At 38.4% G+C, this 72,089-nt stretch overlaps 5 protein-coding genes across 6 annotated transcripts; 3 read left to right on the top strand and 2 right to left on the bottom strand.

Moving 5' to 3' along the window:
• The first annotated feature begins 42,192 nt into the window (after window positions 1-42,192).
• LOC114529216 (uncharacterized protein K02A2.6-like) lies at window positions 42,193-43,113 on the top strand. The gene has a single exon (XM_028550973.1). The coding sequence runs from the start codon at window positions 42,193-42,195 to the stop codon at window positions 43,111-43,113; it is 921 nt and encodes a 306-aa protein (XP_028406774.1).
• Window positions 43,114-52,831: 9,718 nt separating this feature from the next.
• On the top strand, window positions 52,832-55,941 carry LOC114529268. Of its 2 annotated transcripts, none has more exons than XM_028551022.1 (9): window positions 52,832-53,162; window positions 53,287-53,541; window positions 53,653-53,788; window positions 54,119-54,271; window positions 54,365-54,579; window positions 54,655-54,785; window positions 54,931-55,045; window positions 55,193-55,409; window positions 55,543-55,941. In XM_028551022.1, the coding sequence occupies exons 1-9, from the start codon at window positions 53,142-53,144 to the stop codon at window positions 55,743-55,745; spliced, it is 1,446 nt and encodes a 481-aa protein (XP_028406823.1). In that variant the 5' UTR covers window positions 52,832-53,141; the 3' UTR covers window positions 55,746-55,941. The 2 variants fall into 2 exon arrangements, with proteins under 2 accessions (XP_028406823.1, XP_028406821.1); XM_028551020.1 differs by having other exon boundaries at window positions 54,023-54,271.
• Window positions 55,942-60,367: 4,426 nt separating this feature from the next.
• LOC114529215 lies at window positions 60,368-63,820 on the top strand. Its single transcript, XM_028550972.1, has one exon. It carries the CDS (start codon window positions 60,368-60,370, stop codon window positions 63,818-63,820), a length of 3,453 nt encoding a protein of 1,150 aa, XP_028406773.1.
• A 1,621-nt stretch (window positions 63,821-65,441) lies between these two features.
• On the bottom strand, window positions 65,442-67,622 carry LOC114529214. The gene has a single exon (XM_028550971.1). It carries the CDS (start codon window positions 67,620-67,622, stop codon window positions 65,442-65,444), a length of 2,181 nt encoding a protein of 726 aa, XP_028406772.1.
• A 553-nt stretch (window positions 67,623-68,175) lies between these two features.
• LOC114529213 lies at window positions 68,176-69,132 on the bottom strand. The gene has a single exon (XM_028550970.1). It carries the CDS (start codon window positions 69,130-69,132, stop codon window positions 68,176-68,178), a length of 957 nt encoding a protein of 318 aa, XP_028406771.1.
• Window positions 69,133-72,089: the final 2,957 nt, after the last annotated feature.

The following is a 72,089-nucleotide window of genomic DNA, read 5'->3' as shown; positions in this document are numbered from 1 at the left end:
TACTGAAGATTAACATTTTTATTACTACAGTCAACCAATTGTGAATCCACCATCTGTTGATGTACCTACATCATCCGAGACTGAAATTTCTCCAAGCCGTCACAGCATTCAGAGCTCACAGAAAAGTTTCCTTCCCTCCCTCACACAAAAACATAGCAACGTCCCTTCTAATATTGAAGAGTTAGCTGATAAAAATGCAAATAGGGTGGCCTAAAAGTTAAGTTCTATTTCGCCATTGTTCTACGTCACTAGAAAGTCACGTGAAATAGAGCGTGCACGATCTAGCAATCAGTTCGAGCATAGTATTTCTAGCGATCAGTTGTGCGAAAACTTTTTTCAACTATATAACTGTGATGGTGACTTCTTCTGCCACCGGGAGTGACCATGTTCAAGACAGTGATAGACGATGCACAAGAACTTCTTGGGGAAGGTTGAAGATCACGAAACCCCAGCATTGCAAGACGAACAAAGTATAACCTCTGTGTTGACCATTATGAGCCGAGCTAATTGCGGCCATGAGTGAATCACTCAAAGGCTTGCAGTCATCTCAGGATCCCTTCCAAACGGCAGAATCTGCCCGGAAGAGGAATGCCAGCAACTCACAGCCTGAATCAGGCCAAGGGTCTCAAGCCAATCGCTCCTTGTCTCGATCAAGAACGGGCCAGAGAAAAAGAAACAACCAAACTACGAAGACGAGGCGGACCCTTTACTTGATGAGATCACTCAGGTCCTTAAGGAAACGAAGAAAACCTCTCCTAAAATTACACCACAGCTTGCCAACATTATAAATAAGCGGTGGTTAAACAAGCTCAACCATGACCAGCTTAAAGAACAACACAATAAAAACTTTAGACCAGAAAATTGCAAGCGACTCATTGTCCCGCAAGTTAACCCAAAAATTTGGAGCAAACTTGACTGCTCTACGAGAGGGCGCAACCTACAATTGAGCTTCCTTCAATCAGCGTTGACAAAAGTTGGCCATATAACAGCGCAAACCACCAATACTCTACTAGCTGCGTGCGCTGACTCCAGCGCCCTCTATATTGCTCAGTTAGTCCGCATGAATGCCGATGTTATTCCCCTACTGGGACACATCAGCTTTGAGTTATCACAGAGATGACGCGATGCTATACGGCCTCAACTCCATCGCCAATTCAGTCCATTGTGTACATCTCATGTCCCCATTACAAGCTTTCTATTTGGTGACGAGCTACAAAGTCAAATTCACCACATTCGAACGTCAAACAAGATTTGGAATATGGCGACTATCTCTAACCCAAACTGGCATCAACACTCAAAGGAACCCAGATCGAGACAAAAACAATGGCGTTCTTTTTTCGACCGGCGCCAGGGCAACACGCCACTAGCTAACGCTGTCACTTACCTAAACACTTTAGAGGTAAGCAAATATGAATCCTTTCTCCCTACGCTATTGTTATATTTCAACGCTAAACTTGCGACTTATCACGCGCATAACTTATCTAACCGCCTTTGCGAGGAGTTAACCTCTGATCCAGAAATTTTGGAGACTGTCTGTGGTCAGAAAATTAAATTTGATACCATTCCTTTGCAACAATGATTACCAGTCCAAATGAAGTTCTCCGGGTCAGAGGAATCAGATATTGATTTAGAAATTACCAAATTATTGCGCAAAGGCGTGTTACAGAGGTCCAATCCCAAACCCGGGGAATATTTATCGCCTATATTTACCCGTCCAAAGAAAGACGGCTCCAAACGTATGATATTAAACCTGAAATAATTCAACTGACATGTTACTTATCACCATTTTAAAATTGTTTATGTTTCATCAGTAATTTGGTTGATGAAACCAAATTGTTATATGGCATCTATTGACCTAAAAGATGCCTATTACTCTGTTCCAGTTCACCCAGATTATCAAAAATTTTTAATGTTCAACTGGAAAGGGGAACAATACAAATTTGTTAGTTTTCCAAGCTATTTGCCCTCGGAAGTTCACCAAATTGCTTAAGCCTGTTTTTACACAATTACGCTAGAAGGGCCATATTTCTGTTGCTTATATAGACGACTGTTGGCTGAGCTCTGACACATATGACGCTTGCGTCGATAACATCCGAGATAATGACAATTTATTAGATGCAGTGGGATTTACATACATTCTGATAAATTGGCTCTCATACCCTTGCAAACGGTTACTTTCTTGGGTTTCATTCTCAACTCCTTGCTAATGCAAACATCCTTGACAGCCGAAAAGGCTCAAAAATTACGAGACATGTGCCGGATATTATTAGCCAACCAATGTCCTTCCTTTGTGAAGTTGCGAGACTGCTTGGCTCACTCACAGCTAGTTTGCCTGGGGTAATGTATGGCCAAATGCATTACCGCTGGCTGGAGATGGACAAAAGTTGATGATGCCCTTGAATTAAACAAGGGAAATTTCGATAAATCCTTGACGCTTTCACCAGAAGCAATACATGATGTAATCCATTTTAAACACCTATAACCCTATATGTAACAGTAAGCCACAGGTTTGTATCACAACCGATGCATCCCTCACTGGATGGGGTTGCTCACTTAACGACATGAGTGCAGGGGGAAATTGGACCCCCACAGAAGCGGCGCATTATATGAATGATTTGAAGCTGTTTGCAGCCTTTTGCTCTGAAATCTTTCACCTCACAAATCTCCGGAAAACATGTCAAACTGTCTTATTATTACTAGTCTATCTAGTCTATCTGTCTTATAATTACTAGTCATCAATTTACCAGCCCACTACGAAGGTAAGGTGCAAAGGTTGGAAAACTTCGCAGCATGTTGTATTTATAACGGGCATGGATGAACCTATAATGCGCCTCTTTGAAGATGATCTTCCTTGCAAAGAATGGTTTTGGTGGCCTGTAGAATGGGATCCTGCTCACTGGTTGGACAAAGTTTTCAGTGAATTCAAAGATTCTTCATTTATAGATCGTTTGCTGAGAAGAGTTGTATTATGTCATCAACTATTTAGTCATGGAAAGATGCACAGCGTGGCTAGACACACAGCAAAGGATCTGAAACTTCCATTTCGTGTTACCAACTCTTATGCCCATGATTGTTTCATGAGTTTGAGCTACCTGTCATTGAAAAATCTTGCAGAGGGTTTGGAAGTTTATATTGAGACCTTCAAGGACCATGACAATCGGGAAGAACTTGGCTACAAGCTTTGCGGCCAAGACTTTGTCCATGACCTGTTGGGTGTTCTCGATTTGCTGTGGTGGTGGTCCTTATGCTCCAATCACAAGCTCAATGGTATCCTGGTTGGAAATTGTGCACCCATATTCCTTTGGTAAAAGACCAGATCAAGAGATTAATTGTCCAAGTATGTGAGGAAAATCCTGCAGCTTATTTTTGTCCCAAACTGAACCAGAGGGTAGATGAAATTGTAGAGGAGATTGGATGGTTTGTCATTAGCGGTGGTGACAATGCAGTTCCAGTAGATTGGTCTGCATGTGAACTAGACGACAGCATTCGTGATCTGCAAAATCTCGGCATAGATGTTATCAACCAGATGGTTATTCGACTTGACAATTGCTTCTCTGACCTCAATCGGTTGGATTATTTATTACCAGAAGGATTATTTGTGGAAGCATTTTTGGATGGCACAAGGCGGAAATTCACTTTGTCTGATATCTTTGAAGTCCAATTTAGCAATTGTCTGAAAATTGATGCCATGTTTGATGAGGCTTTTATCAACTCTTTGTACACAGATGCATTGTTTTAGTCCGCAGTTGGGCAAGAGTTTGTCTTATTTTTTATATTTTTTATGCGAAAAGTGGTACAGAGGCTGTTGCTGAGTCATTCTACAGAGTGGTGAATAAGCAAGAAATGGAAGGGGGAAAGAGCACCCAGATTCTTATGAATCGCTCAAAAGTAGATTGGTGTCTTCCTTCAGTCCTTCAATGTGACTCAGCGCTCAACGATATGGCAAAACTATACATAAACAGTGATAAGGAGCTTGGCCTATCCAAACACACCATACCAGTTTATCAAGATCGACAATCAATGCAAAAACACCACAAAGGAGAACTGTCTAAGGTTTTAGAACGAATTGTGATTTCACAACCAAAATTGCCTTTTCTTTTAAAAACTGACACATTCTACATATACTATACGAAACAAATCTGTGTTTTGGAAATGCTCGTGAAACTTTCTTATCATGCAACTTTACTATTTTAAAGGATTTTGGATGATGAATCTTCTTGTTCTGGAAATGCTTGTGTCTATTTTAAAACTTTCTTATCATGCAACGTTACTATTTTAAAGGATTTTGGATGGTGAGTCTTCTCATTCTGGAAGACGCTGATTAACTGTCTGCACTTTATTTGTTTGTTCCCCTCCGCAATTGTAATTTAAAATCTTCTCCTTAACTACCATCTGGTTGCTAAATATATACATTTAATAACAAAAAACTTATCAACCTTCCTTAACCACCAGTCTACCACCTGGCTGCTCTACTCAATGTCTCAATATGGTTATTGCATTGTTCCATCTGATATTATGTTTTGAAGATTTCCTCCAGATAATTTGGTTTCTTCGCCGATTTTATCGTCAATGAAGCTAATTTATTTAGTGTCAACCTTTTCAATTAATCACCAGATCAAACACTCAGAGGTAATGAAATATGAATGATGGACTGTGGATGTAAGCCACCAATGTCAATGGAAAATGGTGTCTGCCTGTCAGGTGTTGTTGTATATGGTATATTGGTATCAAAATAATGGTATGTATAATAGTACTGATTAACCTCTACAATTCCTGATGCTATCAATCATGAATCATCAAAAGGTGAGTTGAAACTTTTGCACATCCATAAGTCATGATAAGTGCAGCATAACTGCTGCATAATCGATAAGTTCATAACTGTAGACTGTAGAGTGTAGAGCTAAGAACTGTGTTGGCACATACCTAAAAGCTATACAGCCTAACTAAAATTGATTTATTTCTTTAATTTTTCTGTGGCAGCGCAAACGCCAAATGATAAAGGTTATAATGCGCAAAATTTCATGCCCGCCGCATAAAATCAAAAATTGGACATGCAAAATGTCAGGAAAAATTGGTTTAGGATGTGCAGTTTGCAGGTTTTACAGTCTGGCACTGCTGCATGTATGAGAAAACTTTCAGAACATTGTTGAGGTGTCCCCTTCACAATTCAGCTCGGTTTTGTTACTCACTTCGTAAATAAGCTCTTATTTTTTTACTGGCAATACCCTAGGTGTTGGACAAAGCAAATATTAAAGCAGGCTAGGTTACCTGATTATACCAGCTATAACTTCTTTGAACTTCAGAAGTTGTTTGCTAACAACTTTGATAAGCAAATTTATTTGCTAGAATATCCTATATTAAATTGAATTTACTATTCCATTAAGAGCTCTCTGACATTTATAGTACAACCCTTTACATCTAATATAACTACTAATAAATCAATCAAGCTGTGCTTTACCATCAAAAAAGACATCAGAAAGGCATTTTAGATACAACCTAGAAGTTCTGTTGGATTCTTTGAGCATTGTGGGTATTTTGCTTCATGAAAAAAACCCAAATGTTTTTCAATAAAGTTAATGTAGCCTTAGTTTGCTAATAAATACTGGGTGACCCTAAAAGAATCATATCTATTTGAGTTTCTAATAGCATTAAAGTAACCTTACATATGCCAAAAAGATTTCTTTATATCTGAAATTCTGAATGTGAAGGTCGAAGAATCTGAAGGTTTTCATTCAATTTCAATTGCAACATACATTCCAGTATATACTAGCTCAATGGCTTTTATGCTTTTTTATACTGCAAGGCATTAATTAAACAGATCACTTTCTTGCAGGACACCCAGTACTCTTTATAAATAAGTATAACACAACAGTTTTATATGCTATATAAACATATCTGTACTGTACTCACAGTATATTAAACACAAAATGTCCACATTATTCCAAAAAAAGGTTAACTGCTGTTATCAAATCCATTTTTTGTTGCCTTTACAAGAACATCTATTGTAGCTGATTTCCAATTTGTTTACAGACAAGACAAAATAACAAGATACTATTCGTGTTGTTTTGTTTAAATTTGGGTATGCATTTTTCTAATTGAATGGACTGAAGGAATTGACAACAATCTTGAAGGTTATACTCATAAATTAGTTTCAGTGCAGGTTTTGTGGGCAGCTTTGTTTGACTATCATAATTTGAGATTGGCGTAGAACTTGGACTTGAAGTTGACAATGGAGTACGATAGATGTCAGACTGGGGTGACCATGCTGTACTCTTGTACTTACTGGCAGACTCCTGGTCATTGAATGCTAAAATACATGTGTATATATAAAATAGACACAGCTCAATCTCTTGATATACTACATAAAATAGGTGTAGATTAGGTATATTACGTGTATACACAAACTTTATGCTCTGTCAATTAATGCATATAAAAACATATATGCATTATGTTAGGGTTTGTACCGTTGCCATCGCTCTTTCTTGAATACAAAGCACAACATACAACTTAGGAGTTTTACAAAGGAATATATTTTAATCATACAAATCACTTATATATATACAGAATTATATCTATGTTAACTATTTTGACATATTACATTTCATTACCATACAAGGTTTACAATTTTTGGTACATGCAACGACTATTTTTACCTTGGTATTTCTGGTAGCTGGAGATTACATTTTTACATACATAACATTACTGTTCAGTTACGTCAACCTTATTTGGAATATTTAGAGCATATCTCAACACCCCCACTTGCTCTTAACATGTTCTATAATAAACCTATTTGATGGCGTGCAGCAAGGCGGGCCATCAATCTAAAATTATATGCAGCGCATTTATGAACCTAACATGGGATGCTTAAACCTTTCTAACTTACCTTTACTGACTGGCTTTGTAATACATCAGCTATGTTTTCCTCAGTAGGAATATACTGTAAACTTATAGTACCTGTCTAGATCTCCGACCTAATAAAATGATATTTAATGTCTATGTGCTTCGACCTCTGATGGTGTACGGGGTTTCTAGCTAAGATCATAGCTCCTTGGTTGTCTATCTGAATAAGAACACTATCATCCTCCATACTTACCTTCATGTTGAGACATAACTGCCTGAAAACTTTTGCCTCCTGTACCGCATTAGCGAGTGCAACATATTCTGCCTCGCATGTAGAAAGCGCAACTGTCTGTTGTTTATGGCTCTTCCAGGATGTAAAAGGACCTGTTGTCGACAATTGGAAACTATACTCCGCCTATCATCAACGGATGAACCCCAGTCTGAGTCACAAAATCCGTTCAACTTTAACGGCTCATTCGACTTCCTAAATGTCAAACCTTGATCGCATGTACCCTTTAAATACCGTAAGACATGTTTAGCTAAATCAAGATTAGCCCTCATTGGTTTTGACATTTTCTGTGAGAGCTTCGTCACTACATAACACAAGTCGGGTCTTGTGCCAGTCATAATATATATTAAGCTCCCAACAATTCCTCTATACTCACCGCGGCCTTCTAAAATAGGCGATTCTTCGTCAGAGACCTTTTCTATTCCTAAAATACACGGTGTAGGCTTGGCCTTGCAATCAGCTATCCCAAACCTCAACAAAACCTTCTCGACATATTGCGTTTGATTCATTTTTATGCAAGATTCATTGCACTTGAACTCCGTACCCAAAAACCACGATAGCACCCTAAGTCTTTCATTTTGAACCTTTTACCTAAAGATTCTTTCACACTGGTTAGTAATTCAAAATCACTGGCTGCGATAATAATATCGTCAACCCATACGATTACAATCACATATTGTTTTGTTTTACTAATTCTAACATATACGCATGGATTGGCTTGTGACTGGGTAAATTTTTCACTTTGTAGATATTCATGCAATACATTGTTCCAATTTCTACCACTTTGCTTCAGTCCATATAGTGACTTTTTCAATTTACAAACCAATTTTTCCTGATTCTTACCGCGCTTTTCAAAACCTTGCGGTTGTTCCATATAGAGCTCACAATCTATGGGGGCATTTAAGTAGGCGGTCTTTACGTCCATTTGATGGATAACCATGCCTGTTTGTACAACATTCTGCAGTAGTGCCCGTATTGAGCTCATATGTGTGGTAGGGGCAAATGTTTCTTGATAATCAACCTCGGGGATTTGGGAATAACCTTTGGCTACATATCTTGCCTTATTATGGGTCTGCTCCCCATTTTGGCCAATTTTTACAGCGTAAACCCATCTTCCCCCCACTATCTGCCAATCTTTCGGCGGTGCGACTAAGTCAAACATGTCATTTTCATTCAATGCGTTTACCTCTGCATCCATAGCACTTTTCCATTTGCTTGCTTCCGAGGATTTCACTGCCTGCATGTAACTTTTTGGAATGTCTGCAATTCTATAACAATAATCTACTGTATGGCTAATATTGTCATTAGTAACATACTCATTCAGGTAACTTGGTTTGTTTCAAGTGCGTGTTGGGTAACTTTTTACATTTGTCTCTGTTTCAATTGCACTGGCATTTTCAATTGGTTGGACATTAACATCAACTTCGGGCGCAGGGTCAACATGTTCTACGTTTGGCACAATTAAGTCATCTTGACCTCTGTTGGATACCCCAGTTTCAAATTTATCAAAGAATTTGATGCATCTTACCTTTTCCACTTTGTCCGTTTCTGGGTGGTATATCAAATATGCTGGGCTGTCTTTATCATAGCCTACAAAAACACCTTTATGGCTCCTGTCGTCCAATTTCTTTGGATTTTGAACAAATGCATAGCACTTTGTACCAAAGACATGCATATTACTGATATTAGGTCACTTACCTGTCAGTGCCTCATATGGCGTTATTCCTGATCTAGAGTTGAAACATCTGTTTTGAATATACACCGCTGTCATTACAGCATATGTCCACAAACGTTTGGGAAGATTTGCTTCCAATAGCATGCATCTCGCCATGCTAAATAAACTACGTGCCATTTTGGTGTGGGAAGTATGGTGCACTAGTTTCGTGCTTAATCGTGTTTTAACGATTTAAATTTTTGGCCGGTAAATTCCGTACCATTGTCGCTTCTAATGCATTTTACCTCTCCAAAGGGTGCAACATCAGTTAAAAACTTTTCAGTAGTTTTATGTTAACACCAGTGTAGTCATCTACAAACAATAGGGCATATTTAAAACCATCCTTTGCTGCTGGTTCCACTGGACCAGCCAAATCACAATGTACGAATTCTAGAGGACCTTTTGCTCTCGAATTCGGTGTTGGGACATTTTACCCTGCGTGCATACCTCACACAAGGTTTCTCGATCATCGACTATTTCCATTCCCTTGACCACAGTCTGAAGCTTGCGCACATCATTGTAGTTGCAATGCTCTAGGATCTTGTGCCACTCAACTAAGGAATAGGCATTATTTCTGGAGAATGATATACTATTTAGGTAATAGAGCTTTCCTACCTGTTCTATTCTAAACTCTCTTTCTTCGGGGTACTTGTACTTTTGACTTTTCCTGTCTAGGCTAACAGCAGCCCCCTTTTCTATTGCAGCAGAAACGGAGAAAATATTTTGCTGATAAGACGGGATATACAGCGCGTTACTAAGCATTACATCCTTTAAACTACCATTTAAATCGTGCATTTTAACTTTAGCATTACCTTTTCCTAAAACAACATTTGCCTTACTTGCAATCAGCTAGCTTCGCCTTCGGCGGCCATCTTCGCACCATCTTTTCCTCGTCTTCTGCAATCTCTTGTATTGTGTGTCTTGCTCTTGCCCTTGTTGCACCACTTGTCTGATTTCATCCAGCAGTCAGCACTTTTATGCCCTTTCTTGTCACACTTATACCACTTTCCGTCAAATTTCTTCTTCACTAACATTGTCTCATCATCCGTCATCTTTAACAACGTTAGTTCCGTGTAAAGGGAGATTATTCTAGGTTTACCTTTGCCTCGGTAATGTTCTCTCAGGACAGTAAGGGCTTTTCTTCCGTTGTCTTTAGCTTCTCTTAAGACCAACACTAAACTTCTGTTGTCCAGGCACTGTACCAATTCGGCAAAGGCATCTGCGTTCTTTGCCTCATCTAGCTCTTCGTCTTTGGTGCTAGGTACGAATATCTTGTATAGTTTTTGGAGTCTCATGTACCCCAAAAACTTTACTTCCCACAATTCGTATTTACTTTCATCTCCACTGAAAATCAGACTTCTCCTGGGCCCATAACCTGTTAGGGTTTGTACCGTTGCCATCGCTCTTTCTTGAATACGAAGCACAACATACAACTTAGGAGTTGTACAAAGGAATATATTTTAATCATACAAATCACTCATATATATACAGAATTATATCTATGTTAACTATTTTGACATATAACATTCATTACCATACAAGGTTTACAATTTTTGGTACATGCAACAACTATTTTTACGTTGGCATTTCTAATACCGGAGATTACATTTTTACATACATAACATTACTGTTCAGTTACGTCAACCTTATTTGGAATATTTAGAGCATATCTCAACAATTACCATTACCTGTAAAACAATATGTGTAAATAATTTTGCAACAAGCTCATGTAAACAACACGTCTTCCTAGGATTATGAATACTTGATAAAGTGGCGAGGTTGGGCGCTAGAGTTCTGCTCTTGGAAGCCATTAACAAACTTGACCCAGGTTTTACTAGGGCAAGTATAATTTCGAATCATTTGATTGACAGATTTTTCTACTGTCTGTATTTTGATATACAGACAATCACTGTTTTATTTTCAGAAATGTACCTTAGATGTAGCACTTTACTGTGAATTGCGTTGGCACAGTGTTTGACCATTTGCAAAATTTTAAGCTTTGTTACTTTATAAAACATGCAAGGAAAGCCATTTTGACATGGATTTTGGTCCCTCAAAGTTAAAATATCCAATGCTTGGCATGAGCTATTGGAAATGTCAGTGGAACTCTAGTGTATTGTTTACATGGAATACACTGTGTTTAATACGTGGATGCTTGGAGATACAAGATTTATTTCTCATGTCGAACATGATATCTCATGTTCAACACTTAAAAAATCTAGTATTTCCACATACCCATACATTAGTCTTAATATAATACAACAAGATTTTAATACTCAACTGTTTGCACTTATAGAAACTACAATAGACCTCACATAACTGAAGAAAAACTGCAAGATGTTTGCAGACAGTTCTGTTGTGGTATAACATCAGCAATTAAAAGCCCATCAGCTTTCTCCCTATATGTTAACTGTGACCTGGACATTTGGAGATATGTGACATTTGGGAAAGGAGTTCCATCTGAGCATCAGGGTCATTTTCTTTTTGAGAAAAATTATTTCAAGAGATTGAAATATTTGCCTGAGAACTGGTGGTACCAGTTGAACAATGATGGCCAGGGAACAGCAGTAAAGTTTCCCATTAAAATAAAGCCTATTTTATCATGGTCGTCATCATGTAGCATGAAAAAAGATGGGAAATTGGTTAAAGCACTATGGTTTTCTCTGGAGTTATGTATAACAATAGTTAGGAGGGCCTGCAATATTAGCAACATTTAAAAAAAACATAGCTGTTGTATATTTATAATAATGGTTTCAATAGCAAATACACAGGTTTTTATTATGTTAAAACTGAAATACAGTTTCATGAATATCGAAGCATCAGTTAACATATCCTGATGTTCAAGTTACAATAATTAGTGCGGTATAACAAACCCAAGTTCTGAAAATTATTCAGTATTTTCCTTTTCAGTTGAAAGGTTGTCTAATAATATAGCTCTTGCAGCTTCTTTCTAAGGTTGAAAGATGTGGTTAAAGGAACAACGAAGGTCGCCAAAGGAGCCTGGGTGCGGGGGTTTGAACCATATTAGACGAAATTGTCCCAAACCACCCAAGGAAGAGGAAGGATTGGATGTTCAGGGAAACGGGAAGTAGCTGGTCCTATGGGGCGAGTGCCAGCTCGACCATACGCCCCAACCAAGATTTCGAAAACAGGAATTATGCAAGGAATAGCGGACAGTGGAGGGCGGTAGTGGTTAGAGTCTTGAATATATCGGATGATGAACAAATAATCCGTGAAGGAACAGACATAGCTAGTTGTAAAATCATCGACAGTGTTACCATGTTTGAAAAAACCGAGTCCACGGGTCATGAAGTTAGTAATGAGTTACCTGATGTGGTAAAGAATCTTTATGAACGTAGTTCTGAAGGTTTAAATGGCCCGCAAAAGAACCATTTGTACACACTGTTGCTGGAGTTTAAGGATGTGTTTTCAAAATGTTCGGGTGACATAGGGAGAACGTCTTTAACTTCACACAAGATTGACACTGGTGACCAAAAACCGATCGAGCAACAACCACGGCTCGTCTGCCATGGGAAGACGTTCGAAGAAGAAATACTTAATTTACGCGAGGTCTTTAGTCGGTTCCTAGCAGCCAACCTGAGGCTAAATGCAGATAAATGTACGCTGTTCAGGCAGAAAGTTCAGTATCTGGGACATATTGTCACCCAAGAAGGCATTTTTAACGGAACCAAGCAAAATTGAAGCTGTGACTATGTGGCCAAAACCGACGAACAAAGAGATTTAAGGGGATTTCTAGGACTTTGTTCATACTACCGAAGGTTTGTTAAATCATTTGCTGATATTGCAAGCCCATTGCATAAACTCACCGAGAAAGAAACTGTGTTTGATTGGTCGCAGGAATGCAATGACGCGTTTGAAAAACTGAAGCATCCGTTGACGACTGCCCCAGTCCTGGCTTACCCAGTAGCCTCAGGGACGTTTACCCTGGACACAGATGCCAGTGAGAGAGGGATTGGTGCCGTCCTATCCCAGGAGCAAAATAACGAAGAAAGAGTTATTGCATATTTTAGTCTAAGCCTAAACAGAAGAGAACGAAATTACTGTGTGACGCGAAAAGAGTTACTGGCAGTGGTTAAAGCAGCAGAAAAATTTCATTATTATCTTTATGGTTGCTGATTTCTTCTGCGGACTGATCATGCTTTGTTGAAGTGGCTGTCGAATTTTAAGCGTCCAGAAGGACAACTTGCTCGTTGGTTACAGAAGTTACAAGAATATAACTTTGAGGTTGTGCATCATGTGGGAAGGAATCATATTAATGCAGACGCCGTATCAAGACGACCATGTTATGAGTTAGCGTGCAAAATCTGCTCGTCCTTAGAAGATAAAGACAGTGAAAACGAAACGATGAGTGAAAAAGAACGCATGAGAGTAAATGAGGTACATAAGAGTGTAATTTCAAGAGGGGAAACCATGAACAAAGATGAACTGTTACTTTAAATTTGGACAAAGGAGGAGCTTAAAACGAAGCAGATGGAAGATCCAGAAATTAGACACGTGATGGAATGGAAGGTTGACGGAAAACCTGAGTGGGAGAATATTTCAGCTATGAGTCCAGTTGTAAAATCCTATTGGGCCCAGTGGTCATCAATTGATTTGGTGGACGGGGTCCTTTATCGACGTTGGGAAGACGCAAGTGGACGTGAAGTGAAGTATCTCTATCTGACACCAAAGGTGATCCAAGATAAGATGATGTTTTGCGAAACCTTCATGACTCTCCAACTGCAGGATACTTCGGCAAGAAAAAAATGTTAATTTGTGTTCGGCAATGTTTCTATTGGATAAACCAAAGGTGGTCAGTGGAGAATTGGTGCAGGAAATGTTTGAAGTGCGCGTCCCGTAAAGGATATCCTAGAAAACCAAAAACTCCCTTGAAGCTGTACACTGCAGGGTCGCCGATGGAAAGGATAGCGATTGACGTCTTGGGACCACTTCCAAGAACAGACTCGGGGAACCAATATACACTCATTGCTCAAGATTACTTCACTAAATGGCCGGAAGCCTTTCCTCTGCTGGACCAACAAGCGGTTACAGTCGCAGAAGTGTTAGTCAACCAGTTCTTCACTCGGTTTGGGATACCTATGGAATTACATTCCGATCAAGGAAGAAACTTTGAGTCTGAAACCTTTCGAGAAGTTTGTTGATTACTTGGAATCAGTAAAACGAGAACAACGCCTTACCATCCTCAATCAGATGGAATGGTAGAACGTTTTAACAAGACAATAGAAGATGGACTAGCAATGTTTGTGAATGCTCATCAAACAGACTGGGATATGCATATTCCCCTATTACTAATGGCATACCATAGTGCAGAACACACAGCAACAAAGATAAGCCCATCTCGGATGATGCTTGGTAGGGAGATGAAACTCCCTATTGATGTTTGGGCAGGACGACTGGAAGGTAGTGATAAGCTATCAGGAGGCCCACTGTACGCGCAGAGGTTACAGGAAAAAATGGACGAAGTGCATGTGTTTGCAAGAGATAACTTGAAAATCAGTTCTGCTGCAATGAAACGACACCACGACATGAAAACTATGGCAATGAAATATGATGTTGGCACTGGTGTGTGTCGAATTCACTTTACCTAGGATGGCAACGACATCAAAGAAGAGCGGTGGTAAAACAAAAAAAAGTGAAACCACGACTCAGTCGTTGCGTCGCAGTAAACTAACTAGGAAACAGCCGGAAAGATATACTCTTTGAAATTGTTCAACGGGGACGAAGAACTGGGGGGAGGGAAGTGTAATGCAAGAAATCAGTCGGAACAGGGAATTATTATCGTATTGTGTATGCGCTGTTTGTATATATATGTATATATATGTATATATATGTATATATATGTATATATATGTATATATATGTATATATATGTATAGATATGTATAGATATGTATATATATGTATATATATGTATATATATGTATATATATGTATATATATGTATATATATGTATATATGTGTATATATGTGTATATATGTGTATATATGTGTATATATATGTGTATATATATGTATATATATGTATATATATGTGTATATATATATGTATATATATCTGTATATATATCTGTATATATATCTGTATATATATCTGTATATATATGTATATATGTATATATATATATATATATATGTATATATATGTATATATATGTATAGATATGTATAGATATGTATAGATATGTATAGATATGTATACATATATATACATATATATACATATATATATATACATATATATACACATATATATACACATATATATACACATATATATACACATATATATACACATATATATACACATATATATACACATATATACACATATATACACATATATATACACATATATATACACATATATACACATATATACACATATATACACATATATACACATATATACACATATATACACATATATACACATATATACACATATACATATATATTCATATATATACATATATATACATATATATACATATATATACATATATATACATATATATACATATATATACATATATATACATATATATACATATATACATATATATACATATATACATATATATACATATATATACATATATATCATATATATACATATATATACATATATATACATATATATACATATATATACATATATATACATATATATACATATATATACATATATATACATATATATACATATATATACATATATATACATATATATACATATATATACATATATATACATATACATACATCTATATACATATACATACATATATATACATATATATACATATATATACATATATATACATATATATACATATATATACATATATATACATATATATATACATATATATATACATATATATATATATATATAACCAAGATAATCGTATTTCGTTAAGACTAAAAGAGTGCTCAATACTAAATTGAAAAGCAGAGCTATATTATTTAAAATCTTAAAATTACAATGATTTTTCGCTACTCAGAGTTTCACGATCTTTAACGATCGATCATCAGGCGATTATGTCCGTTTAATTCTCTTGCTTGATTTCGTGATCTTCAATTGATCTTGTCGCATGCGCGCACAATGAAATTTTCCAGCTTTGTACCGGTCATTGTGGGGACATTTCTTGAACAGCTCTGATCGCTTATTTAACAAGTTTTTATGGTTTGATTTCATAATACAAAGTTTCTCTTCAATACAAAGATTACAACGTGAGTTACCGGGAGCATAGGGTGTTGAGTGATTAAGAATTGACCAATGGATGGAAAAATCTTTTTCCTTAAACTTAAGTTGCCATATATATTTAGACAGTTCAGTTTCCTTTTCATATTGAATTAAATTAAACGATTTCTTATGGTTGCTATATCTTTCCTTAAACGAATTTGCTGTCATACCAACATATATTTTCTTTACACCGTCATCCAGAGAAGTTACAATTGCTTTGTAAACGACACTTTTCGATTGACATTTGTTGTCTAGAGGGCATTTATCCCGATTTCTACAATTACACGTTGGGGTTGTCTGAGGATCGTTTTTTTTTAATACTTTCCGATTATGCTGCGAAATTATATTCTTTACATTTGGCATACAACTATAACTGACTTTTATCGTGCTTCTGTTGAATATCTTGTGAAGAGGGTTTGTGGGAGGAAAATGTTTGTCGATAAGCTGAAGAAATCTGCCTCCAACGTTTGTCCTAACCGATTTACTATACGGGGGGTTAAACCATATAATATTTCTATGCCTCTTTTGCTTCCGCATTGCCGATACGTTGGGGTCCTCAGGGTTGTAGTGTAAATCTTCTTTATAGTGGCTTTGTTTCAAGTTTTCTACGTAAAAAGGTTTTGACTGTTCGAATGTCTCTTTGTTAGATGAGAGAGATGATATACGCATGCTTATTGACTTCGGTATTTGCTTTAGAATTGCTGGCGGGTGGTTAGATCGACTGTCTACATACTGAGTTGCGTTAAGGGGCTTTCTATACGGCTTGAAACTATCGGCTTCCAAGTCCAACGTAACATCTAAGAAATTCACAAGGTGATGACTTACTTCACATGTAATCTTCAGGCCAAACTGGTGGAATGTTTCATTTAATGCTTTCCTTGCCATGTCAGCGTTCCGAGTTGTGTTTCCTTTTACTAAAGCCAAGCCATCGTCCCGATATAAACCAACAAGATTCTTGCCAAAGATATCCGAAATCTTATTCAACATATACAGGCCAATTAATTCACATATCTCTGCCCCATCATAACTACCCATTGCCACATCAAAGAGGGATTCGCTACTTGATTTAGTCCATATTTTTTCTTCGCTAAACAGGAGGGATTTACGTGCGTGTTTAATAATATTGATTTCATCATCGCTAATGTCAACCATCGTACGTGCCCATTGAATCGTAACATCCAGAAGCTCTTCCTTGATAGATGGGTAAAAATCAACAATATCAAAGGAAAGGAATGTATACTTCGACTTTTGCTGAATGTTTTTGAACCAGTCTGTTACTGACTTCGTATTTTTCTATTGATTAACTTTCGTGATAGATCTTATTTCATGGTTAATATTATCGAGAATAACTTTACTAACTTTTCCAAGTTCACTTTTTGCAGGGTTGATAAGACGGCACTTTACATTAGCTGGGAAATTATCTTTATGATCTTTAACTGTGATAAAAGCATTACGTTTGGCCATTGTCTCAACACGATTCCCGATTTCAAGACTTTCGCAAATATTATGTAGCTCTTCATGAATATTATCTGAAATATTGTTATTGTTGACTTTATATGACTTATGTTACCAGTTTTGTCCGCAAAAAGGAAGATCTTTTCAGAATCGTTCACATGTTTCATATCCCTTTCAATTTCATCGAGAAATGGGTCATTAACTTTACGGAAAGAAATACCTGAAATTAACTTCACTAAGTCATCTTCGAAAGCTTTAAGTTCTTTAATTGGTGGACCACACTTCTTTGAAGGCAAGCCAAATTTTGCATTTTCTGCTCGAGAGTTGTCGTTGTTCAGAAAGAAATGCGTCTTCCATCTCATACGATGCACCACACTTTCAGACTTCTCAATCAAGCATCTTTGATATTGGTTTCTTGATGGTATTCCAATATTCTTCATGGAATAATTAAATCGGACTTGTTGCATTTTAAAATTTTGGATTGTTCAAAACAAATAAAAGAGTGCACAACTGATAAACAGGTGCTTAATAACCTCCCGGTAACTCACGCTGTAATCTTTGTATTGAAGAGAAACTTTGTATTATGAAATCAAACCATAAAAACTTGTTAAATAAGCGATCAGAGCTGTTCAAGAAATGTCCCCACAATGACCGGTACAAAGCTGGAAAATTTCATTGTGCGCGCGTGCGACAAGATCAATTGAAGATCACGAAATCAAGCAAGAGAATTAAACGGACATAATCGCCTGATGATCGATCGTTAAAGATCGTGAAACTCTGAGTAGCGAAAAATCATTGTAATTATATATATATATATATATTATATAATATATATATACATATAAATACATATACATATATACATATACATATACATAATACATACATATATAATATATATATATATATATATATATATCATATATATATATATAATATATATTATATATATATATATATATATATATATATATATATATATATATATATATATATATATATATATATACCTAGCATTCTTGTGGATCTTGCACCAAATGCATGCAAAGTCTGAGGTTACAGATTTCATTCTGAGCAACAGAAGAAGGAACTGGAATGGGAAAACATACTTATTACTTTTTTATGACAATAAGGATCAACTGCAGTAATGTGCAAGCTCATCAGTTCCAATTACCTTGTAGTTTCCCCCAACATATACCTCCACAGGAATATCTTTATCATCAATGATAACTTTCTTGCTTTCAGCCAATTTATTGAACTGCAAGAGGATGTTGGAGCAGGATTCTTACAATTGCAACTGTGTGATTTCCTGAAGTGCAAGAGAAATGGCAGAAAACAGTTACTAAATCAAAATTTTAGAAAAGCATTACTGCTAGATTTTTGTATATTGTGTAATATACACCCCACCCCCAAAATATGTAATAACATACCTCTAGATGACATTACATCAGATTTGTTGTTTAAAACTGAAAAAGATATAACCACAAAGTTTGTCAACCTTGACATCTTAGCACCATCTCCACACAATTTGACCTGCAACTCCAAATTTGGGTAATCTAAATCAATACTACCTTCTTTTGCCTAGAAATAATTTAATATTAACATATAAGATTGTAAAATTTCATGCTCAAAAGCAATTCGTTATGTGATCATTATCTTCAGTATTTATGTTATTTGTTGTATGTGTCTACAAAATATATTTGCAAAACATACCATCTTTCGAATAACTGATTTCAATTCAGTCGTGAAATCCAGCTGTGCTCCTTCTACTGGACCAGGTGTTGGACTAATTTTGCATTCACCATTCAGTTCTTCCTTGCACTGCTTGATCAGGTATGACTTTGGTAAACTATCACTGTCATCAGTTGTCGTCAACTCATGGTAAGCAGCATCGGCGATACAAAATTTATCCAAAATAAACAATACACTTTTAACTTTCTGTTTCCCTTCATCACTTAAATCTTTGTAAGAAGTTTTATCTTTATCTCAATAGGACAACTTGTGTTTTGCTTTCTGACCATCAGTGAAAATAACAGTTTCCAAGTCTAGACCAAAGGTTTTAGAAAACCACAATGCCTTCTCAACATTGGATTTTAACTCGACTAACTTCCTTTGCTGGTGGCGATCGCATACATCTAAAAGTTTTTTTCCCGTTGTTTTGAAATGACAATCTCTGACCAAGCCCCTCAACATATGTTTCCAATTTGTGGTTTTTCATTTTAAGTTCATGATTCTCAGCATTAGCCATTCTTTCAGCATCCTTACACTCAGTCATATCTTTAAACAAATTGTCATACCGTTCCTGAAGATCATTATTCTTTGCTTTTTGATTGTTACATTCAATATCCAACTCTGACAACGTTTCCAAATCCTTAAGCTGGAGTGCCATTCTGGAATTCTTCAGGCAAAGCTTTCTGTAGGCCGTGACATTCTTACCAATGAACTTTGAGCTAATCTCCCCACATAATCTTTCTAGCCGCCCTTCAACTCTCTGGCAATTGCTTTTCACCTTAAAGCCAGTTAGCTTAAAGAGAAATGCATTTAAAATATCCAAGAAAGTGCATGGGATTTCTTCTCATGATGCTTTGTTTCGTACAACATGCCATTCTCGCAAGCAATCATATGGCAAATGGACTGTTAGAACAATGTCCTTATCTGTTGTAGCTTCCTTTGATGTATATTGTGAACAGTGGCATGTGTCTATGTGAACACAATCCTTATATTTTTCAAAAATGTTGAGTAGAATAAGCTCAGCCATTTTGAATGCTTCCCGCCTGTTCATGAAAAATACCTTAGCGATACAGGCCAATAAAACTGCAGGCTCGTGTGGTATCTTAGCAACGAAACTAGAAACGAAAACAATGCTCTTCGACGATCATTTTAGTACCAAACATGGTTTATAACGACCAATATTTTTAGTTTAAAGACAAACTGAATCTGTGCATTTGACATAGAAACAAGAAGATGGCCGAGTTGTTTTCACATGGCAATTTATGGATGTTTAATTTGAAAATGCAGAACTTTTGTTGCCCGTATCATGGTCGAAGATGGTGGAAATCATGGGACTAATTCCCGAGAAGGTCAAACGATTTCGGGAACTATTCTCAACGGAAAATTGAGTATTTGAAATTGAGTTATCAACGCATTCTCATACATTTCTAGTGTAATACAAGGTAAATTATTTGGGTATTTATCTGGAAAATGCAGAGCGACCATACAAATTGTTGATATTGTTTATTGATTATTGCGCTTCGGCTTACAATCGCATGCCTATCGCATTTCGAGCTTGTTGAAGGTAGTCTTTTCTATGATTTTATTTTATAAATACATAATTTCTCTATGAATATTCATAAGGTCCCAGGCCGCCATTTTGATGAAAATCAGAGGCATGCGCAGTTCGAGGGTGTCCGCTATTTCTGGCCATGGAACTAAAAAAGGAGAGGACGAAAATACTTATAAGCCAGTGGTGCAAAAAGCCCAAACATAATGTTCACAAAACGTTTCACAGAGAAAAAGGCAGACAAACAAAACAGTTAAGTGCAAGGATCCGGATGGCTATTGCCTCTAAGACAAGAGCTTTTGTGTTTTATTTGACCAAAATGAAAGGCCTTTCCATCAGATAAGTAGCAAAAGTATGCAACGTTTCAAGAGCAACCGTATGGAGGATTAGCAAAATGGGTATGAACAACTAGAAATGTGATAAAACACCAAAAGAAACCAGGGGAAGACCACGGAAATTAAATGCATGCCGGGAAAGAAAACTTTGGTGCTCGATTCAAACATTAAGACAGCGAGAGGGGAACTTCACAATCAAGAGACTCATGGAAAACTCTTGCACTTCCTGAAATCATGTCTCGGAGAAAATGATTTCTCGATTTCAGAATAGAGAGGGTTATTACTACTTACAATATTTGGACAAAATATTTGGACAAAAACCATCACATTTTATCTAGATGGCACAGGGTTTACCTATAATAGAAATCCTTTGGATCAACCTTTGTGTCTTAGAACAAGAGTATGGGGAGAAAAGAGTGAAGGACTAATGCAAGGATGCACCACAAAAGGGAGCATAACAGGCACTGAGGGAAGAGTAGTGAAACTTATGGTAGCTATCAGTTTGGCCAAAGGTGTGATCATATGCGAAAATTATGAGAAAATGAATGGCAGTTATTTTGCGATGTTTATTCACGAGAACTTCAAACAATGTTTTCAATGGCATATAAAGGGCCAAGACAACTGTGGATACAGGACGGACACCAAAGTCAAAATTCAATGATAACTAGCGCAGCCATGCAACATGCGAACTGTGAACTTCTAAAAATCCCTCCAAGAAGTTCTGATCTCAACCCAATTGAAAACATTTTTAAACTAGTTTCAGATAGGTTGTTGCTTGAACAAACAATGAAATGCAAAGTCACAAAGGAAACCCTCGAGAAATTCCAACTTAGATTGATATCTACAGTTCAATCTATTCGCGTAGACATAAAAAACAATACAATTGCCTCAATGCCGAATCGCTTGGCAGAAATTAAGAAAAAAGGACAATATTTGAAATATTAGATTCTAGAACTTGAGCTTACAAATACTCTTGTGACTTAAATCATTAATATTTACAAAAAGCCGATATTACTGCATATGATTATTATATACAATGTCCATGCATTGTAAGGACCAGAACAATGTAACATTATACGCACAAGAGAATATAGACCAAATGTCCTCTATATATGTTTAAACCGTGGTAAATATAACGTAGGAGTGACAACATCGAATAATGTACATATATCATATGTTTGTAGAATGATTGACAGTGTATTATTGCCTATTCTTGGCAATAAAAAGCTACATTGATTTATAATTTGGAATGTCATTTAACCCTATGTACAGCACATTATGACATTTGACTTCAAAAAATTATTTTAGGGCAATATTTTATTAAAAATAAAAGAAATATCCCAACTTTGTGGGAAAATTTTCAAAATACATTTTTGTGTACAATTTGCATTTAGTTGCCATATGGCAACTATGCTGTACAATGGTTTCATCAAAACCTAATTACAAGGGATATAAATCTTGTGAACCTGTTTAAATTAATGTTAATAGGTGATAACTATCTGTTACTTCCATAATACTGTTTTTTATTAAGTACATGCAAAAATTATTGCTCTTTACTTGGTGTGAAAAATTGTAAAGCAGTTTTTGTTTGATGAGAGGCATAAACACAGTCCGCACTTTTGGCAATAGACCCGGCTGTATCCAACCTTGCACAACCTGCACTTATTTTTGTTCTTACGAAATTCAGGCCAGTGGCAATACCCATCAAATCTTCAGTTTTCATCAGGAAGTCTAGTCTTGCAGGTTCTTCCTCTTTTTGGAGTTGAATCATTGCTTTCCTCCGCGGCACGCTTTCTTGGTCTGCCAGCTGATCTTCCCGCAGAAGGGGTATTCTTGCCAGCTTTTTGACTAGGGCATCTGACAATTTGCTAATAAAGACTAACAAGCTCATTTGCTTTTTGTCAGGAATATTTAGCTGCATACAGTGCCTTCTATAAAGCAACCATGCATTTACCTTAGGAATGTCAACAGCATGAAATATCAGAACTAAATACCATCTCTTTGTCTTGATTTTGCACCGATACAGTGCGATTAGCATATCTATTAAGTCCACGCCTCCCATACTCTTGTTGTACTCTGAAACTTCTTTCGGACACTGTACTTGCACATGGGTTTTGGAAGTAGAATCCCATCTTTTGACTTTGTTTTCTTCTAAGCCAGCATCAAGACATGTTGAAACAAGCTGCACACATTTGTTGTTGAGCCAACGAACGACTACAATCCCAGTGTTTTTTTCTGTTTTAGATGAAACGCTACCTCTGCCATCTTTTTTTAGCTCTTTCTCAGACTTCAGGTTGCATCCAGCCAGCCTGTTGGATCGAATAGTTGCACATGTTAGGATTCCAATCCTCCTCAGTTCAACACATAAATCCAAAGTCGAGAACCAATTTTCAAAGAAGATCTAAGATCAATAAAGATAATCATTCAAACAATGATGCAATTCAACTGATTTAGTAAGAAATGTATTCAAACAATTTGAATTAGCTCCCTCAGTTTGCTATTCCATAAGTAACAATAATTACCTTGTAGTTGCAATTCTTTGGAACAATTTCATCACAACTTGCTTTGCAGAGCAATGGTCTGAGCCAGTGGTTCGAGCTCCCACATAGAAAAAGAAGTCGTAAATCAATCCACTCTTTCCAGCCCTGACAAAGTTCCTGAAACCCCATTTGTGAGGTTTCTTTGGGTTATTTTGCCTTATCCCGCTATACTTAGTTTTCGCAGGAACAATTTGTTCATCCAAGTGTTCTTCTGAAGTGCTATCATTCTCTTCATGTTCTCCTTTATCATCTGAAGTGCCTTCATCTTCTTCTCCTATAAATAGGAATAGCAAAAGGAATATCTATTATAATTGTTATAAGAATAATAACTAACTGATAGAAATAATAATCAATAACAAATACTGACAATAAAACCTACCATCAGACTCAGCAGATGTCAGAGCTTCAATTTCATCTTCAGTGTCAGTTTCTTCACTATCTAGATCAGACAACTCAGAATCATCACCACCCGCTTTTAAAACAAATTGTCGTAATACATGCTGCATATCATATTTTGTTTTAATCCTTTTTTCCATTCTTGTTCTGTCTCAAACCCCTGAAATGTTGAAATAATCAAACTCATTGCTATCCCTACACAGAATGTATAAGAATATGAGATGACATAGCTGAATTTTTTACTTCAAAAACAATAAATTACTTAAATAAATGTGTATTGGAAAAGACTATACTTCTATAGTAACATTACTAATAATGGGTCGTAGAATAGCTGACAGAAAATTAGTTTTATTGAAGTAACAAATAGATAAACAACACTTAGTCCCTCAGATAAATTATGACCCTTATCTGGCATAGTTGCCAAATGCCAACTAAATATTAAGTGTGCTTGCAAGTGCCTGCAAATGTCTTAAATAATAATAACACTTTTTCATAACAAACTACTAGTTTGAAATGATATATTATTAATTTTCTGCCTTAACATAGCAGATACTTCCTTCTGAAATTATGTTGTGTAAAACGGGCTAATTAAAGCAGCTCAAACATACCTTTTCCGTGCAATATAACTCAGAAAATCCGCCACGAACTAGTCGCCATTGTTCACGAGTTATTTCATTGAGTTGAATACTTCATGTTAAACTACAAAATGGGGCTATTAGGCCCAGCCTCCGAAGATTAGAAAGAGCGCAATGTTTGGTTGTCAAATGGCAACCTTGCTGTACAAAGGGTTAAAAATTAATTAACGAGACACCAAGACGGTTCACCATTTAAAAATTTCCAAAATGAGACAGCTCAAATGCACCAGAGCAACATTAATAGTGCAACATATCAAGTATTCACTATCATACACCGGTTTATTTCCTTTTGCATAAAAAAAAGTACGAAATGAGGTTGATTGAGCTACTATACAACAGTGACCCGTTGTTCTGAAAGTAGAATGACATCATCAGTTTACAACAAGTCATGATGGTCCATTCTAAAAGTTCTTTTAAAATGCACCAGATAATTAGAAAGCCTACACAACATAATAGTGGTTTATTACAAAAAGAAACGCAAGTTAAAGATTGAAAAAAAAGCATGAAAATTTTATTAAAAAAATGGTGACCCGTTCGCAGCACACTGCATGCACACGCTATAGTAATTTAATACTCTAACTAGAGGGCATTTAGAGACTGCATACCTCCGCCCGTGTTACTGAGCCATAATACACATTCTAATTATGCACCTCATTACGCATTCAGTGAGTTTTTCCTAATTGACTGGGAAAAGTAAGAGAAACTTTGTTCATTTCTCGTTCAATTTTTAACTGAATTCAACCAAATTTTAATCACTTCTTTCTTTGTCGATGGGAAATGCATTCCTAAAATTTTCTACGAATCTATTCAGTATTTTTTGAGTTATCGTTCTCACAGACAAACACACACACATACGCACAAACATATGCACACACATACAAACCCAGATGATTACATAACCTGGTGGAGGTAATTACATGTTATGCTAAAAGAAATATAATCACACAAATCTATCCTGCAATAGTCTAAAATTATTAGAGCATAGTCTTGAGGAAGGAGTTGGTGTTGGATCTGCATACGGTAAGGTGCATGTTTACATCTAGCCTCGTTATCCTATTAAAAGTAGCGGCAGGGGTCATCCTAAGGCCTCCCATTTTCCAAAATGGGCAATTCTAATTGAAGAATTGGTAGTTCTAAATCCTAAAATGGGCTGTTCTAAAAATTAAGTTTTGGAGAGAGAATATTGAATTTCCAAACATGAAAGGGTCTAAAAAAACGTGATATTTATTACACTGATTATCTACAAAACAAATAAACAATATTAATTAAAGTCTCTCAGTTTCAAGTAATCCTGTTCCAAAGTTCAAAATCTACGAATTTTGACTTTGATTTTATCCTCTTCTTCGTTATCTTCTCCATGTTCCTCCTCTTCATCATTTGCACTGTTCGCCTCTTTAAATATACCTTTAAACCACCTTTGTTCTTTTGCTTTTTCTGTTTGCTTGCATCTTCTCTGCTTTCTTGCCAACCACTTTGCAACAATTGGTCTTGGGTCAAATTCATCTAGTGAAGGCATGTTGTTATAAACATATAGGTACAGATTCTCTGTGCCTAAATTCAGAGAGCTTCGTTGTGCAGTTTTCAATAAATTGCAGGCACTTATCAATCTTTCGACGTCACAGGAATGTGGTTTAGCAGCAAGAATTCTCGCCATAGCGATCTTAATATTGTTGAATTGACCTAGATTGAAATTGAAACTTTTGTAAATAGTTTTAAATAAGAAATACTAGATAACCTAACCTACAGCACAATCTTTAAAACACATATTTACCTGAAATGGCTGGAAATTTCTTAAAAAGACCAGAGAGAGAAAGATTCCTCAGATTTTTAATTTGAGATGAGCTAACAAGGTCATTGAACTCTAAAGCAAGCTCTGTAAGATCTAAATCTGAGCACAACAATGAATGAACTTTTGTGATGTCACAACTTTTATCTAGCTGAACAAATGGTTTCAGTACGTCCAATAGGACCTTATCGACTTCAAATCGTTGAGAGAGGTACTCTACAAGACTCAGAACAACTTCATTTTTTATAGCCTGAACATCCCTTTGTACTGTCACAAACAGATTGCGAGTTCCTCTACAGGATCTTTCAGTCAGTGTGACATTTTTCAGAGAAACAACACCGTTCTCATCTTCCTTGGTAGCTGAAGAAAGTGCAGACGACCAACCTCCTTCAAGGGGACCATCAAGCAGCTTTTTAAGATTCCTAATGCAACTGCTAGTTTGCTCATCCATTGTGATAATAGTACAACTGTCACTCTGAAGCTGTTTCTGGTAGTATTTAAACACTAGTAGTACATCACATAGAAATGCAGCAAGTTCAAGATGTGCTTTACTTGTTAACAATTTTAGATAACCTTGTCCTTCCTGTTCTTGACTGCCTTGTAGATAAAGTACCACAGCATTCCAGAATGTGAGATGAGCATCAAGTAGATTGAATATAAATTCACAAAAGCGAACTTCAAAGTAATTTGGGTACTTTTTGACGTGAAGCTTTTTTGCCGATGCCTTTTGCTCAAGCTCTCGTCTTCTGACTGTGGATACTCTGAAGTATGTTGCAATACCAGTGAGATCCATAATCAGCCTGTTTACCTCAGCTATTGAGCTTGTTACGGATTTCCAAGCAAGCTGAGATCGATGAACTGCACACCATATTTTTAAAAGGGGTATACGATTATCATGCCCAACCTCCTTCTCAATTGCATCATCAATCAGTTTCCATAAACCGTTTCTCTCCCCAGAATTCAAGCTTGTGCCATCTGTTACAATTGATGATACAGATTTGAAGATATTCGGAAATTCCAACTCATTTTCTATATTTGCAGTGTTTCCCATCTCATCATCTTTATGCTTATGACAAGGTAATGAAAGCCTAATTGTGTCAGAGCAAGCTGCCGAAACTGCTTTCAAAACACCAGTTGCCCCTCTTTTAGACGGCTCTTTACACCCCAAAAAAATCAAACGCTCTTCACCTGATTCAGTTATTATCTTTACAAGGTTGTAGATCTTATCTATTGCAGTTCTATCAACACTTCCATCGCATCTAAGTGACAGATTAAGGGCATTTTCAAGCACATTTAAAAGTACTGGCTTGTAACTTTCAACTATGAGTTCAAGTATCTCCATGTATTCCCTGTGTAAGAGATATTGTAAGTCCATATTAAATTGACTTGTTTTATCCATTGAAAATTGCTGTGCCATCTCGCTTATAGCCACTCGTCCAGGAAAGCTGTATTGAGACATGGTGAGTTTCTTGGCATCCCCATATATCATGATTGCCAACTTGCCTATCCTGAGCCCAAGTTCTTTGTTAGCATTTGAGATGCACACTTCCATCTGAGTAGGCTTCTCAGTACTCTGGAGAGACGTTCTTCTATCTGCAGAGACGGCCTGCTTAAGATAAGACTGAGCGCAATGATTCGTAACAGTATCGCATCTAAATCTAGTTCCTTGTTGTTGTGCAATAGCGGCAAAATTCCATTACGAACATATAACTTAACAACATCTTGATGCTTTGCGCAAACATCACAAGAGACAAACTGTCGTATAGCCCCTGAAGTATCTTTTCTCTTAAATTTTGAGAATTTACTGTCTTGCACAGAATCAACAGATTTTCGTAAACTGGATTCACACTCGCTTGACATAGATTGAGTTTGGTTGACATCTTCAGTTTCTTTGTAATTTTCCGTATCGGTAAAACTTGAAGTTGAATTAGATGAAACTGTCTGCGAATTTATAATATCCGATTCATTACAACTTGATGATGATTCATCCTGTGTTTCCTTTTCTCTTCCCTCAAGCCAGGCATCAAGAAAGGTCTTTTTCTTTTTGGGCGAACTCATTAATATTTATGTTAAGCAATAAACATTTTAATTGGCCAAAAATATTCCTTTCTTTTAGACTATTCTACTCAAAATATTCTATAGCTAGCTTGTTTGTTTCTATTACGAAATACTTCATGTAACTTTTGCCAAACAAATTCCTCATTCTGAGACCTTAGTTTATTGACCTATATTTGTCATCGCAGTCTTTATTTTTGTCTTTTTCATGGATTTTGAAATAGATAGTTTTCTAGAAAGAAATAGGAAATATCCATGAAGGGCTAGGTGACTTTACTAACTTCCCAGCTTAATTTTGATTTCGCAAAATGTGCCATTAAAATTTTTTTTGGAAACCAGATTTTCTCCCAAAAAGGGTTCTCAGAATGCTTAAAATGCCATCTAAAAGATCTCAAATTTCAAATATTTTCGGCGGAATGGTAAATTACACACGCCCAGTGGGCTTGTCCCTACAACACATGTTGGATTTTGAGGCAGCGATGAAATGGGCAGTTCTAAATTTTTCTTAGGATGACCCCTGAGTAGCGGATGGTAGGCGAATACCGTTCCATCTTTCCCTTGTACCTGTTGGATGCTCATCCAATCGGTGTCTTGCTGCCTCAATGTTGTCTTCTGATCATCCAGTGCGACGTCTGCCTGAATTTTGCTTGTTTCGATTCAAGGTGTTGGGAAAACTTTCTCACATTCGCCCAAATTGTTTTAGGTGCAGGCGGCTGCTGCTCAGAGAACCGTTACCTGAATGTCTCACAAGTTCTTTGCAAACTGCTGGTTTCGAAAAAAGTTTTGATGACGAAAGTTCGTTGTTCTATTGTAAGTTGGACCATGTTTACATTTATTCTATGAGTGAGATGTATTCCTACTTAATATGAATATGCTGGTAGTTTATTCAGAAGCGAAATTCTTCAATTAAGTCCCAACGGGAGTTAATTTTCAATGGTTTTAGTCCCAACTCTCAGAGGTGAAAATATGCGATTTTGACTAACATTTTTTATCAGCCTCCTATTTGCTCATTTTTTCACCATTTGGTATTAAAAATATGTCATTCGATAGTTAAAAGCCTAGCCTTTCTTAATGTGAAAAAAATTTGTTAATAGTCATAACTACTCCTTAGTAGTTCACGTACAATAGCACGCAAATGCTGGATTACCTTTTTTTTATACACCCTGTGTAATCTCCCTCCTCAGTGTATCAAGATTCCGACTCAACACCATCAGAAATATGCTGAAAAGTCGCCATTTTGACCATGCGAATTTTTGCAAAAGCGAAAACTACCTGCCTTCTACCTGCCACATATTAAATTGGCGACGGCTCCTGAATGTCAAAAACAACTATCGCCTGGGAAATTTTTTTAGTGAGATGGTCACGTATCACATCAAACTGCTGAAATGCGAAACTGATACAAACTTACAAACTATGTACTTACCATTTATGTCAGGGTCATCAGTTTGATACACCCGAATCAGTTTCAAGATCAGATATTATATTGTCTTTGAGCAAGTACGACACACAACATAGATTGCAAACAGCAAAACAATTATAAGTTGATCAAAGCTAAAGCCAACTACCTTGTGTGACATCAAGAATTGGACTAGCCTCGGACCACAACGGACAAGGTTCTTTGGAAGCCAAGTTTAAACTGCCATAAGTATGGAACGTTTTGAATAAATTTGAGAAATTTTTCACCTATTCACTAGAAATCATACCTAGTTTTAATATTGCCAATAAAAATTTTGCTAGCAGGGGCACTTTAATGTTCTAAGTAGTAAGTTCCTATGGCTGTGTTTAAAAAACAACTAGATTAAAGTGTGTAAATGGTGTGTTAATATGAAACTAATTTATACTCTATAATATTGTGTATATATATTATATACCTGTTCAGTCTTCTTGTTGTTGAGTGAATTATTGTCGTTTGTATCTGCTTGGATCTACTTTTGCAAAAATCAGCTAGCTTGCATATAATAGGTACCTGCTCTATTTGTTTGTCATATGGAAATAGTCACAATGTGCAACTCTCTTTGCATGTAGGTATGCCAACTACCAAAATGTCATTTATTGAGCAATTTATCCTTAAAGCACTCAAAACCGTCACTTTTGTTCATGAAATTTAGGAATGTCAAACTGTTTACCTGTTTTGACAACTCGAAAGGAGAAAAGTCAAAACAAACAAACTCCACCATAATTGCCTGTGGATTCTGGCAAAATGCTTTAAATTTTACTATGCTTTCATGCATCATGGCATTCATCAATTTTGCTTTTTTGACAAATCATTCTTCATCAATACAACTAAAACAGCTTGGGTGAAATCCTTTTACCACCGTGCTTTTAAAATTTGTAGTTCGGAAAAGCTTTGGTTGTTATGCATGTTGTATACGAAAAGCTCACTGTTGTTGTCCATAGATTAAACCTGACAATATTGTCCGACAATATTGTCGGGAAGAAGGAAAACTAAATATCTCGGCAAGTATTTGGGCTAAAGACCCCAAAATACCACTAAACGATAGAGCTTGAAAAGACGATTAAATAGTATATTTAAACCAGCATATAGTGATAAGCTGCATTTGTATTATAAGTCAAAACATGAGTCAAAATAATAGGTTGCTCAAATTACTCACCCATAGCAACCATATACTTTAGAAATTCCGTGTTTTCTCACATTTTTTGTTATCTGTTGTCTTTAAAATGTCTGAATTTTACATATTCTCATTTTGTTACAATTCAGTTTTTCGGCTTTTTTTTCCCGAATTTGTATTATTATGAAATAGTATTGCCGGTGATGTGATAATTGTAGATTATGCAAGTCTGTTTTAACAGATGCAGTATAATATTACTTATATAAGAGATAGGAGAAGAGATTTAACAATGCATTGTTTTTATTTATTCACTCCTTCTAACTTAAAATACAGTGAATTCAAAGAATAACAAACAACTATAATAACACAACATCCTCACATACATCAAGACATCACCACTGGCCCGCGCCCCCTCCTTGTCTTTTTTGAGAACGACTTTAAAAAGAGAAACAATGCAAGAGAGGGAAAAAAAGGTGGTGGGAATGCATTGTTAAATCTCGTCTCCTATCTCTTATATAATTAATACTAGTAGTAATCAAAGATTAAGCAAATGCGTTCGATTTTTATTACCAAATTAAGTTTGTACCGTAAATTTTCTATTGTCTCTTTCTTGCTAACAGCCTTAGCACGAAATATATAACTGTACCGCATAATTATGGCAAGGACAATGAATGTAGGAATAAACGAGACAACTACAAGGCTCGGTTGAAGTGTCTTTAGTGTCAATAACAAAACATTTGAAAAAAGATTACGACTACAGAATGACTGTGGAACAAAATGTGAACAACTTGTTCAAAGTTAATTACATAAACACATAGCTAATAATTCATTAAAGTTCATGAATATTTTATGCTATTTGGTAATATTAAAAGCAAAGTTCTTTTCTGTACTGTTTGGTAATATTAAGCGTTTTGGTAAAAAGAACGTAAACATAATTATTGCTTTATAACATTAATAACAGAGTAAAGTTTTTTTAATTGATGGCGATGAATGTCACTCGTCCGTGCGTATGCCATAGAACTACATATTTAATCTTAAATATCACTGATTTGATAATTGTTATCAAATGTGAAGTTGAATACTTTGATAATAATGCGATAAGTATATCATAAATATGAACGGTTCAAATATGTTACTAAGCGAATTAAGGAGAAAAAGTTCAATAACAATCTCGCAAGTCATGACACTCCGTACAAAGTCAAAGAGAAATAATCCCCGAGCCGGTGCGAGGGTACTAATTCTGCCCGGAGATTATGAATTACACCCGGAACTCGGGAGAACATAGCGAATTCCGAAGTTGTACAAAATGTCCTGCAGCTTGGACGTTCAATGGTCATAGTACTTGCAAGCATGCGTAAAATTCGAACGAATAAAGGTTGGTAATCAGCAAGTGATGCGGTTGGTAGATGGACGTTTGCAGAAAGCGATGTCAAAATATCTTGAAGAATGTTGTGGGGCATTGTTAGGGATGTTTTGCTGTGGTCATTTGTGTTTTGAACCAAAAGGCGTAAAACCCAGTTGACGCGGCATGACGATGTTGTTTGTGTTAAATGACAGGAACGGCAAAGTGCTAAAACTCCGCCAGGCTTAACTTCGACATTCCTTTGGCATGCAAGACATGCAAGGCTTCTTGTTGACTTCTGGACACCTATAATACGACCATTTATCACTCTAGACGTGGAAGATTCTATCAAGTCGCTGTCAACCATAGCCAGAGTCTCCTGGAAAGGGTCACACAGTGTATGTACGAAGGTCTCTTTCATTGGTGTGTTTAGATACCTATACATTCTGTGTCCTTTTACTCTTATGTTTTTCAAGACATAAGTTTTGTTCGACTGCAAACAGTTGACATAGTCTTCCCAAAGGGTGAGTTTGGCTGACGATGTTGGATCCCTTATCACTACTTCCTGCTTCAACAATTTACCTTTCACTTCGAAATGAATATGTTTGATGCCGCCAATATGGAAGACTTCTGCTTTCACTGTTATTAATTGCTCTTTCGCAAGTTTGGAAAGGGAAGATAGTGGCATGACAGCGTCAACACCTTGGGATAAGCAGGTGGAAATTTCGAAATCAAGCTTGTCAAGCGGTGTGATTCTGGAAAACTTCTTAAGGGTGACATCGTCACTTTGCTGGGGGTTCGTAACCTTGATGTTTTCAATCTTCACAGGAGATTTGGTTTGCGCAATTGTATGCACTTCGGATCTTCTCTCCAGGGAGAAGTATACCGCTCTTCTTGGTTTGTCTTTGCACTGAACTATGAAATTGAAGTAACGTTTATCGTTGTTTAAAGCTTTTTTTACTGGCGAGACATTATGTATGTAACATTCTACATTGTCATCGCCTACTGGTGCATTCACCGGTGCGATTTGCTCCACATCCCAGTCTGTGTTGTCATCTGCAACTGGTGTCGTCACCGTAGCGGTTTGTTGTACGTCCCAGTCTTCTTGGCAGTTTGAGAGATCCATCTGACTAAAAAAAACAAAAATGATAAATCATATGAAAAAAATACACACACTAATAAAGAACCACATGGCCTATGCATGCATGCACACAATAACTTACCTAAGACGATATTAGTTTCAAGCAGTACATTAATGCTAAATTATAATATTTCTGGGATGTCAGTATTTACAATCTCCATATCTTATTAAACAAGTAAAAATACTTTGATTCAATTAGTCTACATTATTTTAGTAAATTATTAATGATGGTCAATGTTATTATTTGTGAGATATGTATTGCGGGTTATCATTGCTATTTGGTGAAGTCTTTTTTCTTCATTGAGCCGATACTGTAAGGATTTGGATAATTTCAATTGGGTTAACCTATCATAGGTCATTGGTTCTATGATGCATGATTCCAGTGTTCTCACTCTGCTAAGTGCCACATAGGAGACTCCTGGAGTTCTTTCCGATTTTCCAACATTAATCCATGTTTTAGGTAATGTAAGTCCCTGGCTTTTGTGAATTGTCATTGCCCATGCTAGTCTAAGGGGGAGCTGTTGTCGTTCATGCAAGCCATTCCATGATTGTGTTGAAAGAGTGATCGGGAATATAGGTACACAAGATGAAATACTGGGAGTAAAAGATGGACCTCTGTAATTGTCAAATTTGATAACAACTGCAATTGGCAAATCAGGGGGCTGTTGATCATTTTGATATATAAAATGAAGAACAGTTCCAGTTGCTCCATTACAAAGGCCTACTGATGGCCATAGGTTCATTGTGAGCATGATTTTAGCACCTTTTGCTAAAAATATCAAAGGTTGAAGTCCAGAAAATTCTTCAGGACTCATCTTTTTCACTGCGGCCGATGAATGTCTTGCTATAATTTGGGCTACTGGTTGTTGCAGTTTAATAAGTTGTTCATGATTATAACTAGAAATACATGAATGCAGAAACCCCTCGCCTCGGTTTAACAAAATTAGTTATTAATTAAGCATAGGGATGGTAACATGATTGTTAGAAAAATTACGTATGTGAGAAAAAGAAATTGAGAAAAGTGTGGAAATATTTTTCTGCACGTGGAAGCACTGTAGTCATAGCAACTCGCAACGGCCGTATATTTTTAAAGAATCAAAATTTTTCCTCATATTTTTGTGAAAAAATGGCAAAAATACGACAAGATACTTACCTTTTTCTGGAAGTTAAGTTACTCATCTATAGTCAGTGTTATGGTAAATTATTTTAATTATTAATTACCATGAAATATAACATCAGACGTCTCATACAACTTCTGAAGTTTTATGTTACGCCTCGACTGGTTTTTGCACGGGAATGTTTTGATTTTCTTTTCTTTTTGTCATTATGAAAACGGAGTTTATAAATGAAATTATAATGTCGTTTATCACATAACACATTCAGATTTATAGTGAAATACATTTGAGAATATTAAAGTTGTGTTTACCACAAAAGAATTACTTTTTAAAGCTGTGGATGAAATATTATCAAGTGTAAAATCTTCCGACTTTATTATACACGGTGAATTCGGTCAAAAATTTGGTCTTGTTATTTGTTAAACCGTGAAAAGTGCTGACCACATTCGAGTTTCCCTCTAATTTAATTAAAAATACATATATTCTTTATTTTATGAAAATATAAAATTTATAAATTTCATCAAAATTTTGCAAAATGACAGTTATTTTTTGACGTTTGAAAATACAAATTTTTGTCTCGACCAATCAAGAGCTTAGTGGTTCACTCTGGCGCATGCGCATAACGTAGAAGACCGTCCATGGCGTGAGGTCCATTGCATAATGGCGGACAACTTTGATTTCGCATTTGCACATCGTGGGTGTAAATATCCGAGCGGAATTAGTACCCTCGCACGGTGCTCCGCACCGGCTCGGGGATTAGCAACCTCCTCATTGTTAAAATACAATCTAGTTGCATCACTAAATTCTGTCAAATTTTCAATATTTGTAGGTTGTCGAGTCAACAGCAGCTTCCAGTCGTGTATTGTTGATTCCCCTTTTCTTAGTCTAAAAAGTAACTCTCTAAATTGGATCTGTTGTGGATCGTTACCTTGGACATGTTGGTTAACATTGAGTTTGACTACTTTATCAAACATATTGTATGCTAGATACCCCTGTTCACCAATAGTGTTAGTTGGTAGAGTATGATATAAAGGTTTGTCTGCTACAGGGGAGAGCTGACCAGGATCGCCACATAAAATAACAGACTTGTTCTCAAAAAGCTTGTCATAGAAACCAGAAGCTTGTCTTAAGCGTTTGTGTATCCAGCCAAGGCTGATTTGACCAAGCATAGAGTACTCATCAATTATAATATAATGAATTCCTTTCAGAGATTCTTGTAGTCGTATCAAACTCCGGCCCGTAAGATCTTTGTTTCCTTTAGATCCAACAGGTAACTTTAATTGTGAATGGATTGTTATGCCATTAATGTTAAATGCAGCTTTACCTGTTGTTGCAGTAACTGCACATTTTGAATGCAGAAGCCTACGAATAGCATTTATTAAATAGCTTTTACCAGTACCTGCCACACCAATAATAATGAGATTAAGTTGATCCTTGTTTAGGGATAGGTCCTCTGAGTGGGCTTTTACAATATTGTAAGCAAGCTTTTGCATCTCAGTAAAGGTAGTGAGATCTAAATTTTCACAGGTTTCACCTATGCTTAGGACACTGTCCTCCTTCATGCTTTTTATCCATTTAGGCATTTCAGTAATTTGCTGTTCAGTGTAATGCAAGCGATCTGTTTGCCAATTGTAATTGGTTTCAGGAGAATTAATAAATGGCTGGTGTAAGTCAGATATAACCATCCATTCTTCACAAATTTTTCAGGTTGGTCATCAACATATTGCTGCTCTATTTCTTGGGTGCTTTGAACAACAGATTGAACTTTGTCAAACCATTCTGGGATATTTTCCTTAGCATAGGGTGTTTCTAAGAATTCTTTCCACTTATTTTTAAAAGTTTCATCTGATGGCTCATCATTATCCCAAGCGCTTTCTTGTGTTTTTTTTCCATGGCTTATATCTTAACAGTTGGTACTTACAATATTGAGGAAAGTTTCACCTTTTGGATTAGATGAATATGTAGGATTCTTGGAAAGGAAAATTCTTGGAATAATGTTGTCTGGAAGCATGGTAATTCTGTTATTAACAACTTTAAATTGTGTTGCAAATTGGGCAAAATTTAATTTTGACGTATTAACTGAACAATTATAATGTTCGCGATTGGCATAGACATCAAGAAGGGAATTATGCGAACATATCTCACCATCCTGTGAAGGAGAGTTAGTAGCAATCCTATGTGACCCATTCAAGCTGATTGGTATAACATTAAAGCTGGAGCTGTGTAATTTAAGTGAGAACAAGTGGTGCATTGTTTCTTGAGCAGCATAATCTCTTTCACCAAGTGTTTTCATTATGACTTTCTTTATTGCTTTGTGAGGATTACTATTGCTTGGCATAGTTTTCAGAACTGAATCAAATGCTGCTTTCAACATTGGTGTTCTAGGCTCACCTTTAGCAGCATACTTTGTAAGGTACTCTACACACACATAGTGGTCAATTACTACTTGAATGTCACAGTTAGCTCGCCAATTCTGTAACTGGAGTTCCTGGTTGTTATTAAGTCTCTATTAAGAGACTCGTTTCTTTTAGTGACAATTTTTGCTTTATAGTGTTGTTCATCACCACTAGTATGAATTTGTTCAAATTCTAACCTTGTCTTAGAGCACAAATCTTTTGGAAAGTTAAACCGACATTTTAGTTCGGACTCACTATTTCGTTTTCTTAAGCAGTAGCTTGTGCTACATCGTGTATGGCGCTGAACCATATTTAAAATATCACAATAATCATCATGGATATCAGACTCTGGGATGTCGTTATATTTCGTTTGAGCTGGATGATGGCTGGGCTTTACCCAGACACCATCATCTGGTGAATTTGGGTTAAAGGTAGAAAGCAACCAGTCAACATACTGACATACAATTTTGGCAGCCTCATTACCAGCAAAAATAGCTTCATCTTGTTCAAGTGCATTTTCATCTTCATGCTCATCCTTGTATTTTTGTGCTAAGAAGCCTTTAAGAGCTATATTTCTTAAATCACACAAACCAGGGTCATTGTTCAGTTTAGCTGTTCCATGGCAGTGTATGCTTCCTCGAGCTTGGTACTCAAATCTGTACCAGTGCCATTTGCAATCAAGTTTTTTATACAACCAATTTTTAATAAAACTCTCCAGCCTGTGAGTAAAATACCAATCTACAATATGTGGATTATTAATCACTCTTTGTCGTCTTTGTGCACTTGTGTAATTTTCTGTCCCAAGCAGTGTATGCAAGTCAGGCCAGTGCATATCAGCTGACGAAAATGTGAAAAAAATAGTTGGAGTGCCAGCAGTTGTTACTATTGCTTTGAGATCTTCTCTCACCTTGTGCCAATAAGCATTAGAACCAGGCACATTCGCTACATATCTGGATACCTTTGCAGTTAAAGCATTGCTATCATTACTGGCAACCATAGTACGTAGTTCATCAAGGGTTAAATGAGCTTCACTGGGATTTTGTTTAAGAAATATGCCACTTTGTTGCAAAATTCTTTTCCTCTGAAGCATGTCAAACGCCCAATACGAAAATCTAGGATAGTTAGCGAATCTGTAAACCCACTTTCCATCAATCCTTTCAGCAAATTTAATTAGATGTTTTACTCTTTCACCCAAAGGAATGTTTTTCAAAATTGATGGATTTGTTGGACCCCCTTTACCATCAGGGAAATGTGTGGGAAATGCTAATGTTGCTAGGAAAGGTATCTGATATTCATTAATGGGTTCGTTGTTTAAAGTCGGCCAGTCTACTAGTTGTTTTGGGCACAATTTATTTCTAATTGCTTCTAACTCCTGTTGCTGTTCCTCATTAACAGGCATAAAACTACTCATATGTGATGTCTGGTTGTACACCTTGTCATCTTCATTGTCAGTATCAGGGGTAGAGTCTATGTCACTCTGTATTGTCTCATCAGATTCAATAGTCATTATATCAGATGGGACACCATCATCTGGTAGATATTGCAATGCATGTTCATTGATAGTTACATCTTTATAATGAGGATTATTTTTAATTAGCCAGAGCAGTGCACTGTGTACTTTTTCCTTTCGAACATTAACATTTTTAAATGTATTCACAATATTATGAGGTGACGTCACGACGCAATTTTGATGGACAGGCGCAGCAGATGGCGTGTGCGAGACAATTACAAAGGCAGACATAATATAGTATATAGATTGTAAGCATGTAACTACATTTTCACGATTTCTCGTTGAGTTTATAAAGTATCGTAATAAACAAACACGTTACATGGTGTCAGGAGTGGGATTTTTGAAATAAAACAATGGTCGAGCCTCAAGGAGAAGCCCAAGTGCCACAAATGGCTCAGGCGCCACAAGTATATGTAGCGCCATCGAACTTGCCACCGCCGAAATCGCTCATATTCGACGATAATTTGGCAGCTACATGGAAGTCGTGGAAGAAATCATGGACACGGTACGAGATTGCAACTGGTGTACACAAACAAGAGGGAATTGTAAGAGTATCAACCTTATTAAGCGTAATCGGCGAGGACGGTGTCAAAGCGTACGAGACATTTGCATGGGGAGAAGATGAGAATCAAAATGATGTCAATATTGTCCTTCAAAAATTTGATGAGTATTGTTCACCGAGAACTCAAATAATCTATGAACGATACCGTTTTAACAATCGAAACCAAGCACCAGGAGAGAACATTGCAACCTACCTAACAGAACTGAGAACAATAGCTAGAAATTGTGCTCATGACACGATTACACCAGATGAAATTTTACGGGATCGGCTTGTTTTAGGCATTCGCGATGATCATGTCCGAGAATGTTTACTAAGGCTAAACGATCTCACCTTACAGAAAGCAGTGGACACTATCAAAGCCGCGGAACAAACACAACAACAAGTCAAGCTAATGAGCACAGGAGAGGATTGTGTAAACATGCTTAGGGGAACACAAGGAAAAGATACTGGTTTAGAAAGTAAACAATCCCGGAAGACAAAACCGCCTAGATATCCAATGCGAAACCGCCAACAGGAAGGATTGCTTAAGGAGTGTGGGAATTGTGGTATGACTCACGACGAACGGAATTGTCCAGCGTTTGGAAGAAAGTGTTTTAACTGTGATAAGATGAATCATTTTGCGCGGAAATGTTGAGGAAAAAATAGCAAAGGAACAGAAATCAACCAAACTACGGAAGTCGATCAAAAACCCGAAGAAGATCGTTACTGTATCAGCTCTGTTTCGGACGGTGACGAGTCTAAAGCACGCAAAGCTGTGATTAATTTGCAAATTTCGAAGCCAGAGGCGGAAATTCGGTTCAATTTCAAATAGACACTGGTTCGCAATGTGATATTCTCCCGACAAGCCTATATATACAAGTCACTGGTGACAATCAATTGCAACGCCTAAAACCCTGCAAGAAGGAAATCGTTTCATACACAGGTGAGCACCGTAAGATTACCAGAAGAGCTAAACTGCCTGTATGGTTCGGAGATGAGCAAAGAACCTTGAATTTTAATATTATCAACGGAGATTATCAACCAGTACTATCGTTAGATACAAGCATTGCTCTAGGTGTTGTCAATTTGAGTAAATGTGACATTCTGGCACTGACAATAAAGCATCCAAAGGACAAACCGCATGTTGCAGACGAGTATGCCGACGTTTTTGATGGCCTAGGCGAGATACCAGGAGCGCACACGATAACTATAGAAAACTCGGCGAAGCCAGTTATCCACGCCCTCGACGAGTTCCAGTCGCATTAAGATCCCAAATCAAAGCCAAACTAGATGAACTAGTCGATCGAGAAGTCATTGTCCCTGTTACAGAACCCACTTGTTGGGTATCCAGCATGTTGGCAGTTGTCAAGCCGAATAAGATCCGCATATGCATCGACCCACGAGACCTTAATCGTGTTATACGACGCGAGCATTATCAACTACCTACAGTGGATGAAGTCACATCAAGATTGGCGGGTGCCAAAAAATTCGATGCTAAGGACGGATTTCATCAAATCAAACTTGACACAGCCTCAAGTTATCTGACAACCTTCAACTCCCCTTTCGGATGGTACCGTTGGACTCGCATGCCCTTCGGAATCTCGAGTGCACCCGAAGTTTGGCATAGGCAAATGCACGAGTTTGCTCAAGATCTCAATGGGGTTGAAGTCATAGCAGATGATTTCCTTATCGCGGGATTTGGAGAAACAGATGAGGAGGTCGATCAAAGCTTGGAAGCGAATGAGCGAGCGTTTTTCCAGAAATGTCGTGAGTGGAACCTAAAGCTGAATCAATCGAAGATGAAGAGATCACAGACGGAAGTCCGTTTCATGGGACACCTCATTACTGCTGACGGCCTCAAAGCTGACCCAGCAAAAGTTGAAGCAATCTTAGACATGCCGGCCCCAACTGACGTAAAAGGCCTCAAAAGATTTCTCGGGATGATAAACTATTTGGCAAAATTTTTACCTTTATTGTCGGACATGACCGAACCGCTGAGAAGACTCGAAGATAAAGACGTAGAATGGTGTTGGCTCGAACAACACCAGCAAGCGTATGACACTATCAAGAAATCACTAGTCAAAACGCCGGTCCTAAGATACTATGATGTCAACAAGGAAGTTACTATCGAATGTGATGCTAGTGACACTGGTCTAGGAGCCGTCTTAATGCAAGACGGACAACCTGTCGTTTTTGCTTTGAGGGCGCTTACAGATACAGAAACTCGATATGCCCAAATCGAAAAAGAGTTACTTGCAATTGTGTGGGCAACAAGTAAATTTGATCAGTATATCTTGGGTCGAGAAGCTGTTACCATAGAATCAGATCATGAACCCCTAAAAGCGGTTTTTACCAAACCTATACATAGCTCACCCAAACGGTTGCAGAGAATGCTGCTGGCCCTCCAAAATTACAATCTCAACGTTCAATACAAAAAAGGCAAACTCATGTGGATATCGGATACACTGAGTCGAGCGTATCGAAACACAACTGAATCTTGGAGTCATGACACAATGGAGGTACGAGCCCTGGAAGAGATCGACCATACAGAGAATCTGTCGATTTCGCCGGACAGACTCGAGCAGTTCAAACGGGAGACAACGTCAGATAAGACCATGCAGAGCATCATTGACGTTGTAAAGAATGGTTGGCCTTTATCCAAGAGACAGTGCAGCTAGGACTTGTCACCCTTCTACGACAAAAGAAGTGAACTTGTAGTAGATAATGGACTAGTTTTTGCGGGAGAACGTTTAGTAGTCCCCACATCAATGAGGAAAGCAATGTTGACGCAGATTCACCAATCTCATATTGGAATAGAAGGCTGTCTCCGAAGAGCCCGAGAAGTATTGTATTGGCCCTTAATGAACGCAGAGGTTAAGGATTTGGTTTCAAAATGCCCAACATGCCAGGCGCATCAACCTGCACAATGTCGTGAAGAATTAAAACCATACCAACTACCATTTCGTCCCTGGGAAACGGTTAGTATGGACCTGTTTGAGCTTGGAAAACAGCACTTTGTCCTTCTCGTGGACCACTGGAGTGGATTCTTCGAGGTCCAAGAACTTACGAGAACTACCGCCGACAAAGTTATAGTAGCATGCAAAGTCCAGTTTGCACGACATGGAATCCCGGACACAGTGATAACCGATAACGGACCTCAGTTTTCCGCCGCAGAATTTTCAACATTCGCAAATGATTGGCAGTTCAAACATGTAACGTCGAGCCCTCGCTACCCGCAATCAAATGGCCGGGCAGAGAATGCGGTCAAGACCTGCAAAATGCTGTTGACAAAAGCCAAAGCTGCTGGTCAAGACCCATTGCTGGCGATTTTAGATTGGAGGAATACCCCCACAGAGGGTTTGGGAACATCTCCTGCCCAACGGTTGATGGGGCGGCGTACGCGAACACTGCTACCGACTCACAAAAATCTTCTCAAACAGCCAATCAGTGAAAGCACAAGAGATAAACTAGTTGCTCGGAAATCGCGACAAATTCACCATTATAACAAGACACACCAACCTCTTCAACCATTAAAGAAAGGTCAAGCTATCCGAATGAAATTGCCAAACGCAACAAAATGGACGCTTAGAACTTGTACCAGGGTTTTAGACAACAGATCATACGAAGTAGATGTGAGCGGTAGGATGTACCGCCGAAATCGCCGACAACTACGGGCATCGCAAGAAAGACCTCCAACACCACCTGTTGCTGGGAGTGATCCTGAGTTTGAACCTGAGCAGAGCAGAAGGGAACCAGAGAACCGTTTGGTGGAGAATGAAGCTAACCCCGAACACACACCATCATTAGACAGTGCACCCTCAGCTGAGAACAGCGAAAAACCACCACGACGCTCAGAACGTGTAAGATGCAAACCTGGGTGGCACAAGGAATATGTAATGGAATGAACTGAAAGCATTGAACAATTCGAAATTGAAGTACCTTAGTAAGATTGTATACATATCTATTCCATAATTTATATTTTGTTTTGTTTTGTCGAAAAAGAAAAGGGAAAGATGTCACAATATTATGAGGTGACGTCACGACGCAATTTTGATGGACAGGCGCAGCAGACAGCGTGTGCAAGACAATTACAAAGGCAGACATAATATAGTATATAGATTGTAAGGATGTAACTACATTTTAACGATTTCTCGTTGAGTTTATAAAGTATCGTAATAAACAAACACGTTACAGTATTGTTTTTACCTTTTGCTTTTACAATTATTATTGATAAATCCTTTGGATATCGTGGCAAAAGTAATGCAAGTTCTTCAACTTTTTGAGGCAAATTGATACAATGGCCTGAGTAACCCTCTGTCCCCCGGGTTTAATGTAAACCCTCATTATTGGAAGTGCTCGAGCAATAAGCATTTCTTCTGTTTGAGTAAGGCCTTGGAGATCAAGAGGCACTGCCCTTGGAATCATGAAATTGGTTTCTGAAAATTTTTTAGGTGTGTTTTTATCTCTAGAGCACCTCAAGCACACATAGTTAGCTGGAGATTTTAGCTTAGTTTTAATTGGCCATGCCTCTTTGCACACTGTACATTGATAAATTTCATATTGCATTGATTTACGAAAATCTTCCATATTGCATTTTGCCCAAGATTGCTCATGTAATGAACCATTTTTCACAGAATTAAATTCATTAAGATTGACAGTTTTGCCAACATTTTCAGCAATATGACATGTACTTGTTTCATTAACATTTGCTTCATTTTGGTAGTGTGAACATGACGTCCTTTTTTTGTATGCCTCTCTTCTCTTTGCTAGTCGAAGCTGCTTGTCATTATCACTTTCTTCAGCTTTTCTCACCCTATAATTCTCAGCTTTCTTTAAAAGCCTATCACTTCTCTGTTCAGTAGTCTCACTAGCCCTATGCAGCTTATCATTCTCTCTCATTTTTGCTTGTTTAGCCTGTTTTAGATCACTACATTGATTATCTCTATAAACCTTAGAATATTCCTTCCATTTTGCAAGGCACTTTTCCTTTTTTTCATCAGTCATACTCAACTTCCTTTTCAGTGAATTAAGGTTATTAATTGCATTTTGATTGCATCTATTTTCTACAGTAGAAACATAATGTAAACCACTTATGTAACCCAAAAAAAACAATTCTTTGTTTGCGGTCTGAATCAGGAGTAATAGTTGTGGCATTAACAATACCTTGATTAGAATCAGTTATATGAATTATACAGTTAAGTGCATTTGCTACTGCTTGAATTATAACATGGTCGCACCATGTTCCTTGTTTTGACATTTCATGAATATATTCATCCCATGAAACATGAGTAATGCTTTCAATATATAACTCAGGGTTATTTATCATATGAGTAATCCCAGCACTTCGAATCTGAGGATGCAAACCTGAATTACCATAAAGACCATGTCCCATAGATGCAAAAAAACAGTCACCACATGAACTTTCACAATCAAAAGGTAGTAGACCTATTACCTTTAATTTATTTACTAAAATATCCCAGGAGGAGTTATCAGTATGATCATCAGCAGCAAGGGAATACATACCACCATTTAAATTTTGGGTTATGGTTGAGTGTTTTTGATTTTGAATTATAAAATTATTGAATAGACAGTTCACCTCTTTTGGAAGATTTTCTTTGCAAACTTTTTGCAGCTTATACGTGCTACCTCAAAATACAGATATTTGCTGAAGTCGTTCCTCAGCTACATAACTGGGTGGAAAATTGTTGATTTGACCACCTGCTATAGACATGGTCGTTAGGCCAAAATGTGGCCACCCAGCTATGTAACTGGGATTTTCATTGTTTGTTTTATGACCACCTTCTTTAGACATGGTCAAAAACTTAAATATTTATGCTCAGTTTTAGAAATACCGAAAAATACAACCAGCTTACCTTGTAAATTTCCAAAATGTCGAACGCGATTATGCCAAAAACAACGCAAGCACATGGTCGCATCCCATAAGAACTTGAGAGTTCACAGTAAGAAGACGTCACACACGAAATCGAGGCAAGACGTGAGACATAGCCCGTCCAAGATGGCGTCAAAGTCCAAAATCGAATGGCATGCAAAACCATGTGGGACAACGCGCAAGTCAGAATCAGAATGCGTTCTCCTTCGTCGAACGCAATTATACTGCATCTGTTAAAACAGACTTGCATAATCTACAATTATATTTCGAGATATTCAACCTCAATTTAACAATGCATATTCAATTTAATATTCATATTCAATTTAACAATGCATTTAACAATGCATAACATGCAAGCCACCAAATTTAAGAATGGCCAGCTGATAACACTGCTTTACCCCGCACAGCATTAAACTGTGGCTGGAATAAAACCGAGTAAAAGTACTCTCTTGGGACCAGTCCGCCATTCCCAAAATATCTGTGACGGAAATACCCTGATTTAACGCCTCTTTCATGGAGGTATCAATAGTGGTATATATCCCCGCTAACTGCAGAAAAGACTTTATCCATTGGGGTTCGGTTGTTCAAAAGCTGGTTAACGCTAACCCAGGGTTAAAAATGCCAAAGCCAGGGTTAAATTTTAAACCTTGGTTGATTTGCATTGCACAAAGCTCGGTTAGCGTTAACCTTGGGTTAAAATTGCTAACTCTGCTAGCTAGGTGGGTTAACTTTTTAATCCTGGGTTAACTTCGATTCAAATGGATGAATAAGGAGCTGAAACATGTAAACACGTATAATTCATCATGAATTAAACACTTTTGAAAGGTAGAATTTTTAAGTTTGACTTTGTTCGGTATCAGCTGATGTATTGATTTATCTATCTTCGCTTCAATGCAATACACGATAAATGAATACAACTGTACAATTGAAACATCCTAATCAAAGTATTTGTTTCGGAAGCCAAAATTTGATTTTTTTGATTGGCAGCAAGTGGTAAGGCTACATTTTTCCCAAATTTTGAATAATCAAAGAATGCCTGAAATTTTAAAATAGATTGTTTATAATTTGCTTCATTTTATTTCACATCGACATTGTTTATCATACAAAATGGCCTTTAATTTTGAATCTTTCCAAAATTCCATGCACGGAAATTGCTGTTCAAAGCAACGTCCCTGTGACCCTGCCCTCACAGCATATAATCTTTCGACTGACAATATACCCTCCTCGGGTAAAGTTTTGACGCTCGTTTATTGACCAATGAAAACATTCTTATTTCCAATTTTGTTTTTAGAATACATTTAATCTTAGGTTAAATATTTTAACCCAGGGTTAACTAACCCTACCGCTAACCCTGCTTTGAACAACACAGTTTTAACCCAGGTTTAGCTAACCTAGGGTTAAGGATTTCAAGCCAGGGTTAAATTTAACCTGCTTTTGAACAACCGGCCCCAGGCTAACGTCGAAGAAGATAACGGAGTATGAGGGAGAGCGTAAGACAAAAACAGTTTGTTACTCTCAACCTTGTCAGATTGAAATTCTCTCGTTCTAGACTGATAAATCTTTAAACACTCCACTTGGCATAAATCCTTCTCTTCCATAAATGCTGAATGGAAGCTCATTTTTGGTGAGTTTTGAAAACCTGGGAAGGGTGAAAGATACCCCTTCAAGATGGTAGGTACAGAATCATAATCTCGTTTTGCTAGATCAGAAGACCTATCTGGAGCTGTTAAACCCAGCAATGTGACTAATTTGAAGAACAACATCATCTTAAGTCCTCATTAACGCCAATTGATCTGATATAATCCAAAAGTTGAGACACCTTCCAAGTGTGCGAATATTTCGGTTGAGGGGGGCATGAGTTAAATATCCCCTTCAGTAACTGCGAAACTAATGCACGGGTCCCAACCTTCCAGGAATCTACTAAAGGCAAAACCGAAGATAAGGCTGATCACACCAGCTAACCCACTGACTCCAGGCTAAAGCATAGGCGCTATTGGTGTTCTGTCTCCAGGCTGCCAGCAAAAGGTCTCTAGTTTCCTCTGAAAGTTTTGCTGTTTCGTGACATTTGCCGACAGCCTCCACCCAGCTAATTGGAGGTTGTTTAAAGGGTGTGAGCTGCCCTCCTTCATAAGAAGTTGGGAAGACATTGGAAACAGTAGTGGAGAATCCACACACATGTGTAGTAGCAATGGGTACCAAGGCTGTGTTGGCCATACGGGAGCTACAAGAACTAGCTGATCCACTTTCTGAGACCTCACTTGTTGCACGCAACGACCTATCAGAGCAAATGGGGGAAAGGCGTATCCCTGTATTTTGCTCCAGTCTAGAGAAAAAGCATCCCTGTAAGTTGCCATTGGGTCCGGTTTCCAACTGGCAAATATGAGGAGCTGACTTGTCAACCGAGATGCAAATAGATCTACTTGGAAAGGTCCCCACTTGTTTTGTAGTACTTGGAAAACATTTTGATTTAGTTTCCAATCACTGGAATCCTCCATTACTCTGGATTCCCTGTGGGCTCTGACATTTAAATGGCCTGGGAGATGTTGGGCTGTCACTATTAATCGATTCTGAATGCACCATTCCCACAGATCTATGGCTGGTTTGGCTAAAAGGTGGGAATAAGTACCCCCCATCTTGTTTATTTAGGCAACTGCTGTTGCATTGTCTATCAACAACTTTACATGAGCACAAACGGTTGACCTTGTAAATGTTTTTATTGCTAATGAACCCACTTGAAATTCAAGACAATTGATATGCAGTTTCTTTTCTCCCAAAGACCATGGGCCCCCTTGTGCTCACTCCCTCGCAATATGCTCCCCACCCTTTGCGAGGGGCATCTGTCTCGATTATTAGGTCGACTGGGTTGTGAAACAGCCCGACCATTCCATGCAAGAATTTGGTCTCTCCACCAAATAATTTCTTCCCTGGCCAATGGGTCTAGGACCACCATGGCTTCGTAAGTCTTTTGGGAGGCTAAAGTTGTATTTTTTAGACTCTGAAGACTCTGCCTGTAATGAATGGGGGCTGGGAATACAGCTTGAATGGAGGAGGTTAGGAGGCCCAGGAATTTTGACAATTCTCGAAAGAATAGGTACACTGGGCAGAGACTGTTGTACTGGGGGATTTACAAGTTCTATCCTGTAATTCTGTATTGTCAACCCAAGGGTCTTGCGTGATCACTTCCCATACAGCTGTGAAAAATTTTAGACGCCCAGTCTGTGGTAGATTTTGAAGTACAATATGAGGAAAAATTTCTAAAAACATACCTATTGGCAGGAACTCTGGCCGGACTGACTTCACTGTCTGCCCAACTGGGGGTTCTGGAATCGGGGGGATGAGCTGCGGCTTTGAAAGCCACTGCCTCTGGTATAAGTGCTGCCCTGGGTGTATGTGCTCCCTCTGGGACTGAATGGGCGGAAGGTTTTCCCAGCTCGAGATGCCTTTCCAATTGTCTAAGCCGTCTCTGATCTGGTTTTGAGTCGTTGCTCAAAATTTGGCTCAAAGACGTTACAGTTAGTATCACCAAAGTCCTCTTGAGCTAAGGACACCATAAGGGGATTGATCTTGGTTAACACCAATTCCCAAGTTGTTGAAATTCCTGGAAACCACAAAACCGCAGTGTTTGTTTAACACAATCCATGAAATTGTGAATGCTGGTGGTATCCAACTGAATGATACCCTCTGGTGCAACAGAGCTCTGGATACTGGTCAGAATCTCTTAACTGTGCAGAGATGACCCAAGATATCTAATACCTGATCCTGGAGATCCTTATGCGGTTTATCTGGAGTTCTTACTCCTTGAATGAACAGTTTTAGACATCCATCCATAAATGGTGTGTAGGTGGCATCTACTTTGGTCTGGGATACAGTCTCACCAAAGTTTTCCTTTCAAACTTATTCAATCTACAAATAGCGGTTGTGAGAAATTGTGATAAACTATCACTTGCATCCCATCGAAAGTTAGGCGAGAATGCGTCGTCGGTCTCAAATTCTCCTAACTCCTTGTTGCTCTGGCCCTCGTATACAACCTCATCGGAGGATCGAACTCTTTTGGCCGGCATAGTGCCCTCATCCTCTATCTGGATAACTTTAGGCTGAGCGTGTGCACATTTTTTGGCAGTTAAGTCCACCTGATCTTGAGATACTGCGGAATTCGGTCGTGCAGTAAGGCCCGTTTGATTGTATGATACTGCAAGCAAAGTTTGAGTCTCTTTTCCTGTTTGATCGTGAGATACTCCGGAAATATGCACCTCTGCTTGGTCTTGAAGCACTGCAGTGTTGTGATTTAATACTTGCGGAGTCATCTGAGCCAGAATAGCCACAGAAAGCGATGGAATAAACCCTGATCTGCCACTATGGTCTGAACAAGGTCCGAGGAGGAAGAAATCTTACCTTCCAAAGTATCTTCACGCAACAATGGTTCCAGATTACCAGCAATTTCCAATTCTGAAATCTTCTCTTACTCCGCCATGCTTGGAGAGTGAACAAAAAAGACGAGGAGAGGGCGCGGGCCAGCAGTGATGTCTCGATGTACGTGAGGACATTGTGTTATTATAGTTGTTTGTTATTCTTTGAATTCACTGTATTTTAAGTTAGAAAGAGTGAATAAATAAAGACAATGCATTGTTAAATTGAAGTAGAGTATCTTAAAATATAATTCATATCATCATGCATGTTTATATAAAAAAAAATTGGCAAAAAACCTGTAAAGGTTCGATTTTGATGATGATATCAAAATAATCCTGAAAATGTGAACTAAATCATTGTAACCGTTTTAGTTATATTTTATTGATTAGGCTGCTTTGGTGTGTAATCTAGAATAATAAATAAATCCAATGCATTTTAACATGAATATTATGGCAAATTGGCAACATATCGATCTAACAAAACCATATATCTACTGAGGACAATTTCCTCTTTAAAATGGTTCTATTTTTATTAAAATCGGTCTTGAAGTATTCGCACAGAAATCGCAAGTTAGAATGAGATAACCTTGAGATGCCATCTGACCCAACAGCAATGAGTTTTAATAGTCAAATTAAAATCATCAAATCTTTCATGTCTTGGTATGGTTATCCGAATAATGTTATATACTCCACGCTAAATAAACTCAAAACTAAGTATTTTCCATGAAGCGGATGATAATTTATCCCAAAATCTGGATCTGTATACCTTATGTTGGAAATCGAGGAAATCTTCCGCTTAAATCCTGTCTCAATAAAATACAAAGATTTCTTTTCAAACCAGTAAAATTTGTCACTATTTACAACTTTAAAAGGTTGCCTTATTTTGTTTCCATAAAAAGACAAACTTCCTCCTTTATCTCGTAGCAATTTTGTATATGAAGTTGCTTGCCCTGGCTTCGGGAAAATCTATATGACACAAAGGTTCCTTTCTGTACGTTTAAAAGAGCATTCTACTAGGCTCTCTTCTAGTGCAGTAGGCCAACATTTCTCTGAGTGTGAGCACCCTCAATTCTTAGCCACACAACAAAACCAGTTCTCGCTACTCAACGATATCTTTAAATAACCCTTCTCCTTTTGAGAACTTAGTTTTCAATAACTATAGAATTCTACACATAACTAAATCGAATAACTATCATATTCTCGCCTTTCTTGAAGCACTCTTAATCAAACACAACGAACCTTTCCTTAACACTAGACTTAAAGCCAGCAAAGAACTACAACTGTTCACTTGATCCCTCTATTTTAATTGTCAGGTCTTTCTTTCCTTAAATTAATCTATCTAACATATTGTTGTAAATATGGCCGAGAGAAGTTAGGTGTCAGTTTACCGTAAACCGCCCGCATGGCTTCCGAGGTGCCGCTTAAAATTTTCATTATTTTATTTTTTTTCATTATTTGGGAAAAGTTTGAACATATTGGAATTGTTAAGACATTTCCGATGTATTAATCATTGGTTTACATTTATCTACATGCTTTCTGGCCATATGATTTATGTGGATGATTTATTAAAGATGGATGTTTTATATTGGTTAATTCACAACCAATCAATAGCTTCGTTGCATATGTATACTCAACGAGACAGCTAGCTACAACACGTGTTTGTGAATTTCCCTTGATGGCGTCCGTGCGCATGAAATGTAAATATGTTCAACTCAAGGTTTATGTTCACGTCTATTAAATAGGTAAGTTTCAATAGCTTTTACTGATCCCTTTAGTGTTTGTGTTTTATTATATATCAATATTATTATTATAAACATGTATTTTTGGCTCGATTGTCTATTTTAATACAATGGTATATTAAATTTTGACTATCAAAAATATTTGTACAACATTGAATTCTCATCAATGATGATGGTGAGATACATGACCATGTTTGGTTTTTTTAAGATGTCACGGTCAGTTTGCATACGTATTTCATCAAAAGACGACGGGCAAGTTCTTGTTCCATGGACTTTTGTGAATTTCAATCATGTTTCATACACTGCGAATGAATTACTGAATGATATCCTGTTGGGAAGAGTCAGTTCAGTAGAAGTGAAAACAACCTGCAAAAACTACAAGTTGCATCATGGAATCGCTTCAAGCTCCTTTAATTCTACTGAAGGAATTAAGTTTGATGGAGAGCAAAATCTTGTTGAAAAAGTGGACATTTTTGAGACACGCTTCTTTGGGCTGGTTATTTCCCACAAGGAAGACTGTGAGATATGTTCATCACAAGTGCAAATACAAGCAGCAAAACCAAATGCTTTTGAAATTATGTTGGCAGCAGCAAGAGAACAACAAAGTGAAAATGTACCAAGAAGATATTCAAGTCCAGGCACCAAGAAGGAAGAACTCCATAATAAAGTATTAGATTGGTTCCAAGAAAACTGCTGCGAGTTCCCCAGAAGTGTACCACAAAGTGCAAAATCATTTGTTGCTAAAATTTGCAACATTGCATGGTACCTTGATGGACACCATGGCAAGATCGAAGGGACACTTCCATCCAAATTTCCAAAAAGCTTCAAAAATCTGTCTGGTTTCAACTTACCTGAGCTTTCAAAACACCGCAAACGCTCTATCAGCAACATTTCTGAAAATAAGCTAAAAGCAATGTGTATTGAGTTGAGGGAAGTTATACAGTCATTAACATTTCTAAATAACATTGGATCTCCATGGAATGACATTAAATGCGAAATTATCCAAGCCATCTGCACAGCTGAAGAGTACTGTGTGTTCCTAAGCAACAAGGCCAAGAAGATCAGCCTATCTCAGTTCAGGCCAAAAACCAACCTTGAACTGAAGGCAAATGTCAGTGTTGTACCAGAAAACAAAGGACACCTGAAGGATTATTTATTGGAATTAAATAAGAAAGTGGAAAGTTCTGAGCTATTCACTCCTGTGTCTGTGCGTGAGTGTTTACCTGCTGGTACAAGTCGGCAGTATGCTTACTTGATGATAGAAGAATTGAAGTCAACTGGGCTTAAAACAAAGTCGGTGCTGTATACTTATTATCCTGGTGGGCCAAAGCAGGCATTGCATTTCATATGGAAAATTGAAAATGGCCTACCTGAAAGTGAGCTGTTAAATCGGTGTACTGCACTTATCAAGAAGATAGAGAATGACATGCCAAAGTTTCTATCCAGACTTCGGAAACGTGAATTCAAGCATATGTTTGGATTCTGTGCAAGCCCAGTAGCATTACGTGCTATGTTCCGTAACCTGACAAGTGATTGTTCTGCTACATCAGATATAGACAAAAGGTTTGATTATGCAGTTAAGGGCTGAAGATGCAGGAATTATTGTAGATCTGAGAAATGTCAGTCCAGAAAGAAAGAAGGACACATTTGCACAGTTTTTTCAAGAAACCGAGCGGTATTTGTCTGAAGATGTAGGTGTTACTGTTAATGACCGAAGACATGGAGAGCAACTTTATCTTGCAAAGGCCCTGAGTTTTACCGATCTACACAAGCGTGTTGCCGAAAGGCTACCTGAAGGGACACCAACACCTTCAGTAAAGTGGTTACGCTATCAATTTCAACCTCTAAATCCAAATGCAGTGACAGCCAAGTACTTTAAAGGCACTCTAAACATTAAGATGATGGTTCAAAAACGCCAGGTATGATAATACAATTGTTTTATCACAGCTATAGTAAATTATAGAAACCGTGGATTAAGTAGAGTTTACTCTCAAACCTCAAAAACTTCAGAATGTTACACTTGAGTTTACCTTGCCATTTCAGGTACGAGTCAATCATGTGGACTCCCACTATTGTGCAGCAATGTGGCGTTACATGAGAGAGTTTGCAGTGATGCACCGTGATGTGGTGGAACTGGTTTCTATGGACGATAAACACAAGATTAAAGTGGGTGAGCCCAACTATCCTCTAGCTGCTGCCCAAAGAGGTAAACAAGTTTTGGTTGGAGTAAACCAAACAATGGCAGTGGGAGATCACGATTTTAGCAAGAGTACACTCACTCCTTCTGTGAATCTGATTGTAAGTAGTATTTTTATGGAGTAGTATGGGGATGGAGGAAACTAATTGAGCAATTGGTTAAGTTATAAATGCAACCTATATCAGATGCCATGTCTCCATGTTTTTTTAAAGATTGATATTCCTGAAACTATCAATGGCAGTTTTTACAGGGGAAATGTATATGTTGCATTTAAAGATGCCGTGTTTGAACCATCTTCGCCTCTGCGTCATTCATCTGAACTTCTGCAAATTTTACAAGAAAGAGGGGGTGAGCTAAATAATTTTTCTACATGATCATGATTCCTGTGTTTACAGTATGCCTTGCAGCATTGACTGGTACAAAATCATTAGTTACATGTAACTGTTATGTTTTAACAGTTAACTACTGTACCATATTATAATGGTGTTTACTGGCACTTTTGCCAATCAAATTACATGTATAAATATAACCTGTCAGCATGATAATATTAATTTTGTTCATTTTCTAAACTAACATTTTCAGAGTCAAAACCAGTGTTACTTCTTTATACTGATGGTGGCCCTGACCACCGGTCAACCTACATGTCTGTAAAGTTGGCACTAATTGCTTTGTTTAAAGCACTCGATTTGGACATGCTTATAGCCCTCAGAACAGCCCCAAGCAATTCATGGGCAAACCCTGTTGAGCGAGTGATGAGTATTATAAATATTGGCCTGCAAGGTGTTGGTGTTATGCGTGAGAAGATGAGTCCTGAATTTGAAAGGGCTGCAGGTAAAATATGTAATATTAAAAACTGATTGAAATTGCAACAACTGTTTTGGTGAGTGGCTCAGTATCATATAATATATTCACTTGACTTTTCAGCGAAGGCGAATAGTGTCAAGGAAATGCGTAAACAGATTACTGACAACCTAAAGGAGGAATTTCACTTGTCTCTAAGGCAGCCAATTGACCTGTTGAAGGGTCAAATGTTAAGATTAGGACTTAAAGAAAAGCCTTTACAGACATTCGAGCCTTCTACAGAGGATAACATCAATGAACTCTGGCAGCACTGCCTGGCAATTCAGAAGGAATTACAGGTTAAGATGTGTTTGACATTCTTAGTAACCAAATAAATACTGCATTTATTTACATATGATCTTATTTTAATTCAGAGAGGACATACAACTCAAAAAGATGTGAAAGACCTATCTCAGCTCCAGAAATATCTAAAGCATTGTTGCATCCAGAGCCATTATGGTTTTCAAATTAAAAAGTGTGGTAATAATCAGTGCGAGATGTGTGGGTAAGTGTTATGTGGCATGCAGCAAAAATGTGTTCATCTTATGGCATGTTAAATTTTTTAAATATGCAGTTGAAGCTGGTTAATTGTTATGTCATACCCCATATGTGTCAACCAATTGTGTTAATTTTTGCAACTTCCATGTTAGAGCTTTGAAGGATGAAAGAACAAGAAATATCAAGACATTACCATTCCCAGTCTTATCAGAAGACAAAGAGCATTATAAAAAATTTGAACAGGTGTATGGTACTAAAACCACTGAAGTAAGTCTTACCATAATATGTACATGTTCGTGCAAGTCATACCTGGACTACCAGGGTTACAATAGCCTGTTAATTTTTGACAACACACACACACACGGTTCAGATTAAGCCAGTGTCTGATGTCATAACTATTTTACATTCATGCAGGCACGGCCCAGTTTAAAAGTGAGAACCCCAAAGGAAAAAAAGAAGCTTCCATTCTCCCCATCTGTACAGCATGCTAGAAACACTGACACAATGGTGCAATGTGAAGAGTGTGAGAAATGGAGATTAGTTTTTTCAAGAAAAAAGTTAAAAAGGCAGCAAAAAGAAAAGCTTGACCAGCTATTAGATGACATCTCTTACACATGCGGGTTTACGTTTGGTAATGTAATTTTATTTAATTTAACCATATATAAGCCAATATATGTATGTGTGTTAATTTTTTCTTCAATTTAACTGGTCACTAACTATGTGCAGATCATTGTATTAAAAGTGGTGCTTTGTGTTTTTTTCAGATGATGTAATTTTACCATCAGGGCTTGATGTCTATATTAAAGATGTGGACTGTGCTGACCACATTGAACGACTGTATTACAGCTGTGGTTATGAACCAATATGTATTTTTTGTGGAGAGTATGTGGCTACAGGTGAAGAAAATGAGGAGGCATACCCCCAGTGCCAGGAATGTGATCATGAGCCTATCAGCAAGAGAGTATAGCTTTAACTATTGCAACATTTTGTTTTTGTTAATAAAACTTTTATACATGTGATTTGTGGCATGTTTTTCATTGAGTATGGAACTTGGTATTTAGACCATAACCCATATTTTACTAGTAAACCAGTATTCTGCAAAATAATGAATAATGAATAATGAAAAAAATCCTCATCATTTTCAAAATGTCTGTTTACGGTAAACCAACACCTAACTTCCCTCGGCCTATAGCATACATATTTAGTTTTATTCACAACCTTATCATGTTTCGCTGTGCTTGATTTACCGGCCTTCCGCCTACATGCTGGATTGACATGTGCGCTCTCTCTCTGTGTTGTATATATGCGTTGTAAAGTATTGTATTTCATTCTGTCTGAAGATGACTTTGTAATAAAGTCGAAAATTTACAGTCTTAATCTGTGTCTTGTTTGAATTATATTTTGATTCTCAAGATGTCTTGTTTATTCAGAATTTGCTTTTTACTTTACTTTTTTATATTGTCGGCTGATCATGGTTTTTTAACAAAAACTTGATTTTAGTTTTTTGATACACCCTGTATAATGATCCCACTTACTTTTGTAATTAAAAATGAAGAAACAACTCTAAACATCTAACCAATTATTTGGAGCTAAACAAAGTGATAAATGTCTATTTTGTGCTGGAAATTCAAGTGGGAAAAGGTCCTAAAAAGCCAAATTCGCTCAACATTCGGGTTATAAAATATAATTGAACCGACACAGTATATTTAGTTGCACTCTTGCGCATAGAAATATTGATAGCCTTGCGAGATTTGTCTAGTTTTATTTTCGAACTGAACTGCCAAAATCAGTGAGAACCAAACATAAGTGCTGCTATCAGAATCAGAACAAGAACAGCATGCACAATGCTTGTTTGACACAATGTTGGACCCCGCACATGTAATTGCACATGTCATTAAAAAATTAATTGTTGGCCAAATAAGTGCGCTGTATCTCATTATTTTGTACGTATTATGCAGTTACTCAGTATGGGCTAACTTCACGGGTCCGGTCAGACAAAAGAAGTGAGAATGTTGATGTGGCCTGGTTTATGTTGACTCATCCACAAGGCAAGAGGGCCTGACAGAGGAAGTCATATTTCAGGACATAGCTTTCACAATCAGAGAATCGAAAGGGTGTGGAGGGATGTGTTCTCTGGTTGTACCAGTTTATTCTATCATCTATTTTACTATATGGAAGAATCGGGTATCCTGGATGTCTAAAACAAGTGTCATTTAGCCGCTTTGCAATTTGCATGCAAGAAGAGAATAAATGAAAGTCTGGCCATATTTAGAGATGGGCACAACAGTGCACCAATCAGCACAGAAGGAAACCAGAGTCCAGAGCAGCTGTGGATAACTGGTAAACAACGAGGTAAAGCAATGGACAAGGACATTTTCTGAAAGAGCTCACTAAAATTAGTAAAACTGCCAAGTTTGGCTTGGAGTTGTTGTAAATTACGGCAAATATAGCCATACGAGTTGACGAGTTTTGTATACTTTTGTTTTACGGCAGGTTTGCATAACTATATTTTCCGTATTTTACAAAATTTCGCAGCTAAACTTTATTTGCATTTGCACTAATTTAAGCAAGATCTTTTTAGCTGTGGTGATTTATTTCCTTCTAGTTACTTCCATCAAAATTTAGTCGCAAGTCGTCTAATATATTCATAATATATATTATAGATAATCCCAGAGAACTATGGAATTGATTGGGAAGGTCCAGTTGTAACAGCTGAAGAAAGTACACAGGTAGAAGTTCCAGAAACAAGAGTACCAAATGATGAAGATTCAGCTTCAGCACAGCATTGATCCAAATCGTTTATCTGCCTATAACGGTGTTGACATCTATATGGAAGTTCTTCCATTTATTACCTAAAGAATGTAAAGATGTAGTATGAACATTTGGTAAGCAGAAATGATATTATCAAAACTTGCATACAATTGTAAATTGCATACAATTTGCATAATTTTATTCTTACTTTTAAGTTATTGCAGTTGGCAAATTATAAGCTACAGCAGATTTTGGTCGTGAAGTGTTCAAAGCAAAATTAGCGTTATTTCACCTCTATTCCACGGTAGATTGTACCATTTACGCCTTTGTATTTTTCTGAAAGTTAACAGTTAGTATAAGGTGTTTTCCTATGTTTATTAAGTATATCACCACTTGTGGAGCTAAAAAAATAAACATTAAAAAGTCATTGATGAAACCAAGGAGAATCAAGAAAATATTAGATAGGAATCTCTGCATAATAAATACATGTGGTTTTCTCCCAAAACAAAACAGTTTAATTTTGATTCAGATAGTTTAATTTTCATTGGAAGTACATATTAAGTGCATAAAATGCAGGTTCAGTCATTCACAAGATCTATGAGCGAATTTTAAACTTTGGCTTATTCACCGCTTAAGCTAAACGCCTTTCAAAATTTTGAAACGAAAACAAACATGAAAAATTTAGCACGTCTCATGGTAACTTGCAAACAGCAGTAATGAAATGAACTGGTAATAATACTTTGCAGTGTTCGAGTTATCATTCAAGTTCACAGAGTTCACTTGTCTTCACAAGTTCACATGCAGAGTTCAATGGTCTATGCTTAATGGCTTTTGCTTTTAATTAAACGTAAAAGCCACACATACACCATACTTCAAAGCTAAATCCATGTTCTTTGTAAACTCTTCAAACAAGGCATGTCTTACTGGTAAAACTAAACTTAGAAAGCAGCATTCTGCTATGGGCAACACATTGGAAACACTCAGCATCTCTGATTGATTTGATAACATCCCAGGTTGACAATCTTGGCAAGAACCTTGCAAGATCTTTGTAAGATCTTATCATAAGATCTTGTCAAGATCCATAAGATCTTGTCAAGATCTTATCAAAATCATGCAAGATCCTGCAAAGATTTTGCCATGATCGTGCAGGATCTTGGTATGATATTGGCATGATCTTGCCACAATTTTGCCACAATCTTGCCATGATCTTGCAAAATCTTGGTGAATCCTAGAAAACCTTGGCAAGATCCTGAAAAACCATGGCAAGATTGCGATAACCTTGGCAAGATCTTACAAAACCAAGCCAAGATTCTGCAAAACCATGGCAATATCTTACAAAACCATGGCAAGATCTTACAAAGCCATGGCAAGATCCTGCAAAACCATGGCAAAATCTTACAAAACCATGGCAAGATCTTACAAAACCATGGCAAGATCTTACAAAACCCTGGCAAGATCCTGCAAAACCATGGCAAGATCCTGCAAAAACCATGGCAAGATCCTGCAAAACCATAGCAAGATCCTGCAAAAGGCATGCAAAACTGTTAAATCATAGTATTGTTTTGTTACTGTTCTGTTTTATCATCTGGTGTTTATTACATCACTTATTACTATCATCATTACATGTTTCCTCCATTTTTCTTTCTTCATTTTTCTACCTATGTGAGGCATCCATGATCACTTGGTGTTCTTGGTGCGAGTGTGACTTTTTTACCCTGTCCTTGCCAAACTTGATATTGCATGAGTACATCTAAATGTTAAAAAAATATTGTTATATTGTTAAAAAAACATAGTATGCTGTATGCATATATTTTACCCTGCATCTAAGGCCTTGCTATGAAGTTAGGTAAGTTTATTGGACATGCATTGACCAGCATAATATAAATTCTTACCAAACAATTTAGTGACTGTTTAGTGACTGCACTTTGATATTCATCAAGTTAATACGATTGTACCACTAGAAGAATAATTGAACATTAAAATCCTGATACACAGCCATAATAGATCATTTTGGAATACTTATACATACTCCTCGTTGGGCTTGTATGTTTAAAATAATAATAAAGGCTTAATTTAAACAAATGACAATCCTGTCCAGCCTACGCTAAAGTACTGCTTGGCAATTATAGTCCTATGGTTTCATGATGAAAATGCTGTATTACAAGATAGTGCGGCCCGTTTCCTTTGCTGCTGTGGGAGACTGGCGCTGTTAATATAGGGTTATATAGGGTTTCAATTGCACGTGACGTCAGAAACATAATTGTAATTTAAGACGAGGGTGTGGGGAGTTATAAAGCAGTGTGTGATAGTAAAGTGTGATGTGAGCAGCCCATGCGCTGATTGGGATTTTCTGTTATTTAAATACATATTATAAAAACTTGTGATTGTGTCGAAGATTACATATTGGCAAAGGCAACATTTTCGACATAGTGGTACCTCCGACGGGATAGCGTTACCGTCTAGTTTAAAAACATCCTTTTTGGGGAAGTGTTCAACGTATGAGAGTATGGGAACCGTGGATTTGGATACGAAGTTGACGCAGCTGAAGATTACAGTAGAAAGAACAGACAACATACTGGACTCAGGTAAGAGAGTAACTATTAAACGGCATCTTGAGACGATACAAGCTATTGCGAAGGACGCAAACCAGTGTAAAAACATTGTCGAAGCGACAAAGATTGCCGAGAAGGCAGAATTCTCTGAAATTACGAATGGAGTAATGAGATTGATGCTAAGCTTGAAGCGGCAGACGCAACGGTGGCTAAGCTTGAGGAATGGCTCGCGAAAAATGAGCAGGCGCAAAAGCTTGTAGCTCAAGAAGAGCAATTTAGATTCGAAATGGAACTGCATGAAAAACGTTTAAAAATGCAAGCAGAACTTGCCAAAATTGCAAAACCTCAACCGGAAATACAGGAATGTGAGAACATAACTCAAAAAGTGGCCAAACTACCAAAGTTGGTTATCTCGAAGTTTGAAGGTTCATTTATGGATTGGCCCAGGTTCTGGGGCCAATTCACCGAAGCTATCGACAAAAGCTCTATCGCTCCGATAAGTAAATTCACTTATTTATGCGAACTTCTCGCTCCGAACGTTAAACGTTGTGTAGAAGCCCTCCCATTCACACCCGAAGGTTATAACCGCGCAAAGGCTGTTTTGCAGGACAAATACGGCAAGGAGCCCGAGATTGTTAAGTGTTATGTCAAGGAAATTCTAGATTTACCACAAATTCCTAGTTCCAATTCGCGTAAGATCTCAGATTTTAGTGACACGTTATCACATTGCGTGCAAGCACTCAAGACTATGGGCAAACTTGACCAAATAAACGGCAATGTCTCTATGACCCTGGAAAAGTTATCAGGAATTCCGGGGGATTTGGTCCGAACTGATCCAGAATGGGAAACGTGGGACTTTATTAGGTTAACTGAGGCCATACGACAGTGGGTAAATCGAAAGAAGTTCTTTCATGCTCGAAGCGACGAATACAAGCCTAAGGGTTGTGTATACTGTGGGGACCCAGGGCATAAAGCTAACCAGTGTACTAACGTGACAACAGTAGCTGAGCAAAAAGCGATTCTGTCCAAGAAAAGGCTGTGCTTCAATTGCGCGACAAAAACGCACCGCGCCTCAGAATGCTCTAGCAAAGTGTCCTGCGGCAACTGCAGCAAACGTCACCACACGTCAATTTGCGACCAGAGGAGCGACAAAGAGCAGGACGAGAGAAAGTTGATGACAGATGGAGGAAGTGGTGATGGCATTTTTCCGGTTGTTGTCATGAAAGTCAATGGCATTACTTGTCGAGCATTGATCGATTCTGGCGCCGGTGGCTCGTACGCCTCTGCGAAGTTAATCGAAGCCCTAAAGTTGAAGCCAAACGAAACGAGATTGCAACAAGTCGACATGTTAATGAGTACAAAGACCTCACGAATGGAGATGTATGATACCTTGGTGTCCTCGATCGACGGAAGTTACGTCATGAACGTGAGATTGACGAAGGTCGGTAAAGACGAACTATTATCGATCAATAATCCAGGATACGACAAGCTAATTAAGCGTTATCAACACTTGAACACAGTACAGATAAACAACAGCGACACGAAGAAGGAATTTCCGATTCACATCATACTTGGAAGCGGGGAGTACTCTCGAATTAAGACCAGCACCAGGCCCCTCGTAGGAAACGATTGTGAACCAGTGGCGGAGAAAACAAAGCTCGGGTGGTTTATCATGAGCCCTGGGGTCGAGTTCGACAAGAGTACGATGCTGCTGACCCAGACATTGCAGGCCGATTTCGAGGATCTTTGTAGGTTAGACGTGTTGGGCCTTGCAGATACAATGGAGAATGACCAGGACCTTGTGTTTGGCGACTTCAAAGAACAACTTGTCAGAAATCGGGGGGGTTGGTACGAGACGAACCTACCTTGGAAGCCCAACCATCCACCTCTACCAACTAACGAGACTGGAAGCCTGCAGAGACTAAACAACTTGATAAAGCGACTAAAACGCGACGGAGATTATCAACGTTACGATGACATTATCACGGAACAACTTGAGCAAGGAGTCATTGAACCAGCGCCAGCGAATCCTACAGGCAACGAGTTCTACATACCACACAAGGGCGTAACGAAGAACACAGCCGAAACAACCAAACTTAGGATTGTATACGACGCCTCTGCAAAGGAATCGAACGACAAGCCTTCGCTGAATGACTGCTTACACCCTGGCCCTCAACTTCAGAACCTACTCTGGAGCGTTCTTGTCCGGTCGCGATTCTACCCGGTACTACTCACCAGTGACATCCAAAAGGCGTTCTTGCAAGTGAGGATTACAGAACATGAACGAGACGCATTGAGATTCCATTGGAAGGCTCCTGAAAACAATGAAGTTCACATCTACAGGTTCACAAGAGCGTTATTTGGGTTGACCTGTTCCCCTTTCCTGCTTGGTGGTGTGATTCACGAACACTTAAAGACGTGGGAGGGGAGATACCCAGATGTGGTCAAAGAAATCCGTGATGGGCTGTATGTAGACGACCTCATGACGGGGGGTGCAACTGTTGAAGAAGTCAACGATAAGAAGATGAAGACAAGTGAAGTTTTCGAAGACGCCACCTTTAAACTCCACAAATGGCACTCTAATGTCGAAGATCTCGAAGAAAGGACACCAGTGTTGACACATGACGGGGAAGAGACGACCTTCACGAAGCGGCATCTCGGAGTCGAGCAAATGGAAACGAAATTACTTGGCCTACCATGGGACAAGAAGCGAGATACACTCAGCGTGGTGGTAAACAAGAAGGAGTTCGCGAATACCAAAAGAATAGCCCTCTCTCAACTGGCGAAGGTTTACGATCCACTCGGCTTGGTATCACCTGCTACGGTTGTTGGAAAGATGTTGTATCTCGAAATCTGCGAAACCCATCTTGCGTGGGACAACAAACTCCCAGAGGAATTGAAGAAACGTTGGATGAAATGGTACTCGCAAATGCCAGAACACTTCTCGGTTCCGCGATCGTTAGCACCACGTTATCAACCAGTGTTGTCAATATCAATCCATGCATTCGGAGATGCAAGCAAGAATGGGGTGTCTGCCGCCGTGTATGCCGTGGTTGAACAGCAGGAAACGACGACACAAGGGTTAGTGTGTTCCAAGTCTCGACTGGCGAAGCGTGATCTTACGATTCCACATTTGGAGTTGGTAGCAGGGCATATGGCAGTCAATCTTGGGTCTAATGTCGAAAGAGCAATTGGCGTTGAGAAGGTATCCGGGGTACATTGCTGGTTAGACTCCACCGTTGCATTGTACTGGATCAATGGCCAAGGCGAGTACCGTCAATTTGTCGCCAACAGAGTGAAGAAGATCCAAGAGCACGAGCGCGTTAAATGGTACCATGTTCCCACTCACGAGAATCCAGCAGATCTTGGGAGTCGTGGGGGAACGATCGACGAAAACGAGCTTTGGCAGCGTGGACCAGCATGGCTTAGTGATCCAAGCAGATGGCCCCCGCAAGTGACACTCACAGCCGACGAAAGGGTGAAAGAGGAAGCGAAACAAGAGCGGAGTCCCCAAGTCCTGACGACATCTAATAAATCTCCAGATAGTTTCGACGAGCTAATCAGCAAATTCTCCTTACGGAAAACCTTTCGCAAAGTACCTGCCTCCCCGGTATGTATCTGCGAAAATTCACTTCAAACACAATATAAAATCACTAAAATCTCAGAGTATAAAAAATATATTGAAAAGCCTCTCGCTCTTTTTCTCTACATAATTAGTATTCCATGTGCTCGAGTGTAGCACACGCGAGGTGTCTACGTAATTAACCGCTCAGTTCCGACACACTCCCCCGTATACACTCTGAAAGAGGTGTATACAATAACAAAACACAAGACTTAAAGTTAAAATAATTGTCAATCTCTCAAGATCACTGTTCGTCTTTCTTTCTCCTACTCATGATTCGCTGCTTCGATCTGTTCTATACGTAGTTTTGCCGCAGTCGCCGCGTCTCGTCGGGGGCGTGGCTCGAATTCTACCGCATCTGGGTTCAGGATTGGCGCTTCCGGTTCGACATCGCAGCTCAGTTCTAAAGGAAAAAGCAGCTGCACGGGTCGTTCCAAGGTTCCGTTTTGAGTCTTCAGACGTACTCCCCGTATCACGTTATCCTTTCCAGGGTATGTGTCTTCTATAATGCCTAGAGGCCACGTGCCTCGATTCTTGCTTTCTGTCTGTATCAGCACAACGTCTCCAGTCTTAGGTTGGAACTTGTTTCTCTTGTGTGTCATGTTGTGCCTTTCCCTTAAGGCTACCAGGTATTCTTTCCTCCACCGCCGCCACAGCTTGTTCTTACATTCGATCAGATATTTCGCTCGTTTTCTCAGCTCTCGTTCTTCGATTCGCCATGTTTCTTCCATAGGGAGTTGGCACGTTCGTTGATGGAGGAAAGTAGCTGGGGTGAGGGTCGGTAACTGTATGTCGTCCTCAACGTACGACAGTGGTCGGCGGTTGATTTGAATCTCAACGTCGAGCAGAACTTAGCCTAGTTCATCCCACGTGAGATGGCCTCCCCCAATCACCTTGTACATAGCTGCCTTGACTACCCCGATGAGGCACTCGAATTGGCCGCCCCACCAGGGTGCACGACTCAGGTTAAATTTCCATGTAATATCGTACCCTTCCACGAAGCCTCGTAAGCTCTCATCTTTTCGCAACTGTTCCAGCCACTTGCTGGCTTTGACGAACGCGCCGCCGTTATCGGAATACACTACGCGTGGTCGTCCCCGCCGAGCGATAAACCATTTCAACGACATGATGAAGGTACTGGTTTCAAGGTTCCGCAACAGTTCTAAGTGGACAGCTCTCGACAAGCTGCAAGCAAAGATCACGAGGTAAGACTTCCCTTCCGCCTTGGAGGATTTCCGGAATTTCATTGGTCCAGCGAAATCGACCCCGATTACCTCAAACACCGCACCAGGTGTGGTTCTGTCTTCCGGTAGTTGTCCGGCCACTGGAGTTGTAAAAGAAGTAAGGCGAAATCGCTTGCATCCCCAACATCGACTCCGTATCATTTTTACGAGACTTCGAAGGCGAGGGATCCAGAAGGTTTCTCGTACCGCCGCCATCGTAAGTCCGACCCCGCCATGTAGCGTTTCGCAGTGGACACATTGCACCAGCTTTTCCGTAAATACCGCGTTCCGTGGTAAGTAGATAGGAAGGATTCCTTGCATTCTTCCGATACATACTATAATTCCTCGATCGTCCGTCTTTAGACCCAGTTGCACGCTGGTTTCCTTATAATGTTGTTCGACCGTGTCTCGGAGTTGAACGCGTCTGATCCACCAATACTTCGTCGTCTCGATCTCTTCCGTATCCAAAGGTCCTAGTCTCTTTTCTTTGGCACGGCAGTTGTGAATAAATCGGTTTATCCACGCACTCTCAGCGTTCGACGCAGCGTGTTTCTTTTGAGAAGTTTGTCTAACTCGTCTGTTGTCGTTTCGGCGGATTTGGCTACGTATACGAGGTCTCGATTAATCTTGGTTTCAGCTGCCGATTCGGGTGATGTTTTTGTTACCGGATTGTCTGGCCACTTTGCTTGATCACTGAGCCATTCTGGGCCCGACTGCCACAGCGATGAAGATACCGGACCGCCTCTGCTAGCAATGTCCGCGGGGTTGTCCTTTGTTGGAACATGTCGCCACTGAATTGATGGATGAGCCTGGATCTTCGCAACGCGATTGGCGACGAATTGCTTGTAGGCCCCATTTCCAACTATCCAGGCCACTGTGCTGTCAAGCCATGCGAACATCAACGGTTGCGGTTCTTTTGGTAGTGCTTCACAAACATTCACTAGAAGATTTGTCGCCATGTGAGTCCCGACCAGTTCCAGACGTGGAGCCGACAAATTTCTCTTCGCTAGCCGACTCTTTGCTGCCACCAACTGCTGTGTCGTTCCCGATTGCTGTCTAACCACTGCGTAAACTGCTGCCCCTACACCTTTTGTAGACGCATCACCGAAGGAATGTAATACAATCTCATCAATTGGTTCCTGGTATCTTGCAACAGATCTCAGCACTTCTTCCTCTATGGGTAAGGATTGTTCCCAGGTTCGCCAACGTTTCAACTGTTCGTCATTAATCTCAACATCCCACGGCAGTTTTGCATCACACACGTCGCGGAATAGGAGTTTCCCCTCCAGGATCAGCGGTGAAACCAACCCTAGAGGGTCATAGATCTTTGCCAGTTTACGTAAGATGCCTCGCTTCGTCACCGGTACTTCTTCGCTTGGGAATGAAATCTTTAACGTGTCACTTTGTTTGTTCCATTTCAGACCGAGCACTTTCGATTCTTTGGGTTTCACCATCAGCTGTGTCTTTGCATAAGATTGTTCGTCGGAAAGTTCAGATACTTGATGAACCTCTTCAACTTCCAACTGCGGTACATTGGAGCTCCACTTATGAAGTTCAAATGTAGCGTCCTGTAAAATTTCTCGGGAAATTTCTTTGCGTATCTTAGCTTGCTCCACTGTCGAACCGCCGCTTAGTTGATCGTCTACGTACATGCTTCGACGTAGATGCTCGACTTCTTCAGGATAAGTTTTGGACCAAGTGTCTAAATGAGTCTCGATTACACCATGAAGTAAATATGGTGACGGTACAAGACCAAATACGACTCTCGTAAACCGTAAGGTCTCCAATGGTGACAGATCATCTCGACGCCAATGAAACCGCAGCACGTCTCTCTCAGCTGCTTTGATTCGGATTTGCAGGAAGGCTTGACGGATATCACTAGAGACCATCACTGGGAACGCTCTTTGCTGTACCAATACATCCCATAGCTTATTCTGGAGGGGTGGACCAGGATATAGACAATCATTTAGGGAAGGCGATGATGGGTCTTGCTTCGCTGAAGTGTCGTACACGACTCGCAATTTGGTTGTCTCTGATGACTCCTTGACCACGCCCTTATGAGGGATGTAGAACTCTTTACCAGTAACTGTTGTAGGTGCCTCTTCCACAATGCCTTCTTGGAGTTGTGCTCTAATGACCGCGTCGTATTCTTCGATGTGCCCATCTTGTTGCAACTTCTTTGTTAGACTACTCAGACGATGGAGACTTCCGTATTTGTTGGCCGGCAGATGGGGATGATTGCTCCGCCAGGGCAATCCTGTCTCGTACCATCCTTCAGCTGATCGTTGCAATTGTTCCTTGAACTCTGCATGTACCATGTCTTGATCGTGTTCTGTGGAATCTTTGAGCCCCAATACATCGAGACGACACAGTTCCTCGTAATCTACGTGGCTGGTCTGGGTAAGAAACATGGTTTGCCGGTCGATTTCATTTCCGGGTGACATGATGAACCACCCCAGTTTGGTGTATTCAGCAACAGGTTCTCCCGCTTCACCTACCACTGGTGGTCGGTTGGTCTTAATTCTCGCATAGTCACCCACGCTTAGAATAACATGAATGGGTAGTTGGTCTTTCTTGTCATTGTCGGTCAAGTTGACTTGCGCTAGGTGGGGGTACTTGGCTTTAACGTTCTCGTAATGTGGATTGACTATTGACAACAGTTCGTTCTTGTCAACCTTTGTGAGCTTTGCATCCATTTTGAAGGAGTTGTCAAGGGATTGAACAAACAACAACGTCGTACGTTTCCATTCTCGTAAGGTGAGAGCCCATTAACATCTCAATACGTTTGGTTGAAGCTTCTGAGGGTTTCTTGTTCAGCAAATCTCCGACTTTAGCTGAGATATAAGAGCTGCCAGCTCCTGTGTCGATCAGTGCTCTCGTTATGATTCCGTCCACTTTAAGCAAAACCACTGGGAAAACTCCTTCCCCCACTCCACTTGGTGTTAATGTCACTTTCCTGTTCTCTTCCGGCTGCGTTTTGTCACATATTGAGGTGTGATGTCTCCTGTGACAAGTCTGGCATGATGTTTTGCTTTGGCATTTTGCGGCCCGATGAGTCCCAACCGCACAGTTGAAACACAATCGCTTCTTCACCGGAATCTGTTTCCGGTCAGCTACAGCAGTAACTTTAGTGCATTCGACAGCTTTGTGCTCCCTACTGTCGCAGTAGATGCACCCTCGAGATATTTCAGATCGATTGGTGAGGTACATTCTCTCTCGTTCTCGACGCTTCTTCGCTTGATCATCATCTCAACTATGATCGACTGGGTTTCTCCGTATCCAAAGACGCACTGCTTCTGCTAGCTGATCGAGATTCCATGTCTCCCAGTCACCGTCTGATCTTACAAGGTCACCCCGTATACCTGGCAACTTTTCAATGGTAACCATGGTAAGACCCTTCACTTCGTCCAGCTTCTTGAGCGACTGCAGGGACTGGACACAATATGTCAGTTTTTCACTAAACTCGGCAATTTTCTTCGAATTCGCTGTCGAAATGTATGGCAAGCTCAAAATTTCTTTCACATAAGACTTCACCAACTCTGATTCTTTGCCATATTTTTCCTCCAATATAGCCTTAGCTTGATTGTAGCCTTCTGGTGTAAATGGTAAGGACTCTACTTCACGTCTGACATTGTCTCCAAGAAGATCTCTTAGATATGAAAATTTGGCAATGTTTGCTAAGCCGGATTTTTCGATCGATTCGGTGAATTGCCCCCAAAACCGTTGCCAATCCATGTAATCTCCGTCAAATTTTGATATTACGAGTTTCGGTAGTTTCGCTTCCACTTGCTTGGCATGAATTTCCTTCGACGAACTTCCACTTTCCAACTTTGCTTGATGTTTGGACTCAAGTTTCAGCTTAGTTTCGTGTAGTTTTATCTCGTATTTCAATTTCTCTTCGAACGCATATCTCTCCTTTTCCAGTTTGCAATCGTCCTGCCATTTCTCCAAGCGCTTCACATCGTCGTCTGCTTTCTCTAACTCAGTCTCTAGTTGAGAATTCCACGTAGCGATTTCGTCCTCGTCCACTTTTTGCTCGATTTTCAACGCTTCTACGCCTCGTCTCGATGTTTCTACCTCGTTTGTTAACGCTTTTAAGGCTTCCAGTTGTCGTTTAATCGAAGTATCTTTGTTAGAATCGAGCACCGAATCAGTTCGCTGGCATGTCATCTGAAGTTGTTTTAATTTAACATCGAACGTCGACATCGCGTTGCCGTCTGCTATTCGTAAACAATCACGTTTTAAAATCACATAAAACTCGTCAAATATACCAACAATATCACTAAATCCCGTCTCTGAGGTGCCACGTTTCGCAAAGTACCTGCCTCCCCGGTATGTATCTGCGAAAATTCACTTCAAACACAATATAAAATCACTAAAATCTCAGAGTATAAAAAATATATTGAAAAGCCTCTCGCTCTTTTTCTCTACATAATTAGTATTCCATGTGCTCGAGTGTAGCACACGCGAGGTGTCTACGTAATTAACCGCTCAGTTCCGACAAACCCTGAGAATTGGAGCATGGATCCACAGATTCCTAACAAACTGTAGAAGTCGAACTGACAAAGTGAGTGGCCCACTCAAAACACAAGAAATCGATAGCCTTTAGATTAAATATGGTAGGGTGGGCGGGGCAATTATCTGCAATAATAGCTACTTTTCTGCCTTCTCGTTCAAACTTACAATCTTGTTTGCAGACCCATTCCTCAAAAAGTATGCTGTACATCCAATTTTTCTTTTGAGACCAATATCTACATGGCAAGTTTCAAACTCCTTTGAAGCACCGGGGTTTTTTCAAATTCCCAATAAACAAACATGGGTAATTTATGGCCTACTGCATAACCAGCTGCAAGGCCTGTTAATCAAACTTTACTGTGCTCCCCACCAACGGACTTCTCTGATTTCAGTTGCAGTGATTTGTCCGATTTATAAAAGAGGCCAAATTCATCTGCGTTGTATACGTCTCGAAGCTCATAGTTTGAGAGAATAGTTGGAAGAGTCGATTCTTCCCATGATGCTGGTCATTTCTTCCGTGCACGACATTGCTTCACCTGAAACCGTTTTGAAAGATATTTCATGCCCGCTCTTCCATCGCTAAAACCAGCCAGTTTGAAGTTTTCTACGCTTAGTTCTTCAGCATACTTTTTCTTTTAGTATTGGACCATTCACTGGTAATCCCTCCTCCCTTACTTTTACAAACCATTTGTAAACCGCCTGATCCAGGTTTTCATAGTTGCTCAATTTTAACTTTGACGCAGAACAATTATTTCCGCTCTCAAAAGCATTTAGAATTTTTTCTTTGTTTTTCAACCACATTGATAAAGTGTTGCAAGGCACATTATACCCAGCAGCGACATCCTTTTTTGGAATGCCACTCTCTATTTTCTTAAACGCTTCATACTTTATACTTAATGTTCTCGTAGATTTTTTCTCTTGTTTGTGCCTGACATTGTGCCTGACATTGTCAGTTTTCGCGCAAACTAATGGCAAAAACGACCGTCAATTGACACCTTTCTCATTTGAAATGAAATCGAATAATTTGTTAAGGGATATTATGCCTATCAATATGAATAGTCCCTGAGAGTGGACAAAATTTTAAAAACAAATATTGAACCGACAAATATTGTCAATAAATATGCTGTATGTGTTGTTCTTCAAGATAAAATTAATTTAAAATGCATTTAAAAAGAGGGAGAAGCAGGCGCTTCGTTAAAACAATCTTCTACTTTTTGTGAGCAGATACTCACAGCGCATGCACAGTCATTATCAAAGGGAAAGCTGTTAACATGGGGGATGCAGAAGGCATGCAAGTTCCATGCAAACAAAAGTTCACTGGACAGAAAAAAATATGTAGATATTTTTTTACAAAAATAACTGAAAAAGCTGGAAGAATAAGTATCCTGGTAGTGCACATAATCTTTTAAAATTCATAACAATGTTTACAATAATTATACAGCGATTAAATCGTGGTAATTTGGAAAGAAATGCAATTTTTCGGTTTTTAAAATGCTATGTTCTCACATTTTAATGTTTTCCGATCTATGATTCCGAAACTAAGTTTGAGTCAATGAGGTGTATTTGGCCAAGGGGAAACAAAATTTGTTCAAATTAGCGAGGAGTTCAAGTTAAGCGAGATTGAGTTAAGCGGAATAAATTACTATAAATAACATTATTAAATCCAAAGGGAATTGGATTTAATTTGAGTTAGCAAGGACTGCATTTTACTTTTAGAGAACTAACAGCAATTACCAACATTTGACAATGAATTAGTGCAAAGTATTTCAATATGTACTTATCTGTGTGGATTTTACAATTTGGAATTGAAACAAATCTACTTCCTTATAGTACTGGATGAACACAAAGTGTACCATCGCCAGTTGGTATGAACAATATGATTTTTGTAACTTGAATGGTTGAGTGAATGAGTGCCATATATCTGTTTAACCAACTGAATTGGTTTGAGGCCAAGAGTAAATGTCATTATTTTTTTAAACGTATTTGTGGATGAATAGCAGCCCACTTTGTGTCTGAAAAACGAGTTAGAACCACCAGCTCAATTGCCACCTGGTAATATACTAGAAATAAATGCATGCAGCAACCCCTTGCCATTTTAAACAAAGCAAAATATTATGTGCGCTACCCAGACCTAACTTTCTACGCTAATATTATGAAATAACTTGGAAACAAAGACAGTTGTTAGGGTGAACAGAAATCACCTGTTTGCCTGCTGCAATACGTTGCAGTTTAAGTGAGAGTTAAACTTTTCTATAGCTAAACCTTCAAAACATCAAAACGGCACAAATAATTATAATAACCATACAAGCACTAAATGTCGAATGTTGTTTTTCGATTATTTATTTTATTCAATGATTTTAGTGACTATATAAGCTGCAAAGTGATATTTGTTTTATCAAAACTCTGAAGTACACTTTTGAGAACCCTTTTTAAAATTTAAGCGATGATGTAAAGCCTTAAACGGTCGGTTAGCTCCTTGTAAAACGACATACAGTACCAACCTCATTCTTATCAAAATAACAATGCATTCTTACAGCAAACACTGAATAAGCAAAATATAGACACCTACCACTTCAAAGATTATAAACTATGAGTCGTTCCTATTTCACCAACTGTTTATGTGCTGTGATGATCTTTAAATCTTTTAT

The sequence above is a fragment of the Dendronephthya gigantea genome, unplaced genomic scaffold (genome assembly GCF_004324835.1).
Source record: "Dendronephthya gigantea isolate DGI-Jeju-01 unplaced genomic scaffold, DenGig_1.0 000055F, whole genome shotgun sequence".
In the NCBI taxonomy this organism is placed as follows: Eukaryota; Metazoa; Cnidaria; class Anthozoa; order Malacalcyonacea; family Nephtheidae; genus Dendronephthya; species Dendronephthya gigantea.
This window is presented reverse-complemented; position numbering and strand designations above follow the sequence as displayed.

What these genes read in the sequence shown, in the direction of transcription:
- LOC114529216 (XM_028550973.1), top strand. Translation starts at nt 42,193, where the DNA reads ATGGACCTGTTTGAGCTTGGAAAACAGCACTTTGTCCTTCTCGTGGAC.
- LOC114529268 (XM_028551020.1), top strand. Translation starts at nt 53,142, where the DNA reads ATGATGGTTCAAAAACGCCAG. An exon ending in TGATGGTTCAAAAACGCCAG is followed by an intron (nt 53,163 to 53,286) that starts GTATGATAATAC and finishes TTGCCATTTCAG; the next exon opens with GTACGAGTCAATCATGTGGA. An exon ending in TGAATTTGAAAGGGCTGCAG is followed by an intron (nt 54,272 to 54,364) that starts GTAAAATATGTA and finishes TTGACTTTTCAG; the next exon opens with CGAAGGCGAATAGTGTCAAG.
- LOC114529215 (XM_028550972.1), top strand. Translation starts at nt 60,368, where the DNA reads ATGGAACTGCATGAAAAACGTTTAAAAATGCAAGCAGAACTTGCCAAA.
- LOC114529214 (XM_028550971.1), bottom strand. Translation starts at nt 67,622, where the DNA reads ATGGATGCAAAGCTCACAAAGGTTGACAAGAACGAACTGTTGTCAATA.
- LOC114529213 (XM_028550970.1), bottom strand. Translation starts at nt 69,132, where the DNA reads ATGTCGACGTTCGATGTTAAATTAAAACAACTTCAGATGACATGCCAG.